General features: G+C 37.7%; 6 protein-coding genes across 10 annotated transcripts; 4 read left to right on the top strand and 2 right to left on the bottom strand.

Annotated features, from left to right (window-relative positions):
* Positions 1-5,992: 5,992 nt before the first annotated feature.
* RB195_000385 (uncharacterized protein) lies at positions 5,993-6,672 on the top strand (the record flags this gene model as incomplete). Its single annotated transcript, XM_064196694.1, has 2 exons — positions 5,993-6,028; positions 6,226-6,672. The coding sequence occupies 2 exons, from the start codon at positions 5,993-5,995 to the stop codon at positions 6,670-6,672; spliced, it is 483 nt and encodes a 160-aa protein (XP_064052575.1).
* Positions 6,673-13,918: 7,246 nt separating this feature from the next.
* Positions 13,919-18,530, top strand: RB195_000384 (uncharacterized protein; the record flags this gene model as incomplete). Its single annotated transcript, XM_064196693.1, has 7 exons — positions 13,919-14,091; positions 14,214-14,375; positions 14,493-14,547; positions 16,089-16,245; positions 16,524-16,609; positions 17,455-17,574; positions 18,504-18,530. 7 exons carry the CDS (start codon positions 13,919-13,921, stop codon positions 18,528-18,530), a joined length of 780 nt encoding a protein of 259 aa, XP_064052574.1.
* Positions 18,531-20,936: 2,406 nt separating this feature from the next.
* On the bottom strand, positions 20,937-29,281 carry RB195_000383 (uncharacterized protein; the record flags this gene model as incomplete). 2 transcript variants are annotated; one of them, XM_064196691.1, is made up of 13 exons in its annotated part: positions 20,937-21,110; positions 22,527-22,589; positions 22,670-22,849; positions 23,928-24,124; positions 24,937-25,059; positions 25,117-25,219; positions 25,286-25,423; positions 25,502-25,572; positions 25,643-25,728; positions 27,100-27,273; positions 28,638-28,737; positions 28,979-29,078; positions 29,144-29,281. In XM_064196691.1, the coding sequence occupies 13 exons, from the start codon at positions 29,279-29,281 to the stop codon at positions 20,937-20,939; spliced, it is 1,647 nt and encodes a 548-aa protein (XP_064052572.1). The 2 variants fall into 2 exon arrangements, with proteins under 2 accessions (XP_064052572.1, XP_064052573.1); XM_064196692.1 differs by lacking the exons at positions 28,638-28,737; positions 28,979-29,078; positions 29,144-29,281 and having other exon boundaries at positions 27,100-27,263.
* Positions 29,282-30,288: 1,007 nt separating this feature from the next.
* Positions 30,289-44,128, bottom strand: RB195_000382 (uncharacterized protein; the record flags this gene model as incomplete). Of its 2 annotated transcripts, XM_064196690.1 has the most annotated exons (32): positions 30,289-30,411; positions 30,697-30,822; positions 30,947-31,032; positions 31,092-31,203; positions 31,866-31,961; positions 32,044-32,156; positions 32,247-32,361; positions 32,794-32,940; positions 33,011-33,166; positions 33,264-33,392; positions 33,450-33,540; positions 33,611-33,723; positions 33,873-33,966; positions 34,027-34,193; positions 34,247-34,435; positions 35,185-35,245; positions 35,305-35,505; positions 35,560-35,687; positions 35,746-35,851; positions 35,931-36,010; positions 37,172-37,330; positions 37,387-37,469; positions 37,633-37,761; positions 39,133-39,217; positions 39,431-39,574; positions 39,717-39,827; positions 40,114-40,194; positions 40,264-40,360; positions 40,426-40,538; positions 42,733-42,823; positions 44,027-44,036; positions 44,089-44,128. In XM_064196690.1, the coding sequence occupies 32 exons, from the start codon at positions 44,126-44,128 to the stop codon at positions 30,289-30,291; spliced, it is 3,576 nt and encodes a 1,191-aa protein (XP_064052570.1). The 2 variants fall into 2 exon arrangements, with proteins under 2 accessions (XP_064052570.1, XP_064052571.1); XM_064196689.1 differs by lacking the exons at positions 42,733-42,823; positions 44,027-44,036; positions 44,089-44,128 and having other exon boundaries at positions 40,426-40,529.
* Positions 44,129-44,292: 164 nt separating this feature from the next.
* Positions 44,293-49,440, top strand: RB195_000381 (uncharacterized protein; the record flags this gene model as incomplete). Of its 3 annotated transcripts, XM_064196687.1 has the most annotated exons (7): positions 45,701-45,714; positions 46,336-46,366; positions 47,882-47,949; positions 48,662-48,824; positions 48,882-49,031; positions 49,096-49,263; positions 49,333-49,440. In XM_064196687.1, 7 exons carry the CDS (start codon positions 45,701-45,703, stop codon positions 49,438-49,440), a joined length of 702 nt encoding a protein of 233 aa, XP_064052568.1. The 3 variants fall into 3 exon arrangements, with proteins under 3 accessions (XP_013298313.2, XP_064052568.1, XP_064052569.1); XM_013442859.2 differs by lacking the exons at positions 45,701-45,714; positions 46,336-46,366 and adding an exon at positions 44,293-44,301; XM_064196688.1 differs by lacking the exons at positions 45,701-45,714; positions 46,336-46,366 and adding an exon at positions 47,154-47,222.
* A 2,349-nt stretch (positions 49,441-51,789) lies between these two features.
* On the top strand, positions 51,790-54,349 carry RB195_000380 (uncharacterized protein; the record flags this gene model as incomplete). The annotated part of the gene is made up of 4 exons (XM_064196686.1): positions 51,790-51,914; positions 52,027-52,138; positions 53,272-53,386; positions 54,288-54,349. The coding sequence occupies 4 exons, from the start codon at positions 51,790-51,792 to the stop codon at positions 54,347-54,349; spliced, it is 414 nt and encodes a 137-aa protein (XP_064052567.1).
* Between the last annotated feature and the right edge of the window lie 642 nt (positions 54,350-54,991).

Genomic DNA, 54,991 nt, shown 5'->3' with positions numbered 1-54,991 from the left:
GATGGCAGAGCGTTTGTTGTTTACGATGAGATACGTTGTTTGTTTATGTTTGTTCACCACTACAGTATAAGCGTACAATATTCGCATTGTGCGGTGAAACTCTGGATTTTCATCCTAACAGAGTCTAGGTGAAAGTATAAACATCTCAGAAGATTAATTAGAACTCGTTCATTCGTCGTCGCGTTCCTTCGATCCGGTGGATTTTTTTTCCACAAAATCCTGCATTAGAGGCGCGACTGTTGTTCTCTCGCAGATTCGTTCCGGTAATCTGACAGAATTTTTTCCGAAACCTTGAAATGTTCTAGCGATTGATTCTCCTCTTGATTCTTTATTTTCTTCTTGATTTTCTGTGTACTGTTGAGCACTGAAGTTTTTTTTTGTTATTGTTCTCTTGTTTTTTTCTACATGTCTTCGTTTGGACGATGGGAAAATCCACTAGAAAATCGAAAAAAAATTTAAATTATTTTCTTTTTTTTAACCTCCTTACCACCTATGAAAAAAAAACAATGCACCAGCATTTTTGACTCATACATCAGTTTCGATCATTTCTGATCAATTTCGCAGCTAAAAAACAGAAGCGATAACTTTATTTTTCATCAGAATTTAAAACTCATACGTTTTTCTCATCATACTCTTGCAATTCTGCTGAGTTCTTTCTTTCTTTCTTTCTTCTTTTTCTTTTCTTTCTTTCAATTTCTTTAAAAAGTAAAATGGACACATTTTATCCTCAATGGAAATTCAGAGAAATTGGAATTTTCAAAGAAATAAACATATCTCTTTTTTAGATAAATTAATCAATAAGCCAAACCGATCATTCAATCCTCATTCAAGGATTAATCGATAAAATCAACAGATCTCTTATTCTCTCGGAGCACCAATCATTTGTTGGTGGGAAAAAACGAGATTCGTTCACAGCAATACTTTCAGAATGTGATTTTTTCCTTTTTTACGATGAAGATTGCACGAATGGTTTTTTTTTCGTTCCTTGCCCATATATATTCAGAAATTCTTATGTACGAAATTTTCGTATTATGTTCCGGAAACACGGAAACCCGTGGGAAAGACGTGTACGAATAAAATGAATGTCCATGATGCGAGGTGTATCAGTCGTGTCAGTGAAGGCCTTGTTCCGTCATAGTTCTGTGTATAATTTACTTATTTATATATTTATTTACTATTTTATTACTATCATTATTATTTATTTTATACTTTTATTTACTTTTTAGATGTTTTGGATCTACTTTTACATTTATATGTATATTTTTTGTGTTTTTTTTTTGTTTTTTGTTTCTTTGTTTTTTTAAATGTTTTTTATGTGTACATGTTGTATATTATATGTAGTGCTGTATTTGTATAATTATGCACTTTTTTGCGTTTATAGTCAACGTTAAAGCAGCGTAAGATCGCTCCAGACACACGTCTCTTTCCGAAAATACTCCTTTCCCCTCGTTATAAGTATTATATAAGTATATATATATATAAGTATATATTATAAGTATTATATAAGTATTATATATTATATAAGTATAGTATAAGTATTTTCGTTGAAATATATGAAAACCAGGGAAAGAAAAAAATAGAAATGATGGTAATATAGTTCCAGAAAATTTTCGATAAGATAGTAAAAATCCTAGAATGATTATTTTCCATACATCTACATATTTGGATTCTTCTTTCTCTTCTCATTTCAACAGAATTTTTCTTTTTTGTTTTTTTTCTCGAAAGTCTCAACGGTCCTGTTGTTATCTACATCTATGAACACTAAGAAATCAGGACTAATATCGCTAAAAGATGACTTTCTTATTGAATAAAAATAAAATAATGAAAAAAAACAAGTAAAAATAAATTAATAAACTATAAGTTAAAAGATGGTTAAGCTGATAAAACAAATAAATATTACAAATAAAATAAATAGCAGATATAGTATAAATAGTAAGTATAGTATATATAAGTAAACATAACAGCAAATGAAATAAAATAAATATAAATAGCAGATATAGTACAAATAATAAGTATGGTATATATAAGTAAACATAACAGCAAATAAAATAAAATAAATATAAAATGTAAAGTCCATATAATATAATTGCTGGAATAGATTTTAAAAATATTCTAGTTTACCTATTTATTCATATCAATGGGCGACAAAAGGGTTATGTCAGCAAAAAATCTGTTTAGGACCGAACAGCCTCGAAATTGGGAAGATAAGCACCTGCATTCCGTTCATTAAACTCGAAAAAAAGTAGTCGTTTCTTTGATCCAGAACGATGACGATAAGAAGTAACAAAACTCAAATAAATTATGTAAGATAGAGCGCACAAGGAGAACTATTTAACCGAACGGAGGAACCTCTGTGTGAGACCTACATACACAATTTTCCATCGTATTCAAAAATTTATTAGGTTATGTCATAAATAAGTTCCGTTCGGTGTTTTCATTTTCATATGTTTATTTTTCAAACACCATAAAATAGGAAAAAAATTGATTTTGACGTAATGAGCTTTTCTGTTAGCTTCTCTTTCTCTCTCTGGTTATTTGATGTGGATTTTGTCGCAATATTGAATATTGATTTCAAAATATAACCATTGAAATCTGAAGGGCCACTGCCCCCTTGGTTCGTCTTTCCAGAATCCAGAAAGGAATTTAACGAAGCAGTTTCTAACCGTCCGATCGGTTATCACTCCTTCACCATACACACTGTTTTTTTTTTAGCCATGGTCGATGCACCGTTACATTTTTCAAATTCCCAAAGCATCAGATAACGTAAATGTATTTCTTAATTATCCAATTTCAAAGTGAACAAAAAATCGAGCGTGATTTAAAGGCATCACTCCACGAATCTGAGGTGGTACGGTTTTCAGGTGGAGTATTCGTATACGGGATCGTAAATTATGGAGAGGAGGGTGATTCCGTCCATTTCTTGTTAGTTGGCGGAAAGAACGGCACGGAAAATGCGGCGCCGCACGAGGCTGGCGCGCTCCAGTCGAACTCCTTGTAGAAAATAGCGCGCCGGAACGCTCGAAGCCGTATCTTCTGGGCCGTTTTTTACGGCAATTAGGAAAAAATGAACGGAATCATCCCTCTCTCCATAACCTACGATCCCGTATACGAATACTCCACCTGAAATCCGTACCACCTCAGATTCCTGGGGTAATGCCTTTAGCTTTTCAACTTTTGAATCATAAATAGCTTCCGTTCTACTTTTACACATTTATTTTTCAACAATACAAGAGAATAAAAAAAAATAACTGTGAGGTATTGAGTTTCTCTTTCTTTCTTTCTAACTCTCTCGTTTTTTGGCGTGGATTTTTTTCCCAATATTGAGCTCAAAATATGGTCATCGAAGGGGAAAGATCCCCCGCCTTGGCTCGTCTTTCAACGGTCACATCACCAAAGCGGAATTTGATAAAAACGATTTCTAGCCATCTGATTTATTTTGATTTTTTGATTCATTTTATGACTCCCTCAGCATAGCAGCTCTGCAATTTTTTTTTTGAGTCGTGACCCTGTTACCTTGCTTAAATTCCCAAAGTATCACATGGCATGAGTGTATTTTTAAATTCTCCATCTTCTCCATCTTCAAAGTGAACAAAAGTGAATAAAAGGTCGAGCGTGATTTAACTTTTCAATTTCTGATTTTCTAACTTTAACTCTTTAGTTTTTATTTCATGCACAACACTAGACTGCTGTCTAAAGACTAACCGAAGTTCACCCTATGTAGCGATAACCTTGGCGATAACCTTCTCCAGAAAAAAAAACATTTAGCGTTACCTCCAGAACACTGGACGGCTGTCCAGAGACTAACCAAAGTTCAAGTTGCGTTGCGATAACAAAAACCTCTTGTTTGGTTAACCAATTGTATGCGTAAACAATAACAACAATAAGTGCCATGTATCTCAGCGGAAGTTATTTATCCCTCAACCTAATAATTTGCTGATTACAAAAGGTGGTGTCTTAATTTTAATTTTTGTTTTGCTTTTTATTCTTTTATTTTTTATTTATGTTTTTTTAACAGCCCCTAACTCACTCACAGTTACGACAGAAAATGCTGGAATTTTATGGGATCATGACACGACAGGGAAAGCTGGAAATTCATGGAATTTTAGTTCTTTAACGATTTTCACATCCTGAGCACAGTGTCATTGTAACGAAAACAATAACCTTCTGGTGGAAGTTATTTATACTCTAACAAATCAAATACTGTAACCAATCAATAAATCTATAATCTATACTGTAATCAAATCTATATTGAATCCAATAGTATCACTGCGGTTTGTTTAGCGGATCCCTGTAAAAAAAATCTCCAAATTCCAGAAAATCTCCAAAAATAAAAACAAAATATCTGTTAAATATTTGACATTCTACCCGTAGGTTCCGCTACACTAAAAGTGCATCCCTGCTGCGGTCAGCTGACGGTATCGGACCGGAAGAGGTCGATCGTTTCCTAGCAAATCCACCGGGATTCATTCCTGCTGCATGTTGCTCCTGGATGGTTCTCGTCCCCAACTGTCTTGGATTCAATGCGAGAACTGATCACTGTTGAGCCCAACTGAGTAACAATGTTGCTGTGAATCTGACGTCTTTTTTTTGCAAGGATTGTTTTTCGAGGATTTTATTGTTTTTATTTACGAAGCGTTTGTTCAGCGACCGCCGCGCCGCCGCTCAGCTACAGTAATCCGTACCGTTAATCTTTACGAGCACAACACTAGTGCATTTAAATCGTGACTAATAAGAACATAACAACAAGTCAAAGTACTAAATGATGATCGGCGCCAAACAATAAAAATCCCCTCGTCGCCGCTCTCCCAATAAAATCAGGTTCTCGACAAATCTCTACGCACCCCGTCAATACGGCGCCTAAAGAAAGAGACGGATCGAATTCGATAATTGCACTTTTCTATGGTGACCCTACTTCTATTTTTCAACATGAGACGAGAGAAAATTCTTCACCCAACTGTTACTGTTCTATAAATTTTCCTATAGGACGTAATTTATAGAGTCTTACGGTATACAGTACTTACCTGTTGGTTTCGAATTGTGAAAAATATGCAAAAACCGTAATTCTCGACTTTTTCGATTCATTTTCGGTTCTCATTTTGATTTATTTATTTCTGATCAGACAACAATGTAAGGAGACAGCTTCGGGAATGTTTTGAGGGAAATTTTCTCCCCTACCTCAGCGCACTATCCGTTTTTTGTTAGCTTCTCTTGCAGCAAAGTTATGAGGTCCTAAATGGAACCAGTCGATTTTTCATGCCTCCAAATTCATGGATTCCAAATACTCAGCAAAGGCGGGATTTTGTCCAACTTGCCTATAGGCCATTTATTTTTTATTTTTATTTATTTATTTATTTTTTGATGCATCCCAGCGTATTCCTAGACCCCTGCCACTACAAGGCGATTTTTCCTCTAAACAAAGATATTAACTTATTATTTTAACTAAACCGTACAACGAATTTAGGTCCATTCGAACATTCAACGAATTGTTTCCCCCAAATAATGTCGACTACGTCGAATTTCAGCATTTTTCACATTGTAATCTTGCACTTTCAGAGTCTTTCTACACAAACATTTCTGAGAGAAAAAAATATCCAGACAAAACTCAATGTTTTTGAAGTCGATTGTAAAACACCGCAGTTGTTCGTCACATTCTCAAAACATTGTTGTATGGAGTGTTTTTTTTTCTGTTCGTTTTTCTACATTTCATAAATTCTTCCTTTTTTCCGTGAATCGAATAATCGTCGAGATGGTCGTTGACCACCGGGCTGGGAGGGGGAGGGGCGAAGAAAGGTAGATCAAAAAAATTCTCGTTTTACATTTTAAATCCCCATCATTCTCATGTTATATTTCCTTCGAAAAACAACATTTTTTCCTTCTTTCCTTTCAATTAATTTCTTTCAATTATTCCTTCTTCTTTTTTCACATCGTTTTTCTACATTTCATAAATTCTCCCTTTTTTTTCGTGAATCGAAAAAAAAATCGAATCGTAGAGATGGTCGTTGACGACCCTTCGCTCGGGGAGCAGAGGGTAGATCAAAAAATTCAATTCAATTCAAAAGATCAAAAAATTTTGCACTTAATCACGCCATCATTCACACGTGACACGTTTCTATTAATAAAACAATATTTTAAAATCATTCCTTTTTCCATGATGCGGTACAAACAAAAGCTAAGGTGTTTTGTACGAAGAAACACACATACACACACATTTGTCTATTTGCACAGCTGTCATCATCCTGGCTTGCCTGCCTGCTTGCCTGCGGACCGACTGTGTGTGTGTATGTCGGCGATGTCGACATTGGCGGCCGAAATCGATCCGAGAACCCAACGAACGACGAGGAGGAGCCCGACGATTCACGGGGCAATTGTCGGTCGTCGGCGAATGTCGACGACGAGCAGTGCTGTGGTGGTGGTGCTCAGGTGCTCCCCATGGGAATTTTAACCTCATCTCCTCTTCATTACTGTATTTTACGTGTGGGGAAATTTTCATTTCTGGACTCTGGGCTAGATCAGGCCTGGGATCATATAAACATCGCTACTCCCACACATCCCACTCGTCAGGGGGAGAAGAAAAAAAAAACATTCGGCCTCGACGTGATTCCCCGGCGTGTGACTCATCCGCGAATTGCATCATATTCTGACGTGGACTACGACGATTCGGATGGTCGTTGATGTGTCCACGTTCTGATCCTCGTTCTTTTTCTCTTCTTAATAGTGGCTGCATTATTATTTTCTTTATTCATTTACTCATTCATTCGTTCATTCATTCACTCATTCATTCATTCGTTCATTCATTCATTCATCAATCATTCATTCATTCATTCGTCCGTTCATTCATTCATTCATTCATTCGTCCGTTCATTCATTCATTCATTCATTCATCCGTTCATTCATTCATTCATTTTACTCATGGCTAACCATGAGTGTACGAATTGCGTCATACGTTGACTTGGACTCACCCCGATGTTGTGTGTGCGAGTTTGATCCTCTGTCTCTTTTTTGCCTCTTACAATTGTACCTGCATTTATTTATTTCATTTTATTTATCTATTTATTTATTTATTTATTCATCATATGGTTATCTATCTATTTGTATGAACAGAATACACAAAAAACAAATAATATAAAATATACACCATAAAAAAGAGTAGTACATTCATACGGTTCTCATTATAAGCCAAAAAACTTCTAATTAAGCTAAAATAAAGTTCATACAGATCATTTACGCTTCAAAGATACTCATCTCCGTTTCATTATTCCGTTTTATTCATTTATTTCATCTTTTTTTTTATATATTCTGCCATCAATTCTTTAATATTTCCTCAGCGATATAAACGAAAAACAATTCGCGCTTCATATCCGCTAAATTTTTCCACTGTATCGCTCCTGAGGCTGATTTAGCTTCATTTTTCAATGAGAATTGCATCTTTTGAGATTCATCGATTTTCTGCACACTTGATCTTTTGATCTTTTGCAGCTGCACTCATCCGGATGAAGGTGTCGCTGAAAAATTACTGTGGACATCCAAATTGTGTAGAAATTCCTCTTACGTACTTCTAAAATTCTCATTTTTGCTCTCTTTGTTTATCAAATTTCCATCAAAACATCATTCGTAGCGATTTGGTGAGTTTTTCTCGGTGTAACTCGGACAAAAATTCTATTTTATATTCTATTTTTTTGATATTGTATACATATTTTTAATTTTAACGTTCTATTTTATTTTTTGATTTCATTCATTGTGTGTTTTTTCAAAATTTTTACGGAAAATTTCAAAGTCTATGCTTTAGCTAATTTTGTATTATTATGTATTATTCTATATTTATATTAAATGTAATATTTTTTATTATTTCATTTCATTATATTTTCATTTGAAACTTGTGAAAGAAAAATCGCTTGTAAGTTTCCTTCTAGTAGATCTATCACCAATCAATCAATCAATCAATCAATCAATCAATCAAGCATCCAAGCTACTCATCGCAAAAAGAAGAATGGCGACGTTCTAGAATTTCCTGCGGCTGACGTTCGAAACGGCTGCGTTCTTCTTTGTCCTTCTCGCGGTCCTTGGAACTCGGCTTTGCAGGGTTTTTATTTATTTTTCCGGATGCAGTCGCATCCGGACGCGAACGCGTGCGATGCATGTGCTTTTTCACGTGTTTTCAAGCTGGCATTGATGTGCAGCAGCAGCAGCACAGCCGTAGCTACGCAGCAAATGCCTCCAACATTTATTGTTGATAGCGACGGCTATTTATCTTCACCACTTCACCACTCCTGTCCCTATAAAAATTTTCAAAAATCCTCTCCATTAAGAGGTCTCCTGCTCACATTAAGTAATTAATGTATTTAAGTATTTATGTTGGGGGCGTTCCTTTTTCTTTCTGGAAGTATTTCTTATTTTCTCTGGCATTCAGACCGCCTAAACATTAATCTTAAAGGATCTATAACATGACATCACCACTTCGTCTTCTTGTCCCTATAAAAATTTTCAAAAATCCTCTCCATTGAGAGGTCTCCTGCTCACGTTAAGTGGGTAAAGTGTTGTTGGGGCGTTTCTTTGTTTTTTTTTCTGGAAGTATTTCTTTCTTGGGGCCTTCACATTGCCTAAGCGTTAATCTTAAAAGATCTATGACATGACATCACCACTTCGCCTTCCTGTCCCATAAAAATGTTAAAAAATTCTCCAATAGATACGGCTCCACTTACATTAAATGGGTAAAGTGCTGTTAAGAGGGAGAATGGGCACTGAACCGCACTCTTTTTTTCTGGAAGTGAATAACGAAGTCAGTTGGGGCCTTCAAATCACCTAAGCATTAATCTTAAAAGATCTATGGCACGTAAGCCAAGGCAATAAGAGAAAAAAGGAAGAAGATACAGCTTCCAGAAAAAAAGAGATCTTTGTTTTATTTTTGAGAGAACAGCGACCATTTTTCTCGACTATTTCGTCTTACTCTATAAATACTATTAAAAATATATGTTTTTATAAACTCCATAAACTCATGCATATAAACTACGCAACTCAAATTAAATGGAGCATTTTAAAACATTTTTGTAGTATATTTATAGTATTATATATATATATATATATATTAACAGTATTTGTAGAGTTTAAATGTGTGTAAGTTGGTAAACTCCAAAATACTATAAATATACATAGCATACCGTAAATATATTATAAAAATGTTTTAAAATGCTCCATTAACAAGTTCGCTTACATTAGATAATACTTTTTTTTCTTACATTAGATATTTATCGATTGGTAAAAAAATAATTTTGAACCCTTTGCACTTAGTTTTGTCTCCGTACGTGCGACATTAAAAATATGTACCTTAAACCCACTGTCGCCATAGCGGCCACACGCTTATTTAGACTATTTTAGCACTTCCAGATTAAAAAAAAAATGAAATTCTTCCGTTCCTGCGTTTTTTCGGTTTAGCATTTCCGGATTTAAAAAAAAAATAATATCCGTTCGTTCCAGCGCTTGTTGGGGTTTCATGTGCTGAAGTAGACAGAAGGGCAAAAAGTTTAAAAAAAAGAAAAAAATGAAGAAGATTTAAACTTTATCTTTTTTGCTTTTAAATTTTTTTGCATCATTGTTACTAAACTTTTAGCTGATTGTGTTTGATATATCTTCTTCCTTTTATATTTTGTTTTTTTTTTCTTTTAATTTATAATCAGAATAAATTCTTAATAGTAATAAGGTTTTAACTTTCAAGTTTAAGTTTTAGGTTTTAACTTTTTTTTGTTGAAAAAATAAATTTTCCTAAGAATATTTACTATTTTTATTTTTCATTTTTCGATATTTATTTTTCAAATAAAAAGTCACCTAGTAGTGCGTATTTAAGTGTTCATTTTATATCATTTTATCTCTGGTATTAGTATAGTTAGGAAAGTGTAAAATCAAAAAAAAATAAATTATTATTATTAATTTATTATTATTACTAAAAAAAGTTAATTAAATTATTATTATTAATTTATTATTACTATTATTAAAAAATCATGTATATATATTCATTATAAAATACAATTATTAACTATAATTGGTAGTATTTATTTACTTATTTATTTATTTACTCATTTATTTATGAATGAGGGCGTTGCAGTTCCGACAAGGTGACAACGACCTCTCTATATCCGTTTTATTTGAGTTAAATTCAGTTAGGGTTTCTAAGTGACGAGCCCTGTCAGCCTCTGGTGGCTCTGGAACGGAAACCATTGGATCCAGAGATAAATCATCCTGCAGAAATGGCGTTCAGCTGCCATTCACTCCCCATTCCGAAGTCCATTCGCGTCATCCGCGCGAAAAAAAGAAGCAATTTCTCGAGCGTTGCTCCTAGAAACACCCAATTATGCATGAAATTGCTATTTCGCTGTGAAGCTTGCTGCTGTTGGGATCGTATCGAGGTGGGACCTGCCAGGGAACTGCAGCAGCGATCAGTGGCGCCGGCAAGGGTCCTCCGGTCGATCCGAATACCGCTACGCGCTTCATCGCATCGAGTGTAGCTGCTGACGCAATTGCACTGAGCTTCATTGACGTTTTGATTTGACTGTGTGCAAAAAGGAGCGATGGGACCCTCTTCAACACGTTGAGTATCTCGTCAGATTTGGCTTATTTTTATGGGACCTTTTCCATTAATTTTATTTAAAATGCAATTCGAATCAATGCGATCGCAAATCCTCTATATAGCGTCCGATTATATTGCGTTTTGACGTTTATGAATTATCCTATTTTGTTCATTTTCATGCGATGTGCTCTTGATTTTTTTTTTTTTTGAATTGAACATCCATTGAACTGTCATTCACCAGAAACGGATTTTCACGTGATGCCCGTTTATTTCTGATCGCATTCGTGAAAGTTTTCTGATAGTTCTTTTTTTTTTGCTCAGAAACAGATACTTTCTTATCCATAAACATCGTTGGCATCTATATGAGCTGACTGATCACCCTCATAGCCCATGTATTTTTTATTTTGTATATTTATTTTTTTTGTTCGTGTATTTTCGAGGATACTCGCTGGAAGAACAGCTGACTGCTGTTTTTTTCTGTCAGTTTCCTATGCATTAATTATTTAATTATTTCTAAATACTTTTTGGACCCCTCCATTCGTCACTTGGTTCTTCTTCCCGTGGAAATTTCTGCAGAAACAGTTCGGGATCAAAAAATGCTCGGAGAAAATGTAATTGGGGCGGGGCGGGTGCAGTCAACTGTGATTTCATTTCTGGAAGCTCTGTTTTCAATTTTTCTCTCAGTAGCTTTAGCCTACATGTGATAGATCCTCTCAGACGAATGCCTAGGTTTTAGGGCCACTGCTGACTTGGATATTTTCTTCCGGAAAGAGGAGAGCGATAGATCCTCCCCCACCACCTAAATTTTACCCGAAATGTTCTGTTTTGTGATAAATATCTGTGAACTCCTAAAAGTTCGAGAATCTTCTGGCACTGGTACAAATGGAAATTCCTTGTTCCTTCCTTGGAAATTCCTCTTATCGTCGTTAGTGATTCCATAGAGTCAGGGAATCTCAAGAGGCGCGAATTTTGACTGCACCTGCTTCCCATTCAGATCCATCATTACATTTTTTCGAGTTCTATAATCGATTTTTCCCTTTTTAAATAAGCAGTAAGCAGACTCTTTGTTTTGAATTACCCTTCAAAGTAATCCACTTCCGAAAAGAATGCACTTATGTTTTCTTTTATTTTTTGTCTTTGTAGAACGAAAGAAGAACCCTCGAGGAAATTGAAGGTCATCTTCTGAAAATTTCGGAGAAGAAAATCTAATATAGCCTCTTGGATCGCCTTTAAATTTTTGGCGAGGAATTTTTCTCTACGTTGAATCTGTATGTTGCCTGAAAGATGGAGAAAAATTGTAGCTAACGATGGGCAATATTTTGAAGAAAATACATTGCAACAATTTCTAGGAACAAAGCTTCGAAGTTCAAGAAAAAAAACCCTCAAAACTTATTTGTTTCCCCAAAATTACGGCAAATCCTGGATTTAGTTAAAATCCTATTTCCTTTATTTCCTGGATTTATGCATTTATCATGCGTTGAATTATTCAACGACACTACTAAGGGGATCATGTGAATCTAATAAATCTCAGCTTTTCTTCTTCTCTTTAAGTGTTGACAAGGCGTCGGGCTGTAAATTAGTTTACAAGCTTGCAAGCTTCATCAGCTAGGTTTCCATCCACAAATAATCGTCTGGAACTTTCTTTCAGTTCGTGACTTTAAGGATCGTCCAGATTCAACCTTCCCTACGTCAGAACTGTAGTTCGGAGCAGTTCTTTAGAAAAGTGGTGTTATATTTTTGCACAATATGTTTATTATATATATATATATATATATATTACCACATGTATTATTTATTATTATATGTTATTTATTTGTGGAATTATTTATTATATCATCAAATATAATATTATGCATATTACTTATTGTATAATATTTGTTTTTGTATTTATTATATATTATTACATATAATATTATGTATACTATTTATTATATGTTATTTATCAGTATTTTTATTTATTATATAAATGTTATTATACATTATTACATACTATTATGAATATTATTTGTTATATATTATTAATTTGTATATTTATTTATGTATTAGATTTACTGTTATATTATTGTCAGATACCTACACCATTGAGCTCCCAATGCAGCAGATTTTTGTTCTAATGCTTCCGCTAGTGATTCACTTTCGATTACGAATCAATAAATCAATACTGGTGGAAGTACAGGGAACCAGCAACTTTGACAGCCCATGCATGTTCACGAAAAGTGTTTTCCATCATCTTGGTGAAATTCTGAAACACTTCACATATGAAAGAAGACCTGTTAATTTTATAATCTAATCGATAAAGTCTCGATTCGGAAAATTCACATTTCCAATCCGGACTTTATTGCAACAAAGGACATTGTTTTGACGGACAATGTTTTTAAATTGTTTTCAATGTCATTAAAATAGTACATACATATGTTATGCTCTAAATGTTAACTACCAAAAATATTGCTGGTTTATTTCGGGAGCATGAATTCATTTGAATTTTCGAGCATCCTATCCATGAAAAAGCAAACTTTTCAAGAAAATCGAAAATTTGCAGGAAATCTTTGCAAGAATATTGCTGCATAAAATAAATAATCTATCTTATGACCAAGTTTTCATGTTTTCTTTTCAATTTTTAAAAATTTTTTGTTCGTTTGAAAAAACTGCTAATCTTTGGTTCGAATTGCTCGTCTTCAAAACAGAACGGAAATACATTGAAACTGTCATCAGGATTACTTCAGATTATTTTGAATCATGCATCATGAACCGCTGATTTGTCTGGTCGTTCAAGACATTGATCGACAACGTTTTGGGTCCCATATGGTCTTTCTTATTCGAATGTATCATCCTTAAGTTCTTGATTGGTTTAGAATTTAAATTGTTCTTCTATTAATACTTTTAGCATACAAAATTGTTATATGTTGTTTGTTGTTTGTTTTAAATTGTTTATAACATCTATATACATATTTATTTATTTATTTATTTATTTATTCATCGTTATATTAGTAGCATTTATATAAATATATTTATTGTTACATCTGTAGTAACGTAGTATTTATAGTAACAGTAATAATAAATAAACGACAATAATAATAATAATAATAATAATAATAATAATAATAATAATAATAATAATAATAATAATAATAATAATAATAATAATAATAATAATAGCATTAATAATGTCGTAATGTATAAGGATGATGCTATTTTCTCCTCCTAAGTCGGAATATCTTCTTTTCATGTTCGTTAACGTCCTCGCCTGATTATTTCCTCATTCTTTACCTCATCTTTTCCTCATTTTCATTTCCTATTTCCTTCGCTTCACTCATAGCTTTACGTTTAGATTAAACAAGAACTATATCTATCCGGCTCATAATGTCCCATTCTGCAACGTCTTCACCTCCACCGACACCGAGTCATTCACCAATTATGATCAAAGGAGGTTATCAATCCCCACCATGCATTTGCGGATCGGTCCCGCTTGGATCGTTATCGGCGAACACTCTCGCCGATTCACTGGGCGTCTCTCCCCTCTACAAACAACAAGAGTAGGTCTAATCCGAGACATTTATCACAAAGAAATTAGAAAAGAAATGTTCTACCTGGATGGAGAAAAAGTTCCTGGATTCTAGAATACGTACGAAAAAAAAGAATTGATTTTTCCCTCCAGTTCCGCTCGATGGACAGCAGCTGCACATGTTTATCACACCTCTCGTGCTCATTCACCTACACAAGAGGGCCAATTCTCCTTCCCGGATGTTCCCGCCGAAAATCTTTGGGTAAATCCACAACAACTTGTCACGAACTTTATCCATAAAAACAGCGCAATCAGGTGATTTTTTTTGGTCCTCTTCTATATTTTGGTTCACATACGAGGAAAGCATGAATTTTGAGTGCACAAGGTGGTTCAAATGGTTTTGAAGTGCTTCTAAATTTTTCCTTGATTCAGGACACCACTTTCGTTGGAGGATATCGCAAATATGAATAGAAAACGTCACATTCAGGTATTACCCGCTATTAAATTTATTGCTTTTTGAAAAGGGGAAACCTGTTTCGACTCCGATCCCACTGCATCAATCATACTAAGTAAATGTTGTCTGGATCGTGGATAATTTTTCTTTATTTGGGGGGTTTTGCTGAGGTTTACGTAGTAAACCAGAACCATGTATCACCCGTACCGTCGTGATCCGTAATATTTCCAGGACAAAAAGTCGAATAATAATTACAGTTCTCATCAAATTGACATTCATTCTAATGATCAAAGAAAAATAAGGATAAGAATACCACAAATAATAACAATAATAATAATATTATTATTATAGCACCACAAATGATAACAATGACAGTAATAACAATAACAATAAAACCTGAAAAAATTGCCATGTAGATGGAAAAATCACCCAAAGAGTACAACATTTTGCTTATGTTTTTTTTTTGTTTATGCGTGTGGTTTGAAAAAGCAGAACATTCATTTATCGCAGATATTATCATGAGTATACAACTACACATTTTAAAACTTCTTAACTGATTAAAGTGATAGAAAAAGCAAAATACGACACAGTGTAAGCTCTTTCGCGTTGCTGATAGTAGGTAACATTTTCTGCCCTCACTACTGGTGTTCCAAAATTTACAATTTATTTATTTTGACTTCGAAGTTGCGCACTTTTACAAATAGTCGGATTCGATGCAGTTGAGTGACGTTAGAAAAGACTAATATCATTCTATTTATTTATTTATTTATTTATTTATTTATTTATCTATTTATTTATTTATTTATTCATTTATTTATTTATTTATTCATTTATTAGGCTCAAGTTTGTTGCCAAAGAGGATATAGCAAAAACAAATACCAAGCAGTAAGTAGAAAGTGAGCAAGCAAAACAAAGAATAAAATGAGTTGGATAAAATGGATGAGATGGATAAAAATGAGTAAAATGGATCAGTTCCAAGCACGATTTCGACCTGAGTAATTTGGAACTAATTTATGAACTATTATTGAAGTAAATACTAATATTAATTTTTATTATTAATACATGTACTATTATTTTTAGTTATGGTAGCTCGAGTATCCCGTTCGAAATAAACTGATTTTAATGGTAAAACCCTTATTGTAGTGTTTGATTACAGTATTTTTATTACTCTTGTGGAAAAAACGAGTTCAGAGGATTTTCGTTTCCATTCCGTTGATTTGCAACATTTTTAGTTGTTTCTCCTTCTTCTATTTATTATCCACAAATTTTCAATTTCTGCTTACTATTGCATACCACTCCCTATTTTGTTTTTGGATTAGACTCCTCCCTTTAGTACTGAGGAGCCCAAAAAAAGGTTGGTCTAAAAGTGGACTGTCTTTGACGTTGACGAAACGATTCGTTACTGTAGTGTTTAATTTCAGTACTTCTAGTATTCTTGTGGGGTAATCATTCAGAGGGTTTTCATTTTCATTTGTTTCTATTCATTCCTAACATCTTCTATTTTTTAACACCTTTTTTTAGTCAACTCTTTTTAACTTTAGCTTCTATCCTTTTTTTATGATCTGATACTTCAGGAAGGAGGTGTAATTCGAAATGAGGCAGGTGGACCATTGGAATTGGAAGCGATAGCTGCTGTGCATGAACTGTCGCATGAAGTGCAGGATATAAGTGTCTCCGAGATGTTGCCTAGAACAAGCGATCTGATTTTTGTCAACGTAAAAACACAAGAAGGTACGAGCTTCTTTTCATCGCACATTTTTTACCTTTTTGCTAGTAAAAAGCATTAAAGTTTTTTACTGGTTTTTTTAAAGCAAATTTTAACCTTTTCTTGTAATTATTACATAATGCGGTGTATTTTTATTTGGATTGACCTCCGCTACCTGCTGAGGAGCTTTATGGGAGACTGATTTAAAATTGTATCGTTTAGGTAGAGGGAAAAAATTCCAACTTTTTCAATCTATTGCCTCCATCCCTCTATAATTATCTCCCCTTACTAATATTACTTCTAGGTCAACCATACACCTTGGAACTGACCCTGAAAGGTTGGAGGATCGCTTCATCGCATACTGATTGCATGAATGGAGATTACACCAAGGTAAAGGAATATTGGAAATATTTGTTTATGTTTATTTTTGATTGCATTTCAAGAAACCTGCAGGTATGCCATAAAAAAGAAAAAAAAGAACGGTTTGTTAGAATTTCGTTTTCGAATTCCTAAGTTTTATGCAGCAAGGTTGACCATTCATAGAATATTGTGTGATGGGTTGACAGGTTATTCTCCTGCTACAGAAAGTGGAGAAATCCTCACGTGAGATTTTTTTCCGGAATCCAGAACGATACAGTAGAGCAAGAACATTAGATAAAAAATCTTCAAGCAAAGACTTTCTTTAACTTCCTCTTCTTGAAAAAGATATCCTGAAAATAAGTCATCTGATTGAGCAAAAGAAAAAAGTGTTGTTACACCTTGAAATTTGAAATCTTGAATTTTGAATTTTTAGCAAGAACGCTACAGTTACCAGGGTTTGGGGTGACCAACTTAACCTAGAACGGGGGAGTCCGTCAGGAACTCTGGCTGAACGGGTGGGAGGAAGGGCGCCTCAGGCGAAAGGATTCACTAGCTTTCCTAATCTCCTTGAACGATTAAACGCCCGTTATTTCTACTGGATTTTCCCATAACTAATGCACTTTTCCCATAAATAATATAAATAATAATAAATGAAAACGCCGAAATGTTAACTGTTAATGAATATCAACACCAATCTTGCCCACAGCTACAAGCAAATCCATAAAAAGCTATGTAAACAATAATAATATATTTTTTGACCATTAGGAAAAGATATAAAACTAAATAATAATCATAAAAATAAAATAAATAAATAACTAGATATCGTAATAGCCTGGAGATATCCTAACTAGGAATAGTTATCCTTATTATTTCAGGTCGACTTGCATACACGTTATTTCCGTAACGCTCGTGAGCTGCTCAGTTTCATATCACCGGATCATGCAACACGATTCAACGAGTGTTTGGCGAATAAACTGAACGAATTGGCAGCTAACGTAGGTGTTATTTTTTTTAAAATTGCTATTATTTCGGTAGTAAATAAGCTTTATAATATCGTGGACGAATTCTTGTGCAATAACTACTAGGATCAAATTGGAGGTGGATTTGTTTTCAAACCTCAAAATCCTTATTTATTCTCCCAAATCTGTTTTTTCTCCTTCAAAGTAACCCTCAACCCCTCCGAGGAAAAACACTTGAACCAACTTTTTTTTCTTAGTTGTCGAAGCAGTTATTGAATACGAGATTTCCAAAATAGGCCCTCAGGCCACGCAGCGATTCACGTTTAATCTCTTTTGTGGACTCGAAACCTCTGTCCTTTTGTCCTCTGAGTGGTCTTTTCAAACCATTGAACAGTAAGAAGTCACGCGGTGTTAAATCAGGCGAATACGGTGGTTGTGGAACTATACGGATCGAGTTTTTTTTTTTGGAAAAATGCTCACGAACAGCCAGTGAAATGTGAGACGGCGTATTATCGCAGCCGTGCAAAAAGCAGGAGTTGTCTAGCGCCACAAATCTGGCTCGAATCCCTTCCCATTCTTATAGTAGACTTTTATTGAATTTCCTATCAAAATTAAATTTCCCCTTACAAAAGATGTTTCAATGGTCGGTGCCATCGAAAAAAAAACGTCCATAGTATCTGCAGGAAAATTCAGTAGAAATACGGAATAGAATAGTCAGTTACATTCAGTTTTTCAGCCACAAAAAAATCAATAGTAATCAATAGAAAAAATCTATAGAAGTGCGAATTTAAATTGTAATCTTCATTCATGTTCAGTTGAAAAAAAAGAGAAAAGTAATGAGTTTAGGAGGATTAACGAGAGTCTAATTGTGACAGAAAGTTCTGAAATCATAAAAAAAAAACATTCACATCAGCGAAAAAAAGTTCTCTACATTTGGATCTTTCTCTACATTCGGATCTTTTCAGGATCCAACATTTGTGGCCGCCAGTTGAACGAGCAAGCGATCAGTAAGAAACAGAAACGAGACCGTTGAGAAGAAGAAATCAGTCATACTTGGCCGCTGTACTTGTTTAATCTCCCGGATGGGGCCTTCGAATCCTTATCGCATTAGAATACGTACGTATAAGAATTGAAAACGTGTACATCGATTATCAAACGAGCATTGCTTGAGTACCGGTTGGAAATCGTCGCTTTTTTTTGTTTTCTTGTTCGGAAATCTTAGCACCTCATTTCACGGATTGAGGTAGTAGACTCACTTCGGAAAATTTCTCCTCCAGTGCCACTTTGTCGAGATGCTACGATTTTCGAATCTAAGCAGAAGCTACGAGCAAAAAGAAAATTTTTCTACGTCCTACGGTACGTTTATGTGCGCGGTATTTCCTAACATTAATTATATTAATTGTGTACTGTATCATGGATTCTCATATTAGGTTAATATATACATATACTATATTTGGTCTTTATTGATCCATAAATTTCACGGAACTGACCACATTTCTATTAATTTTCAATGATTTATAATGAGATTAGTCGGTGTTTCGCTTTTGTTTTCAGTTGTGCCTCTCAGGTGCTTTAAGAAAAAAAAATCACCATCACTATAGTATTTTCTGGAAAAATACGATGTTCTGCTTTGGCAATAAAATCGTACTATTTATTATTTGTATTGGCTTTGTATTTATATGATACATCGGCTTTGTCGCTAATAAAATTAAGCGCACACACTTCGTAATTGATGTATTTTTTTCGTGTATTTGTGCCAGGATTAAATGTGTAATTGCTATGGGATTTTTTTTTTATGATTTTCAAAAAAATCGTTGCGAGCTCTAGTATCAAGCAGAATTTAATAAATTTAACTGTTATAACTGAAGAAAAAAGGAAAAAAAAAAGAAATCTGTCTTTTTTGGGCCATGCCACCCATAAATGCGATAATAGGAGCCGACCACCTTCACTTTTGGACGGTTGGACAAGGGACCCTCTTCACTTTTGTACGGTTGGTTTTCGAAAGGACCCCCTTTTCTTTCGTACGGTTCACAAAGGGATCCTTATCATTTAAAGGCATCACCCCACGAATCTGAGATGGTACGGATTTCAAGTGGAGTATTCCTACACAGTGTCGTAGATTATGGAGAGGAGGGTAATTCCGTCCATTTCTTCCTAATTCCCGTAAAAAACGGCCCGGAAGATGCGGCGCGTGCACAAGGCTGGCGCGCTACTATCGAACTCGTAGAATATAGCGCTCCGGAACGCTCGAAGCCGTATCTTCCGAGCCGCTTTTTACGGTAATTAGGAAGAAATAGACGGAATCACCCTTCTCTCCATAATCTACGATTCCGTACACGAATACTCCACCTGAAATCCGTACCACCTCAGATTCCTGGGGTGATGCCTTTAAGCTGCACCCCATGAAGTAGACCCCCTTCATCTCCTGAGGAGGGTCCGGCTCCTCTTTATCGGACCTGCGATACCACCTTTTCTTATCCACTTTCTCTGGTTGACACAATTTCGACATTATGTCTATATTAGCAGGATTTAACTACTAACAAAAGCAAAATTTAAATCGTACGAGGGATGAGACGGCTGGAAGTAACCTTCTGTTCATAGACGGTTCATAGACGTGGATTGTGGTGCATTTCCATGTTCACCCTAATTCATAACTTGGTTCCTGAGTTTTTAAAGGGCTCCTACATGGTGATCCATTGGAATTTTGTGCTATTGAAAAGAAGGGTGGGCTAGACTTAAGGATTCTATAGTATTATCAAAAAAATGACCATCACCCTTTACAGTAACTCTAGCCGCTTGCCCACAGTATTCCTTGTAACGGAACTAAATCACATCGGTGCGATCACTTATAGGACATCTCGTGTAAGCACGTGCTAAGCACGTGCCTTTTGCTATTTATTTTTTATTATTTGGTTTTTTTAATTTATATTCCTATTTTTGCTTTCAACTACCAAGTCCCTTCTTCCATTTTTATGTTTTTATTCTATTTTCCTAGAATACAAATCTGTAATTTGAATGTTCCTCATACAATCATTCTTTATCCCTATAGAAATGTAAACAAATTGATAAACAAGTAGATGATAAATGAAAAACCTACAGGATCTCATTTTCTGAAGAAAAAATCACTACACTTATAAAAACACCTGACGATGGACAAAAAGAGAGATTTTGTCGGAGTCAAGGAATAGTTCGAAGAAAAATGAACTAAATTATATTCAAGAAAAAAATCAACAATACAAGAATTAAGGAATGAGATCATCAGTGAAATCATAAAATCGGTATCGGTCACTAGGATTAAGTAATCGATGTTATTATTAGAAATCTCAGCACTTCTTCGTCGCAGGACCTACTACCACCCGAAAGAAACAAAAAGATGAGACAGAACAAAAACGAAAACACTACAATGTTCGTAGAACACTGTAAATTGCTCTTTGTAGCCGCATATAAGTCGTACATATCTCTCCGGTTCCTGTCTTGAGCCCGTTTGAAACATATGCTATACTTAGATGATTCCACGGATCCACAACTAAGAACTGACAACCGTATCCAGGATGACCAAAAATGAATTTTCCCTGAAAAAGAGGAGGAGTTAATCACCGGCAATAAATATGCAAACACCAAAACTCGAAAATTATTTTTAAAAAAAATTAAAAAGTGGTTAATTGGAAAATTAAATTATTAAAAATCTTTAAAAAAAATCTTTTTTTAGAATCAAATTTAAAAAGGAGGAGTTAATAGCGCCGCGAGATACGATAGCATCAGAACGTTCAACGTTTTTTTCATTGTTTCATCATTTCACTCGTAATTCCAGAAAAGTTTCGATGTGAAGTCGAAAAACAGTACATATACAAGATTAAAATTTAATTTAATTTAACGAAGAAATTAAATTAATTAGACTATCAAAACTACGATTTGATAGAAAATAATTTTAGGTAAGATTAACGGTAAAGATTTGATAGTAATTAGTTTTTTTTAAGTAATTTGATAAGTAGTTGATTTGTTTATTTATTATATTTGATTTTAATAATAAATTTTATTTGATTTTAATAATAAATAATGATTTTACTTGATTTTAATAATAAATAGTAAGAATATTTTTTGTGTTTGATTTTAATAAGTATTTGATTTTATTTTTTGAAAACGAATTTAGTTGCTACGAATAGCTGAGAGTTTATTCACGTGAACTTACTTTCCCCTACTCTCTTTCCTAGAAATGTTACCAAAGGTGTAGATTACAAAGAGGTAAGCAAATTCCTACTAAATTTACTTATTATTATTACTTTCTTGTAATTATTATTAGTAATTATAATTATGATAAATTAAATCAAAATTTAATCACTATTATTATAATTACCTTTGTTTAAATTTTAAAATAGGTGTAGTTCGAAATAAATAATATAGTGTAGGTGGAAAGGAAATTTCTGTCTGCCCTAAAATCCCACTGGGAAGTGCACAGTTTCATTTTTGCATGGAAACACACATAATTTTTGTTACCCTAGCCTTTTTTGCTTACCGATGGTTTTCTAACGAGTTTTTTTTTTCTAATTTTAAACAACAAAACACTATAAGAAAAACAAATAAGTGAAACAATTCACAGATAGCGATGATAATACTGATAGCGCTCACCTTATCTAGCTGATTTATCTATGGGGAGGGAGGGGAGATTGTCTATGGGATTTAGAGTAATAGAAAAATTAGGGGAATTTAGGGAAAATTCCACATAAACACTTTGCTGTCACTTCACTCTTCTGGAAAATGTTGAAATTTTCGGCCTAAACGTTATAGAACTGCATCGAATGAGAAAAACAAACTCCCCTCGCCATTAAACTAAAGAGATTTTTTTTTAAGATTTTACTATTCTTACTTTTATTATTATTATTTTATTAGCATTTATTTTAAGAAAAATTATTTTATTTTCTTCATTAAGCATTATTTACTATTTTTATTTCATTTTTACTATATTTTACTACACTTACTACACTACTTACCGGCATAAGCGGATTTATCTCGTAGAAGAATCCATGTCCCTTCCTAATTGGCCATAGTGCGACCTGAACAAACGATGTTTAGACGAAACAATTTTAGGAGGAGAAAACATATTTTTAGAAAGTGAAAAAATAGGAATATCTACCTTTTCTAAGTGCCAATTGTCCACTGTGGGCGTGCTAATTCTTTCCAATGTTGTATTTTTTATTAACGTGCCATCGATAGTTAACGAGAACAATTTCGATAAATCTGCTGCACTAGCGACACCAGTAACGGCCGGTATCGGCAGAGCAAGGATATCTGGATCGTTCACTGCCATTGTATCCTAAATAATTATGAATTGTGTCTTAATTGTCAAAACATCCACAATACGGCCATATTTCTTCAACTAATGCAACTCATAAACTTGAGGCAGCAAAAATTTAGGAGTGAAAAAAATACTTCTTGTACTCAATCCCTGTGTGTACACCACCTTGGAACTCGCTTCAAATTTCATTTTATTAAAAATTTGAAAGGAAACTTGTGTTCCCAGAGAAGAATAATGCAAAAACATAATGTGATCCGAATATTAAACAAGTCCAAAGAAAACAAGAAAATAATTATCCACCTTTCGATTAGCTTTGAAATTTTATAAATTTTAAATCTCTTAATTTAAATCGCAGGGTTTTTCTGGTTGAAGGCAACATATCAGGAAACTGATGACGTTGAGGTCTCTGTAGGCAAATATAACATTTGGGGTGCAGACTACGGGTATGAGTGTGATCTCGCTCCATCGCCCCTCAATCGTTCTGAAAAACGGCGTGGGAAACGGCATTTGTCCCTACGAGGCACGTTAGAACGCGTCATACTTGTACACGCGAAGCATCAATGAGCGAACGATTGAAAATCAATGAAGTCTCCTCAGCAGGTTGTTCAAATAAATCCAATGAATGGGCTGCTGAGGGAACCGGAATATGTGCAATGGTGACGCGTTCTAACGTACCTCGTAGAAAATGAAACGATTCCCACGCTGTTTTTCAAGGCGATCAGAGGAAATTGAGCGTGGCCACGCTCGTACTCCTAATCTACACTCCGAGCACTGTATTTGCCAACCGAGAACCCAACATCGTCAGTTTCGTGATTCGTGACGCTGCCTTCAAACGTGTAAGGAAAAACAAGAAGAACAAGAATCAGGAGAAGATGAACGAATGGATCTTTCTTAGTACTTTCCAAGAATATTTTCATTTTTCGACGAAGGAAGAAGGAGAATGGAAAGATATAATACCGGTCCCCTTCTGATAAGAAAAGTCCACTTAACTACTGTGGAACGTTACGCAAGAGAGATTATTCCAGAAATAAGAAAAAGAAAAGAAATCATTCGAGCAACCAAAACCGGAAACAAAGGAAAATTCGAAAACGCTCACATAATTGATAATAAGCCATTTTGTGTTCTCACGAATCCTCCATACAATATCGTCGATCCGAGCATACATAATAGCCAACATAGGGATGAGCTTCGGATTCTTTATGCAATCCCGAAGAAATTCCCAAAATGTAGGTGTAGTGACTCGAGCTACTCGATGCGCTTCGTTGTGGGACACACCAATGTCAACGGACAAATCTAAACGAAAGAGGGATTCTTTCTATGGAACCAAGCCCTGCTTGGTGAGGACGACAGAAGTCACTGCTGACCTATGCGCGCGATCGCAGTTTTTTTTTTCTTTTTTCGTGTTGTTTTCTTCGTTTCCTCTCAATTTACCTTTTCCTTGAGCGTGCTCCAAGCCAGGCACCTTGCGATGTCCGCGTAGCATGCGCCTGCAGCTTGCAGCTCGCGCACCATCGACCACTCACGGCTGAGGTTGCCGTCCCTTTTGTCAACTATAAATATCCCCCGAACTCTGCGCTTAAAATGAGCCCCATTTCCAAGACTATTCGATTCAGAACAAACAAAAAGTGTTTTAAAGGGAGTATACCACAAATCTGATGTGGTGAGGGAATCCGCGGGAAAAGTTAGAGATGGGATCCCGGATTGCGGGACCCGATTTGGTTCCGTTCATCCCTCCTTAATCGTCCTAAAAACCGGCGTGGAAGCTCCTCGATGCACACATTCCGTCCCATCAACAGCGTATAACGGTTCTACTCCGCTATGCTGGTGAGGAGACCTCATTGATCCTCGACCGCTCGCATTTGGATGCGTTGCGTGCACATGACATGACAGGATGGCGCGTTGCAGCTAAAGTCACCGTAGATAGCGGAGTCTTCCGCTCTTTTTTACCATAACTGGGGAGAGATGGACATAAACACCTCGGATCCTGGAATCAACAATCCCATCTCTAGCTTTTCCGGTAGATTCCCTCACCAAACCAGATTTGTGGTATAGTGCCTTTCACCAGTAAATAATTCAAATGTAGCTAATAATTTATTTATTCTCACCATACTGGCTGCCAATCTCTTCTCTGAAGAATGTTTTCAAGTCGCGACCTTTTTCATCCACTCTGCGAATGATTCCATCCACAATAAATCCGAAGGTGACAGCATGATATCCGGTGGCACTTCCTTCGAAAAAATAAGGATAATGTCCGGGCAACGCTTGCGGAAATCCGGGTGGCATACCTGGCGCCCAAATCGGCTTCGCTCGTTCGATTTTTCTTTCAACATTTTCAAAATCGATTATGTCGCTGATCTCGATATGATCTCCAAGATACGGTAATCCTGCCTGAACGGGGATGTTATTTACTACAGTTTGGTACAGCATTATCCACTTATAACTTCTATAAACAACCTTATGAGATAGCACATCCTCTACAGTGGTATTTTCTTTCCCAAATGATCCATACTCGGGCCAAAAATCTGCTACACGATCCTCATAACGGAGCAGACCTCTGTCAACGAGAACAGCTACGCAAAGTGCGGAAATTGCCTAGAGCAAATAAATTAAATCACTAGCTAATCCTTATTCTTCCCGTGTAAATTCTGGTAGATCAAATGTTGTGATCACCTTTGTTGTCGAGAACAACACGGTTCTAGTGTTCCGCTTCCAAGCGACATTTGATTCCTTATCCGCATATCCTGAATACAGCGATAGGATCGTTTGAGAAGGATTTGAAGAGAACTGTGACTGTAACTGTACACAACTTACCACCCCACAAATCAACAACCAGCTTCCCGTGGTGAAAGACCGAAACTGCCGCACCTTGACTCTCTAGTCCCTCGCCGAAATTCCGCCTTAACCACGTCAAATTCGTTAGAATTCACGAATAAAACACCTATATTTTGCTGTAATATTAGGTTAATTCATAAATTTATTTATTTATTTACTTCATAAATAACAAATAACTTTCTCCACAAGGTTATCGGTTTCGTTACATTGACACTGTGCTCGAAATATGAAAATGGTTGAAGAGTCGAAATTCCATAAATTTATAGATTCCTCTGTCTGTCATTTCTATGAGTTATAATATAAAATAATAAATAAGTTAAAATAATAATAATGTAAGATAAAATATACCATCTTTTGTAACCCGAGCAAATTACTAGGTTGAGTGATAAATAAATTTCGCCGAGGTACATGGTACTTATTATTATTGTTTACGCATACAATGTGTTACCCATATAAGGGATTTTTGTAACGCAACGCAAGCAGAACTTTGGTTAGGCTTTAGAGAGCAGTTTAGTGTTGTGCACGTTAATTAAATAAAAATTAAAAAGATAACATTTAAAAAATCGAAAAGTTAGGAAATTAAACCACGCTTGATTTTTTTTTGATCGTCTTGAAAATGGAGGATCAAAAAATACATTTGCGCCATGTAAGACTTTGGGGATTTAAACAAAGTAATAATGCTACGACCACGGCTCAAAAAATATCCAGTGTGTATATGGTGAGGGAGTGATAACTGAGCGAGCGGTTACAAACTGGTTTGTCAAATCCCCTCGAGGAGATTGTGACCCTGAAAGGCGAACTAAGGAAGGGAGAGGGGGATTGTCGAGGGGTAACCGTTCAGACATCGACGACAATATTTTGAAGTCAATATTTGAAAAAAAATCCACGAATGAAACAACGAAAGAGTTAGGAGGAAAACAGCATCAAAATATCGACATCGAATTCTGAAGGGCAACCTTCTCCTCCCGCATCTGGGTTCGTCTTTCAAAGTCACATCTCCAGAGAAGCTCATCACGTCAAAATCAATTTTTTTTTTAATTTTTATGTTGTTAAAGGCATCACTTCACGAATCTGAGTATATGGGATCGTAGATTGTGGAGAGGGGAGTGATTCCGTCCATTTCTTCCTAATTGCCGTAAAAAAACGGCCCAGAAGATGCGGTGCGTGCACAAGGCTGGCGCGCTCCAATCGAACTCGCAGTAGAAAATAGCGCGCCGGATCGCCTGAAGCCGCGTCTGCCGGGCCGTTTTTATGGCAATTAAGAAGAAATGAACGGAATCATACCTCTCTCTATAATCTCCATACCTCGTATAGGCATAACCCACCTGAAACCCGCACCACTCCAGATTCGTGAGGTTATGCCTTTAAGAAATAAATCTACGAAGTGCAGAACGGAAATTATTCATGATTCAATCTAATATTATGCAAAAACTAACCTGAATGCTTCAAGAACCTCTTCGTAGCCATCTTTAACAAATCCGTGAACTGTATCCTCATAAACATGCGGTGAAATCCAACATGCAATGAATGGACCCAGAACAACTGGTGTCAAAACGAGGTAAACTAAGCCAAATGTGTCATCTATCTTATCCAATAGCATAATGGTAGGTCTAAACGATTGCGTTCAACTGTAATGGAAATCCTTTCACGTTTAAACGGCAAGAGACGGTAGAATATGGTACTGTAATCAAGAAGGAAAATGGAGTTTATGAGGACTTTACGTGAAAGGAGGTAAATGGCAACGATATCTTGTGTTCACATCAGGAACTAATGTCCATGGGTCCTCCTTAAGCAGGTTTTTCCTGCAACGACTTACACAGGCGAGAACTATGGACTCATTGTAAAAAGTGACATGTGTAGGAAGTGGAACCGATGGTATAATACAATTAGGAACTGATAAGATCGTGGCCTCATACCCCTTCGATATTTCCTCGATGACCGTGGAAAAATCAATTTTGTGTGATCCTGTAATGTTTACAAAAATATTCAGATACAAAAAAAAATCTATGGAAAACAGCCATCGTGTCTTCGTTTTCTGTTAGTGTGCCCTACTTAGATATACGGTAAAAATTCTCTGGTGTATCAATCCGTTTGGGATGCGCCAGCACATTTTACTGGAATTCATAATCGTTGAGATTATGAAACGCGTGATGGGCTATAAAATGACTTGGCGTGCCCAGCCGACGATCAAGTTACTGTTTCTATCCTCCCGAACAAATCTGGTACCAATTTATCGACCCCGGAGGGATGAAAGGCTTGGTTGGCGCTAGGGCGGATTCGAACCGTCCGATCGATCGTGCAGGAAACGTATATTATTGCCATTATTATTATAATTATTACTGTTATTATTATTATTATCCTCCCTACTAGATATACTATTATATTATTAGTTTCACTACCTTGAATTATTACATATTATTATTACTAATTAATTATTACTTCGATTATCGATACGCTGACCTAGGATGGTGTGGGACTTGATAGAATAAACATGAAAGTGTTCTAATCAACCTCTATTTAGACCTCTGAAGACTGCAAAAAAGCTGAAATCCACACGCTAATAAGGGTCCCATCTAAAAACCTCGTAAGCACACTAATAGAAAACATAGACAAAAGTACCCTGAGGTTCTAGGAGACAAGAACATTTGAACTAATTCGTATCTTCATCTTTAATATTCTAAACACCAGCAAATAATATGTTTACGGAAGTACGAATATGTTTACGTTCCTAAGATTATGAACAACTGTTTGTGAAAGAACTAGGTGAATGAACTCGGATCTATACAACAAAAACAAAAAAAGTCCTAGTCACTCAACGGACACCAGTAGATCTGAGGATGTGCATCTCATATCGAGATTTTTTTTTGATTCGTAAAATAAACGAAAGGGGTCCCCTCGAAGAAAAAGAGTTTCAAAGAAATAAAATAGGAAGAAAAGAAACAAAGTGATTTGTTAACGAGCCGAGCTCGTTAACCTTATCCAAAATTGAAAGTCTACGTAGGTAGGGAAATCGGGAATGGCCACTCGGATTGATAAGAGAACGTCATGACCGCGGAGTTCGCGAACTCCGCGTCCTTATCATCAAATGTTTGTTTGTTACAAAAAAAAAACAATATCACTGGACTGTATGGAATGTTGCTTCATTCAAGGAAAAATCCCTACTTCTTGCGTGTTTCCTCTTTCCTTCTGGCTATAACTATGCGATAACTTTGACGAATACATTGAATAAAATTGATAAAATGGAAAAAAATGTCTGCATGTCTGCGTATCTGCGCGTGTACGCGAGTAGGACGCAGTTGCTCGCACGTGACGAACCTGCTTGCACTAATCCAGTAGTCACAGCCATCAGGCATGTGACCACGTACACAACTACGGTCTTATAGTTCAATACGGTCGGCTCAAAATCACATGAAACCTTCCGTAGTTGCGTAAACTTCAAAAAACTTCAAAGTGGGACTATGGGACCTTACTTATTCTCACTTCTACGTTCGATTTAGCTAGCGAATCTCTTGCGTAAGGCGCAGCCGATTGGACAATTGCATCAGACTTCACGTCGGTTTGACCGAGAGTCAAATCCTTGAAGTAACGCGGAATTTTTGCAACGACTATCCATTTCATCACTCTGAACTGCTGGTCATTGTCGAATGAACTCCTAGATGGTCCACCTTATCATTCTTCCTGAATAATAAAAAAAAAGAGTGCATTAGATTGCTTCGTCATTGCCGTCGAACACTGTACCATAGAGAACGCCCTACTAAATGGATAATAAGAGTGGAGGATTTCGGAAGTGTTGGAAGAGGAGGGAGGAAGGATCGAGGAAAACTTATGCTTTTCTATGGAAGTACAGAAGTGGTGGCACGCTGAAGTGGTGGTTCATCAGTCCTGAATCCTTCTAATGGAGTCGCTGATGAAGTTCGCCTTTCGCCGCAGTGTGGGATAGAAAACAGCAAACTAAAACTCAAACTAAAAAAAACTAACTGCAACTCTAATAAGGGGTCAGCTGGTATCAACTAAATAAATGTAGATCGAAGCAGCGCAGAATCCCCTCAATTTGTTCGAGTTTTCATGAGGAAGTAGGTTTGGTCTGAGTGGGAAGGGCGCTGCTGTACGCTTATCTTTTAAATACAATTCAAAACCTGATCTATTGGCTTCACCTTCATTTCCGAGACTATATCACTACTCTTAGGACTGCTACTTATGCAGTTTGTCTTACGGATACCTGTATTCACTGAATAACTGAGAAAGCGCGTCGGTACAGCAAATTAGTGACGTTCCACAGTATCAACACACCCAACCCTTCATATTCCGTTAATGCATCTCCTTAGTTCGACAAAGGAACAAAAGATGTTTAACATTTAGTCAGTTTGAAACCTTTCGAACAATCAACGGAAAACAGGCGACTATAACAATATTACTATAATTTAAAGCCACAACAAAGAACAACAGAACAAACCGGAGAAGAAAAAAGAACATCTAAATACTCAAAAAAGAGAAAAGAACAACAGACAGCGTCCCTCGTGAATGTGAATTCATGCAAAAATATTTTCACTTTATAACAAGATAGAAATCTACTCTGAGCAGAAAAAATGATACCAGATAAGCAGCGATCTTGAACTCAAAACTGTCTAAAATTCGAGTTTCACAGCTTGCCCACTCAACGCCTCGACAGACGCAGTTGGATGAAATCGTGTCCCGTCTGATAGCATCAGCCAAAATTTGCCTTCCCACAAATCCAAAGCAGAACGAATCTGAAATGGCATGTATATTCAATGGAATGTTTTAAAAAATAACTGTAGGAACATTCGGTCTGTCGGTGTTCGAGTTGCTAAATATTATCAATCAAGAAAGTATTTTAACTCCCGAACAAAAAATGGAAAATAATTACTAGGAAATAAATTATTAATCAGTTAATCAATTAATTAGATTTAATTGGTTAATTATTAACCATTAATTAGTTACTATTAACTGCCAAATAGCAATAAATTATTGTAACATTTGGGATAATAGTTATTCGGGAAACAAAGGAAACCAACCTCATAAAGAAGATCGTTGTAACTTAGCATTTTCTCGGAGCCTGACTTCAAGTGAATACGAACTGTCTTCCCATTGCATCCTACAGTAACCACGTCCTTCAGGGCATCACTAACAACTAGCCACAGCTGGAAAATTTTCAAGGTAAGAACTGACGAGAGGAAGAAAGCCAATTCTCTACGAATGTTTTTACAAAACAAATAAAGCAGTAAAGAAATTCTAAATTGTATCCAACAGCCCAAACACACTAACTGATACTTCAGCATCCTTTACTGTGCTCACACTAGAGACGGTAGCAGATTTGTCGGAAGGCAACAACTCCAACCTCATAGGCGTTCCTATAATGATCTTCTTCTTCCATAGGAACAAAGATGCTACTACTAAAAATCACACTCACCTGTCGCCTCTTCAATTTTCTCTTTATAGGAACCCACTACTGTAGCCAGTTGAGTCGTTTCTGGTTTAACCACGCAATAGACTACAGCTGGATCCGTTGAGACTAGTTTCGCCTGAAATATATGAATCTATGAAGAACTACTCATTAAGGTTTCAAATAAAAGTTTTTGCACGCCTCGAGCAGTAAATAATCTGGCACTCACACTTTTTGATGAGCTTCCAGCAGACAATACAGTAAATCAATAAAATTGGAATGTGGTCATTAAAGCCAGAAGTAGTGAAGAGCAACAAAGGCGTGAAGAAAAAGAAAACAAACAAAGAACAACAAACAAAAGAAACAAACACATGCAACAACAACGATGAGAAATGTGCGTATAAGAGCTTATGGATTTAGTACTGCTTAGTAGTCAATTTTCGCTTCTTACTTTCATCACAAAACGTCAAACTTTTCTTGGCAATTTTTTCTAACCATTGCAGATTGGATTCTGAATATCACTCTTCAAGAGCGAAAAACACAACCAGAATTCCTGAGAATCTTCCAAGTATGGAATTCCGGTGCAAAATTTTTGAAATTCGATGGTACTGAACTATACTAACCAACTTAGCACATGCTCGAATCCAAAGTAAATGTAAGTAAATAAAGTAATGAATCTCATTTTTTTTCAATAAATCAGAATAGAATAGATCGATCAGCGTCCAAAGGACAATATCGCAAAAGAACTAGCCCGAACCGAGGAATACAAGGTCATTAGCTATTTAAAGGAAAAAAACGTACCGCTTTTCTGAGTTTCTGCACCCTATTAGTGATCTCTCTAGCAAGACCTTCTTCAACAAGTGATGAATCTTCTGAGGTGTCGAGCATTAAAATAGTCTAGAAGTGAAGTAGTCAATTTGAAGTACATATAAAGGAAAACTAAATAAGACTAAATAAAAACTCCAAGTAACATACATACCTTTCCATCTGAATGGGTTTCGTACCCATGGTCTTTCGCTCCACCCTGGCCGCTGGTGTAGCTCACATAAACCTCTTCAGAGGAAAGCTCATGCCCAAATACAGTAAGTTTCCCTGAATACAGCAATACAAATTTACGCAAGCAGATCTACAGTCATCACTTTTTCGTATGCGAGAAACACAAAACAAGAATAATAAACCAGCCTGTTTCAAGGAAATCCTCCAATTCACTCTCTTTTATCTGTGTTTTGAGATAGTCTACCACCTTCTTTTGATCACCTTTCAAGCGTGTACCAAGGAGGCGGAAGTTGGGCTCAGCCTGAACACAGATATCCCGCATATATTTTCACCAATAAGATTTAGTAAAGCAATGATTACGGTATATTAGTCAAACGTCGTTCAAAATCAATCTTAAGCAGTATAAGTACAGTTGATCAACGCAACGATGACGAGAAAAGAAAGAACCATTAAACTTTAGAAAATTAGCAGAAATGGACAGAAATTTCCGCCTGAGCTCTTCATTACTCAATGAATTATCAATGAACCAATAATAATAACACTGAGAAAAGCGTTTCATCACAAACAGACCAATGTTTTTGAGAATATTCTTTTCTTTTGATGGGCAGAAGACAAAGAAAACAGGACAGTCCTCACTTCTGATTCTGTTTTCAACTAAAGCTTCGTATGAAGTAGACTTGTTTACCGTAAACAACATGCATAGATGTTTGTCCAAACTTTCAGAAAAGCTTGCCTTTAAAGTAATGCCGTACTTCTGTTTGTCTTGTGATACAGTCAATTTGCGCACGTTAACTTCTGACAAGATATAATGCTCCAGACTTCTCAGATCATCCAGAAATTGACGCTCGCGATTAACAACAATCATCTCTTTAAGTGGATACTGGAAAAAAACCATCATGTTAAAGCTGCAGCTTTATCACCAGTCCTGAAAAGACCGTGAAATTACTAACCTTAACAGGAATTCCTTTACGTTCCCGTAGCACCCGCACTAAATCAATGCAGTCTCTCATTGCCTGAACTCGTCGTTCCACAGACTCATCAATTAGACTGTCATCAGGTGTTGGTAGCATGGTAAAGTGGACAGATTCCTCTGTGGCACCGGTCACCTAAAAAATTCATAAGTGGCGCATAATTCTATCATAATTTCACTTTCTGTGGGGGATGAGTTAATAGTTAATCCGGCAATAAATGAAAATCAATAACCTTCCGTAAGTTCTGCCAAACATATTCACAAAAGTATGGTGTGAAGGGAGACATGAGCCGGACAATTATGATTAGAACTCGACCAAGAGCAGAAAGTGCATGCGTTTGATCATTCGCACCAAAATCTCCCTGTAGAAAAGAAATACAAAAACAAATTTTTTTCATACAAACGCTTTTAAACTGCACCTTTATCCTCTTTCGGTTGAGACGAATATAACAATTTGTGAGGGTATCAAAGAACCGTGTTAGAGGGGTGACAACGGCGTAAAGACGATACCTTGATAAAAATGACTTTTTAGTTAGGAACAAATAAACAATAAACCGCCACTGGAAGTATTAACACTTACTGAGACATTTCTTTACGGACAAATCGCACCAAACTGTTCGTAAACGACTCAATCCACCTATCCATCACATTTTCGCTAATTGTGTCCTTCATCGAAAACACACTGCCAGTTTCCTGGAAAAGTTACTCTAAATTACTCCCTTCTCTCTTTCTTTCTTAGCCAGTTCAGCTATCTATGGTAAATCCCATACTTCTCATCGCCACAACAAAAAATTTCCAAGAATTCCTCTACTGCTCAAGTTTCAAAAACAACACAAACTCACATGCTCGTATAGCTGCACATTTTGTACGAAAAATCTGTAAGCGTTGAACCATGGAAGGAAAACATCTTTTAAAAGGTCTCGAACTCCTTCCTCTCTGAAAAGAAAATATTTTTTATTAAAAAAAAACTGCAAGACATTCAATTATGCTATCTACCGGAAACGCAGGTTTTCTCCACGCACAACAGGAGAATTTATCAAATAAAGACGCAGGGCGTCTGCACCATATTTTTGAACCACCTCCATCGGATCCGGATAATTCTTCTTCCGCTTCGACATTTTATTTCCGTCAGCAGCAAGCACAAGCCCATTACAAATTAGATTCTGTAGCAAACAATATAGCACAGAATAGTGGTGTAAGAAAGGAGAATGACAACCTTGAATGGCGGTTTATTGAAAAGTGCCGTTGAAAGCACAAGCAAGGTATAGAACCATCCTCTGGTTTGATCAATTCCCTCCGCAATAAAGTCAGCCGGGAAATTATCCTCAAAGATTTTCTTGTTCTCAAATGGGTAATGATTTTGAGCATATGGCATGGATCCCGATTCAAACCAGCAATCGAACACCTGAAAAGTGTAGGAGACCATTAACGAAACTGACATCTCTTTGATAAAATCAATGCAAATATTTGAGCACTTGCAATTGGTCATTCAGGTTTGAAATATTTGAATAATACATTTTGAAATACCCAAAGATGTCACTTTAAAAAAATAAACAAGCTTCGTGATAAAAAAAAGAAAAGTTCTTTTCTGCTTGGAGAATAGGAAACAGTATTGTTCAGGCGCCTTAGAACAGAGGCAGAACAGGGGCATTTCATAAGCATGGATACCGATTCCCTTTTTCCTTTTTCTTGATGTTTTGCTTCTTCAGACGAAATGAAACGCATAATATGACGCTGATTAGGAGTGCCTTGGCCCAATAAATAGATAATAACCGGTAATTTTTTCAGTTAGTGTGAAATCTCTAAAGAAATCTTAAGAAAAGCAGCAAATAATCTTTACAAATTTATTCGTAGAAATTACTAATTAGCATGTCGTCAGTCTGGAGGATTCTAGAAAAGAAGATTTTGAGTAACAAAAAAAAATTCACATTGGACTAAGTTTCTTAGCTTCCAGTTAGGTACTAAGTTCATACAAAGCTCACATAGCTATGCCTGAACTTCACTAAACTCCGGCATCATTTCAGGGGCAAAGAAAAATCTAGTGTTTTCAAGTGTAGGGTGACTGTTCTACCACTTCATAACCATTTCTAATTCATTCAGCTTTCCTGGTGCACATAAAATCTAGTTCATCCAGACACAACAAGAAAAAATCACCTCTGTTACTCGCTTCAACACGCCACGCCCAGTTTTGGACGGAATGGTTAGATGGTCAACGCTGAAATGAATAATTTTTATGCAAAACAAATCGATGAGTAGCAGAAAATACAATTATACCTCTCTCTATGAATATCGGTGATTTTTGTGCCGGTTAGGCTCTCTAATTCTGCTATGCTTCCTGGGCACACGATTTCTTCCAGATCATCGCTAACCCATAAGTTAATCGGGGTTCCCCAGAAACGATTACGCGACACGGCCCAGTCACGAGCATCGCGTAGCCAGTTTGCAAATCTCTTTTCTTTCACAAACGAAGGGACCCTAAATGTTCTGTATTCTATAATATGTCAAGAAATTAAAATGAGTCCAACTCACCAATAAGTCTGGTCGTTGTTGGCAAGTAGCTTAGGAATAATCTGTTCTACGCGAATAAACCAAGAAGGAACAGCTTTGTAGAGAAGAGGTGTGTCGGAACGCCAGCAGAAAGGATACGAGTGTTTAACCTGAACTATTCTGAATAAAAAAAAGTCACTTGAGATAGTCAGTAGTATCAACACATACTTCGCCCTGCTTTATTAGATATCCGCGCTCTTTCAGATTTTTGCATATCTGCTTGTCTGCGTCCTTCACGTACAAGTTAGCGAAATCCGTGACTTCTTTTGTGAATCTGGAAAAAAGTTTCAGAGGATTAATCAAGAAAAGAGGAATTTTTTAAAAGAAAATTGTAGAAATGATACTGCACAAACCTTCCACTTTCGTCTACTGGACATATGATCTTCATATCCTTTGTAATCACGCCATTTTCAAGACAGATTTGGTAATCAATCTGATAGTAAATGACAAAAGTTTCTAAATCTGTACTTTGAATGTGAACAACAAACAAAAAGATATATGACAAGCATATAAGTGGTGTATGACGAAACCAGAGAAAAAATAAACAAGAAAAAAAGTAGTGGTAAGGTTGGGATCAAATAAATTAGCATAAAAAGTTCAAGATATCGAATTTACAGAAAAATGATTGGCTTTATCCATTGCTGTTGTACTCACATGAGTATAAAGCATTCTTCATCCCCAAGCATAGTTCGAACAAAATGAACCCGATTATCTCCACCTTTTAGTGCAGACTAATTACGCAGTAATAGAAATTCAAGCATTGTTTCCAAGAACTTTTAAAACGCAGAAGTTCGCCAAAGTTTCCTTCCTCAAGCCTTTCTCAAAAAAAGAGCGAATACGCGCCCATCTTCGTGACAAAGGTCGAGCTAGCTCCTTAGTCCAGAAGCAGATTTTATATTACGTACACTGAAAAATTGCAATTCAAATATTTGACCTTTCAAGGAAAATAGGGCTACAAATTTAACAAAAAAAAACCAACATGATCCCCACCAGCACTGCTTCTGGCAGTAGTTCATCTGTTTTGATTGGAAGAATCTTCTTAGCTCTCAAGTAACAAAAGTAATGGGATTGGGAGCTTCTAAGCGGGTGAGTGTCAACATTTCAATTGAAAACAAGACACCACAAAAGTGAAGATGTTGAGATCTTTTAGGGAAAAGATAGTGCTAGAGGTTACGATTACTAGTATGAGCTTCACCACGCTCATTTCTCTCCAATCGTGCCGGAAAACGGCGTGGAAAATGACCTTTTTGTACTCTTTTCCTAAAAGGCACGTTATAATGCTACCCTCGTATAAGCACCACTTCTCTCAACAGTCTATCCAATAATTTTGCTTGGATAAGCCGCTGGAAAACCGTATTGAATATCGTACCTCCGGTCGCAGATGCGGCGAATATATGGGGGCGGCAGGTTGTGTTGTAACGTGCCTCGTAGGAAAAAACGTACAAAATGCCGTCTCTCACGTTGCTCTTCACGATTACTAGGGTTAATTGAGCGGGGTCACGTCCATGTTCCACTACTAATATGAATCTAACGTTCCAGTTTTAGATATAGAAACAAAATTGATGGCAAACAGTCGGCACAAAACAGAACTAACTTCGCCAAAATAAGGTGCCTGGTGCACAACTCCTGTTCCTTGGTCGGTGGTGACAAAAGTGTTACAGAGTACACGGAATGCACCCCTCTCTTCCTTCATGTAGCTGAAGTAAGGGAACAAAGGTTCGTAGGCTTTTCCTTCAAAAACGCGACCCTTCACCTGCAACACCACCAGTAAAACAACCCCGAATCACAGTGGATTCTGAAAAAAGGCACCTTTTCTATAAGTTCCAAGTGTTCATTTTTCAACTCGAACAATCTCTCTTCCAGAACAACGTACTCCATCCCGCTCCCAGGATCTGAATGGTTGTAATTTTGCAACCTCCGTAACGAAGAGCAAAAGAAATTGAGCAGATTACAACTTCTAACAGATATTTCAAAACGTATTGTTTTTCTTCGGAGTTATAAGATCAGTCGCTGAAAATCCCTATGCTAGGAATCAGCTTTGCAAAGGAATCATACCTCTAACCACAACATAGTCTAAGTCAGGATGTACGCAGAGAGCTAGGTTACTGGGAAGAGTCCACGGAGTAGTTGTCCATGCCACCATCATACGATTTTGATTTTCATCTAATCGAAATCCGACGCAAACTGAACACAAATGATCCTAGTAGGAGCTCATAATACATTTTCAACTTATATCCTATACTTTTGAAAGCAACTGTTTAAATTGGTGGAAGGAACTCGTCTTAAGCGTTCCCCAACCTTCGACAAGATTCTAACTTAGCTTGAGAATTCCTACAAAAAAATCATTTGTAGTCAATGATGGTTTTTTACCGGACGTCCGTCTGTAATGCATGCCCATTTGGAACAGGGAAGAGCGGAAATGAACTGTGCATAGAGCGGAAGTGTATGCGTTACAACAGATTTATTGATGATCACGGCCTCTTAGGCCAAGAAAATCACCGTCGAGCGCAAGAACATCTTCTCACCACTGAGAATTTTCAATACAACTAACAGGCCCAAACGGCATGAAAAGTTCTCAACATTTTTTCACTGAGAATCCTGTAAGAACTCAACATTGGTCGCATCTATTATTAACCCAAAATAAGAAAATAGTCGCAATTATTATTAATTATTACTAATTATTATTAACCGAAAATAACCCAAAATAATAAAATAGTCGCAAAATGAACAGCGCATTGTCTTGACTTACTTGGTTTCAACGGAGGGCAGATGTTATGGCCTAACGGCATATCCGCATTTTCGCTGAGATGAGTCATCTTTGAACATATTTAAGCCCATCCTGTTCGATCCTTCGTTACAGATTGCACAGAATCTGTGCATCCGTCGCCGTCCCATATTCTGCGGAACATTAAGTGTGAACCGACGGCCGATGCCAAGGTTCTTCAGATCTTCCTTCACCACTTCCGTCCAGAACTTTCTTTTACGTCCAGGTGGCCTTTCCCAGCTTAGGTCAGCGAGCATCTTCAAGGCAATAGGACAAGGTGATGTGATGGTCTCCTCCTAATGTGACCAAGAAGGAGAAGGCGATTTTCTACGACTACCTTTAGGGGGACGCAGGACGTTGGTGTTTTCCTCGCGTCATTCCCTGGTATACCATATCCATTTAGCATACTGACATATTTGTTTTTAGCCGGAAAACTAGCAACACCTCTACCATAGAACGAAACCAGAAAAATTGCAATCCTCAATTTGTACATGCGAGCGTACGCCAAGAAGATCACTGTTCTTCCCTATATGCCCTGTGTTTTGCTAGTCAAAATAGATTCTAATGGAAAAGTTTCATTGAAAGAATGATTATGTTGTGGAAGTTCACAACTTCTTCCTTAAATTCACGTCCTGAATCCCCATTTGACTAATTGCTTCTTTGGAAATTTTCGTCTGATGTTTCAACAACATTACTATCTTTAACTAACAATAGGATTCTTATATAAGAAGGTGGAAAGCAAAGATTCAAATGTCCTACTTCGAAGTAATGACTCAAGATAAGTAACCTACCACAAGGATCTACGACGTCTTTGTAGTTCTGACCAGCTTCAAAATTTGAGAGTGGAGTAGTACAGGAAGTAGAGTATGGCATCACCTGAAAACAAGAAAGTTGCAAGAGAATCGTAGTAATCAATTCCTGCACTGTTATTCAGTCAAAAGCATGCATATAGTTTATTCGCAGGTGATGTCTTCACTTTCTAATTCAACAGTATGAAGCTAGCGGATCGGCTGCTCCAAATTTTTTCTAGCTAATGCACTTGGAATAGGAGGTAAGTATAAATTAAAAAAAAAACTTGAAATAACATACCTTGACACCTCTGTAAACTAATCCTTTCTTAAAGAGTTCACTGAACGCCCACCAAACACTTTCCATGAACCATGGATAAAGTGTTTTGTAATCGTTTCGGAAATCGATCCACCGCCCCATTCGAGCAACCATAGTTTCCCATTCCTGGAAGAATAGAATTCCATATACCTTATAACGTTCTCCTCTGATTGATTAACAGATAAAAATAAATCCACATTAAGCGTCACGAAAAAAATTACTACACAAAGACAATGAATGGGAGGCTTAGGAAGAAGAACTGTCTTACATGCGAATATCTCATAACTATACTTCTGCACTCTGCATTATACTTTCCGATCCCCATTTCTAGAATATCGCTAGGTCCTTTGATCCCTAACTTCTTGTCGACTTCATACTCCTGAACGAACAAATACACAGGCATAATGTACAATTTCTGAATTTTTTTCATTGACCAACACGGTACCGATCGATTAGGAAATGAACATCTATAAATGGCAATTCGAACATCTATAAATTTCCACACGCTGGTTTCTAGCAGTGATGGTTGTAATGCAGCGAATGTAACGCAGAACTGTGAAGAAAACTGCGCATACAAAACTTCACTAAACGTCCGAATATTTTCTTAAAGAATACGTGAAAATGTATATATTCTTGACAAAAAATATTTGCAAAATCAAACCAACCACAGGCAAACCGTGCGTATCCCAACCAAAGCGACGTTCCACATAGTACCCGTCTTGATGTGCCCATCTTGTAACAACGTCCTGAAATGGGAAACCCGTATCATTCCGACATTTTCTAAGAGGTTCCAGCTCAAGGAATTTCGAAAATACTTTGATAGTTCCTGCTAGAATGTGACCGTAGTGAGGAAGGCCAGTGGCAAAAGGTGGGCCGTCAAAAAAAGTATAGCGGGGCCTATCGCTAGCCAATCTAAAAAATGAATTGTTTATTTAAATTACTTTCTCCAGTCTTTTCAATGTGGCTGAAGAACTTACTTGAGTGACTTCTCAAAAACTTTGTTTTCATTCCAAATTTTCAACGTTTTTTCCTCTTCAGAAGGGAAATTTATAGTGTCAGGGACCGTGATGAGTCCGCTCATTCTTATTACCTGAAATAATATAGAAAGTACCGTTTAGCAACACTCCCGCTCCGAAATAACAACAGTAATAAAGTCACGATCGACAGTAAGCGCCGAATGAGTTCAACGGGGTGCGTGCGATGATAGTTCGACTAAAGCAGAGGAAGTGGAAGAAGAGAGTATGTCAAACAGAGAAATATAGTAGCGTACAAACGGTGGGGTGGAGCGTAAGAAGAGGTTAGGATCGAGAGCTTCTTTGCTAGCACCACTCATCGTTCTAGTTCGCGATGGTCCCGTCTCGATCCGCCGCGCCGCTTCAAACGCAGCCGCTTATGGAACCGCACCGAACATCACGTCTTTATAACTCTACTATGTCATGTGTGTGTGGCAGACCTGTCGTGCTCATCCTATTGGACGTATTTGGCTTAGACCACTTGTATGGGGTTAAATTAGCCCGCGTACAATTTCTCCACACATAAAATATGTTTAGAACCGTGCCTCAGTTCTGCACCACAACCAAGTCCGCAGTAAAGCGATGGGCATACATTAGAAATAATCGTAGCCAATGCTTCAAAACAGAATCGTTCACTTAACTATGGGAAAGCGATACGAAGAAACGCAATGTCATGGTATATGATGCCGGTGCTAGAAAGCTATTAAATGGGATAGGACGGTCCCACGGCGTCGGATTGGGGCTAAGAATTAGAATACAACGGGATTATTGTGTCCCACCACTGCTTAATAACCCGATTGTGTTGTGAAGTATAGTTGGGTCAATACTACATGAAACACAAGTGTAGTTGCGGTGCATTTGCGTACGTGCTCGAAACGGCGCCGTGGAGGCAGCATTTGGAACCAAGTTGGGACCGTCGCAAACTATAGCGACGGGTGGTACCAGCAAGGCTTTCACCACGCTCCTAGCCACTACGCTCCACCGAAGCGCCTCGAAAGAAGCTGCGTACGCAATTGCGTACGTGCTTCATGTCGTTTTGACCCTACTATAAATGAGACATTGTGAACCGTGTTATGTCCGTGACACTGCATGCACCCAAATGTACGACTCCGCATCCCTACTCGCCTACGGTTAACCTCACCATGTTTGCCGAATCCATTATTCAAAAGACTGGCTATATACATGCAGACAGCTGCTTAAATAGTAGTCAGCTGTTTACGTGATTTGACGTAGCGCCCTTATCTTTATCAGAACGATGACGTTCCTCGGTTCACGTTTGCACTCTATGTCGACTATTGAGTAGAAAGACAAATATTTCAATATTAGTACTTCGAAATTGCAACTTTACAAATTGCTGTGGTATCGGAGGAATATAGACGTGAAATCAGATCTGAATATTCTCTAAATGTATGATATTCAGAAACTTATAGCAAAATGATCACAAGAAGACCATCCATCAATATGTATTTTCTTTTAAAAAAGACCGAAATAAGCTTCGTCTGAAAAAAGCACTTTTAGTTCTCTGGCAGAAATTTAAGGGAAGTGTTCCTGCTTTAAATTTGTATCCATAACTGAAGCGAGCACTAGGAAAAGCCTAAAGTCCGGCATTAGCCGGATGTTCAGACTGCAATACCCACACCCGATAATGATACGATACATCCTTGGGCGACGCAATCGCATGGTGATGCAATTGTACGAGGCGCAAGAGAATGCCATGTTTGCGTATAGAGTAATGATGTGTGCTTCAGTGATGTAAACGATTGAAAACACACCCACAGTAGGATCAAAACGCCATGAAGCTCGGTGCAGTTGTATAAGCGGCTGCGCTAAAGGGTACGCGATGGATCCAGCGACTGGGATCGAAGTGGGACCATTGCGAAGAGCAGTGATGAGTGGGAAAAAAATCCCTTCGATCCTAACCACTACATTCCTCGGCGCTTAGCCGCTCACGCAACTGTACTGAGCTTGGTATCGTTTTGACCCGACTATACGTTTGTCTGTGCGAGGATATTTGTTGCTGTAGTTATACATTGACTATTAAAGGTGAGCAGCACAAGTGCTTCTCAACATGGTCAGTAGGAAAATTCTAACGTCGGAGTTAGCTTGAAGTGCACCGTCTCCGGAAAAGCTAACTATGCACCCTGATTTTCCAGTGGAAATAAGGACGTGAGACGAGGACGTGATGGAGTGAGAGAGTTCTCACTGCTATTACTCTTTATTGGGTAGTCACAGGTGGTACATCTGAAATGTTATGACCGGTGAAAAACGTACTTTCAAATAAAAATTATGACCAGTATCAGTAGAAGAAACAACGCATGATGCAATCGACAGGCAGTGTAGTCGGTAGGAGTTTTCGCTGTGCCTACATGATCGATCGATGGTTCGAAACCATTATATTGCCAACCAAGCCCCTCATTTCTCCAAATTCATGGCATAGACTACAGATGCGTTCGTAAACCAAACCAGATTCTGAATATAAGACAACGCGGTGGCGTATCCCAAGCGGATTGATTAACGCCAGAAACTTTATCCTATTTATCCATTACATACAGTATCCCATTAGTGCACACAAAAAGGACCATTATCCGTATAACAAACGATCCATAGTGCAAAGAACAAGCAATGGAGAACAATGTGACTGTATGAACTTTTCCACAGGTTGTATATATGGCATGAAATCAGTGGGCGTATGTAGAGATGCCTAAAGTGCTTTGAAACTTTTTTATTTTGCAGTGAAGCAGATAAATATCTCTGGAAGTGGACAAAAACTATGACAGTAACGAGCCCTAAATGATGACTAAACCCCTAACGGTGAACATTTGCATCAGACTTCTTATCTGTTTGTTTGTTGGATGATGCTTCCTTTTTTTGGTGCTTGTTCGAATGTTCGAATGTTTTGTTCAAGCCTTGGGCAGCTCACCCAAAAAAAATCGTTTGCATCATCATTCGTCTGGGTTTAGAGCTAGAGTTTAGATGGAATATGAAAAATAAGAAACAAAATGAAGAGAGAGTGAGAAAATAACTGCAAAGATGTAGACGAATCGAGTACGGTGAAGAGGAACGAGGAGTCTATGAAGAATGGTTGGCATCTTTGACGTAAAAGTTCTCTTAAACACGTCTGAGGTTTCTAAAACGTTACCCAAAGTCAGCTCTGAACGGAAGTCTAAGAGCAAGAGTAGAAATTGCTGGCTCCCTCAGGCGCTTATAGAAGAGCAACTACTACCATGAGCGGGCCGCCTACTTACCATATGATCCGATAAAGAGGACAATAATAATAACATAAACATTACAAACTACTATGTACCGAGATCGGAACAGAAATTTCTTATAAGCATCTGAGGAGGCCTTCCTAAGGGCTTCACTCTGAGTGGAAATCCACTATTTATTTATCTACCTACTTATTTTTTTTTATTACATATGTCTGAGGAGGCCATATAGAAAATTCCACCTATGTACACGGCTTGAATGTTGCGTAGATAAAATCTGTATGTTTCTAATCGTTTGTAGGTTTCCAATCGTTTACATCACCTAAGCAGATCCCAGTGATGGCGAGCGAACCGAGGACCACAAGAAGTCTGAAGTCTGGCTTTAGCCGAATGTTAATCAAAAATAACCAAAGATCAAGACCAGAATGAAGATTTCGATCCGCACTGGATGAGGCAACCATAGAGGACTACATGACGGCGATGTTCACCGAGCACCACAGTACACTGAAGACCAGATTGCATCAGTAGGGAAGTTTAGGCGTCGTATGTGCTGTTTCGTGTGCATCCTACATACATCAAAATGAAATTTCCTATTTTGAGTTATTCGCCTTTTCTACCACCCTGTATGTGTGAGGTCAGTTTTCTTCTTTCGAATTTCTTTCGTTTTTGTGATCACTTGATTTCCAAGAGTGGATTTTGAGTTTCAAAACTGCTAGTGGCGTATAGTAAGGTGAAAACGACAAGAGGCACGTACGCAATTGCGTACGCGGCTTCTCTCTAGACCCTTCGGTGGAGAGTAGCGGCTGAGAGCGTGGCGAAACTCTTGCTTGAACCACCCATCGCTGCAGTTTGCGGCGGTCCCAACTCGCATCCAAGTGCTGCTTCTACCGCGCCGTTTCATGCGCGTACGCAAATGCACCGCAACTATGCTCGTGATTCACGATGTTTCGACCCGACTATATGTACGCGTACATTCTCCTATTGTGGGGCTCTTTATTTCCCCCAAATTTTCCTCTTTATTTGCACATTGTACCTTCCAATGCATGCAATTACATGTCACAATGTTTCTTTAACATTGTGACGTGTAATTGCATTTTAACAATGCACCTTAACATTTTTCTTCTTCCTCACATTTCCCTTGACACCGTTGGTTATATCCTCTGCCATCCTTTGTTGTCGCATATATATGATCATGCGAACCATTGGATGATGTGGAGGGGAGAACGATTCTACCCATACGTGCGATAGGGATGAACCGGCCCTTAGGTGAAAAGGGTATAGCTCAAAGGGCGCAGCTCAAGCGACGAGGATCCTTTCGCCAACTGTCGAAAAGTGAAGGGGTCCTTTTGCCAACCGTCCAGAAGTGAAGGGGGTTGGAGCAGCGGCATCTAAGTTCCTACCTGATAGCCTCTTTAAATTACTGTCAGCATAATGAAGCACAAAATGTCTTGGACCTTAAAGATTTTTAACTAGAACTTTTCTGTCTGCTCTTCACGAATATTTTTCTAATCTACTTTATGAATGTTACTTGTAGGTTAGTTCTTTGCCCTATTTTGTTTCTCCTTTTGTATCACAGGTGATATTGTTCTGATTCTAGTGTTGTCATTAATGCCCAGTTAAATATTTGCAGATAAAGATAAAGGACTCCAAAGGTACCCTCTCTACGTCTATGGATACTAGAAAAATAAAATGCGGGAATCAAGATTTAGAAAAAGAGTCGGGAAGCTGCCGCCTCAAGAAAGTTAGTGTATAGTAATTGATACGATGGTAGAAGCCGGTGCTCCTATCTTCTTCACTGTTAGACAGCTGACGAAAGGACCACTTCCACTTTTGATCCTCGTCACTTGAGCTGCACCTCATGACCTAGGTTCCCATCACCTGATGAGGGTTCAACTCCTCCCTATTGCTATACCTTATGTGCATAGCTGCGAGTTTTGTGGTGCGACATTCAACATTTTGAGCGGATTTAGCCCACACAGAGGAACGAAACATTGACGAATATTTACCGCCAGTTATCATCTGTTCTTTCTGCAATGAAAATGTTAAAGTGAGTCACATTAAAACCAACGTTTCACAAAACTGATGATGTTGGGGTTTCTGTGGGCAAATAGAGTATGGAGTTTGGAGTGTAGATTACAAATATGAGCATGGCCCTGCTTGGTACTCCCGAATCGTCCTGAAAAACGGCATTTGTTCCTACGAGGTACGTGAAAACGCGCCAGAATTGTGCGCGCCGCATCCACGACCGAGCGGTCGGAAATTAATGAGGTCTCTTCGGCAGCCTATTGCTGAGGGAACTGAAGTGTGTATAGTCGGGTCAATACAACATGAAGCACGGACATTTGCGCAAGCGGCTGCGCTGGAAGCGGAGCGGTGGAGCGTAGCGGTTGGGATCGCGTAAGGATCCTCACTGGCGCCACTCACCTCTGCAGTTCGCCATGGTCCCACCTCGATTCCACCCGCTGTCTTGACCGCACCGCTTCCGAGCGCGGTCACTTACGTAGCGGTCCGTGCTTCATGTCGTTTTGAACCAACTATATAAGGGTGACACATTCTTACATAATTCTTAGAAAATAAGGCAGTTTCCGCCCTTTTCAGGACGGTTAAGGGACTGAGCGGGGCCACGCTATTACTATTAATCTACACCTCGAACTCTGTATTTTTCCAGAGAGGGCCAACACCGTCAGCTTCGTGATACGGTACCTCTTACAGTCCGTGCAAAGAATTGATTCACTTGAAAACAATTTAAGAACTTTTGCATGATGTTATGAATTTTAGCCAAAACATAATTGTGTTATTCTTCACAACAAATAGAACAGAAGTGATTCGCTGGAGAACAATTTAAGAACTTTTACATGATTTCATATATATTGGATGTTCTTGCAGAAGTGTTTCATAAAATTGTACAGATTGCAGGAAAAAGTTGAAGTTTTTATCTTCGAAAACTAATAACTGGGTATTGCGAAATCGACAACAGATCACCGATGATAAAATTCCTAAGTATGCGCTGCTCTTTTCACGTCCTCTCTTAGTTTCTATGCCTATTTCACGCATTTGGTACACATGTAAGGGAAAAGGCGGACTTTTTTGTTTCATTTGTTTCATAAAGAGTAAGGGGGTATGATAGGTGCATGACGATGATACTCTAATCACAAAATCACGAGATCGCTGTAAAATTGTAGTAAAGGATAAACGAAACGAAGTCCATCAATCCTTATTGGGACCCGCCTACGCATTTGTCTTTAACTCAGAGTCGTTTGAAGTTTGTGAAGTCGTGCGTAGCTTTACAATGATTTGCGGATGAATGTGTCAAGTCGGCGATTTTATTCTCCCAGACAAGTCTGGCTGGGACCAATTTGTCGACCGCGGAAAGATGAAAGGCTTAATTGGGACTGGGACGGACTCGAACCTCCGATCGGCCGTGCACGCAGCGGGAACTCTTACCGACTGTTCTGCACCAGCCAACCCTGCATAACCCCTAATGAAATGCCGCGCGCTAGCGCAACGCGCCGTGATGCAGCCGCCGGAACAAAATCCGCGGCTCAGAGCGATTCGGTGAGTTTAACTGTTGTACATATGCGTAATCCTACTTCAGGGCTTCCGCTTTGACTTTTCGGGTTTCAGGTCCAGTCTTTAGCATCGTCCCTCAGATTTTTGTATTTCGTGCCTTCTGGAAGCTAGGGTTCATCCTCCGGGTATTATTATATAAACGACTCATGATTATTCCGTTTGAATAAAGCAGTCATGAAGAAGAGTGCGAAAGACTAGTATTTTTCGTGCGAATTGAACTAGAGCTATAACTTGTTTGGGAAGTTCCTACTCTTGTTTTAGTTTCACAATCCAGGAAAAAGCATTGTTGGAAAGTGGTAGGGGTTCTATAAGATTATGCGCATACGTAGTGAAATTGTGACTTAAACATACTGCATAAACCTTCTCCATGATTTCTTATGGTACTACTGTTGCAAAGTCACGCATCCCTTAGTAATGCGCATGGATGCGCTTCCCACATCATCCACAGTGTGAGAAACTAGTGTTTTTATTGCGAATTGAACTAGAGCTACAACTTTTTCGGGATGTTCCTACTCTTGTTCTAGTTTTCTCACAGTTTTAGTTTTTTTTTTTCTCTCTCTCTCACAGTTCGGAAACATCCTCTTGCTTCTTTCTATCGCAGTATATCTTTCTGGTTGTAAAACTAATTGACGCTTTCATTTCAGATGTTGCGTCCTCATGTGCTTCTTTCCTTCAGCAATCGCCTTTTAGCAAGTTCAAAACCAAAGGCATTGTAAGTTCTGTTTTTGTTTAACAGAAATAACTATCTGAAATAAGCTGGTTGCTTGTTGAGTTGTTTTCATCCCTTTACGCAGCTACTCGGGCATCGATGCAGAGCGAAAAAAAAGCACTACTAGCAAGAAAAAAAAAGAAGAAAAGCGTTAGGTACGCTTCTGAGGCAAAATTAGAAATAAGTTATGTATCTGCGCTTCCACTCATTAATCTACAACCAACAGAGTTGTGCCTGGAGTCTTCTGTTTTTCTTATACACTTTTCCTTATGCGCAGATAGTTGCAGGGGGATCTTGAATAACAGCTGAACTTCAACAGATACCGTTCACGAGCGGAAGGAAAATGTTATTTAACCAAGATAACGCCCCTATTTATATTGTTTGATCGGAAATAGAACGAATTCATTTGTTGTTGTTTTTTTTTACCGTTAATGGCTGCCTCTCGAATACCACTTGTTCTAGCCAGTGGCATTTTTTTTACTGTTTTTACAATCCTTATCAATTTCGATGGAAGCTAACTTAGGCTCATGGAGTTCATGGCGCCAATCCCTCAGTGTTGGTAGAGTTTGGATCCAAAATTGTTAAGTTGGGTCAGACCAATGGATGCAGTGAAATAAATTTTGTAATTTGAGAATAAGCGTGTTTCAAGATTTTGTTTTGCGTTACTTAAAACAAAAAATTCTCGTTAGTGCTGACTCTCCCTTAACTATTCTAGGACAAAGCAGAAGTATCCTGTCACTGGAATGACCATGGGACCATGTGCTATTTTTGTAAAGGAACACTTTGCAAAACATTCTCCCAAAAACCTCTCAGAAGGTAAAGAAACGATGAAAGAAGCTGCTGCTGCTTGGAAATCCCTAGATGTAGTTCAAAGAAAGGTTATATTATTGTCATTTTTTACATTTATTCCTATTTAACAGCAGTCCATCATACAGAAATACGAGGAACTTGCAAAACAGTATCGTGCCGATAAAATGCATGAATTCGATGCCTTGAGTGATGAGGAGAAGCAAGAGCGAATCTCTTCTTCTCTGGAAGAAAAGGAGGAAAAAGCTAGAAGAAAAGAGCGGAGAGAAAGAAGAGATGTAAGTTCTGTCTTTTTTTTTAATTCTTACTCATCAAACTTCTCTCAAAAGTAATTATTTTTAGAAATGGGAGAAAACCGGACATCCTGAACGGGCACCTTCCGCGTACAATCTGTTCGTACAGGAACAGTTCAACCAATTGAAGAAAAAAGGCGGTGTTGTCACACCTGTTGTGAATACAATGCAACGCATTAGCGCCGAGTGGAAAGCTATGAGTGAATCTGCCAAAGAGGTAAGGACCTGGTTGCCTCTTCGTTAAGTTCCCCTAGTTTTCAGACGCATTCGTATCGTTTCTTTCTAGCCTTATATCGCTAAAGCTTCCAAGATGGCGGAAAGGTACAAGACAGAGCTGGAACTTTGGAAGTCAAAGTTGCAACATGAAGAGAAAAATCACCCAAAGGAGGTGTAGGTTTTAAAAACGTGCATTTGTGCGTGATGCTCGGAAATGGTTTGCTTTTCTCTCTTTTTGTGCCAGTTGTTTTTACACTCTTTCATTTATGTTGTTTCAAATACTCTGGCGAATTCGCTGGTCCGATCTTGAATTGACTGTTCATTAGGCCAAAAGCTCTCTCGGGTAGTTTGTCCAGGTTTCTTCTTCCATTGGCCAGCAACTGCGTGTCGCTACGTTGCGGCACCACTGGCCCTTTGCAATATGGTATCCATGTTTATCGTACTGATCAGCACTATGAACGATACAGATAGACTCGTGGAACAATATTAAGAAACCTGAGAGCTTACAATTTTCACGACTTCCATCGCACACTAGGAGAACACTATAGAAGTGCCACGGAAAATGAGCAGTATACGAGGTTATTGGACCGTCGACTAAATTGTTTGATTATAGTGATAGTAATGGAGAACAATACGCTACTCCAAATCCAGCTAACACTTGACCAGAAGTTTAATCTTATAAGTTTCTGTTTTTCTGACAAAACCTGGCATTTACGTAATTGCTACATCCCACACGATATCGGCGCAACACTGCTGACATAAATTGTTCCACGGGTCCTTTAAGTGCATGTGTTAGAGATCTAGACTGAGATTTAAGTTCACTTGGTGTGCAAATTCTGTACTTTTCTGTGTACATACTGCATGTCATTCTCGTAAGAAAAAAGAACGTGAAGCATTTGCTTGTTGTTGCTGTTGTTTAGCCGCGAAGAGTATTAGTAACGACCAACCACGTTCTTTTTTTCTGTGATCTACTCTCCATTGAAATGTTACACTTGGAAATGAAGCCTTAATTTCGTTTTCACATGTTTTATAACTTTAATGGATATAATATTTCTACCTTATTGACTTTATTACTGGAAGAGGTTAGTTTCTGTTTGCGTTTGCTTACAATAACCATATACATGTATTGTATTTCTGAAAGTTGTAGATTCTACCTGTTCATAACCTGTACTCATAAATAAAGCAAGATGTGTTTTCGTGTATTCAATTACAAAAAACAGTGAAACCAACACTTCTTATGTCATATCAACCCATCATTGATGGAAAATTCTGCTTTTCATGAACCTCGTTTATAAGACGTTATTTTGATTTTTAATTGGCTATGCACAAAGTTGTTAATTGATTTTATTCGTCTGACGCCTCGGCAAATCCTTTTCTCTAGAGCCTGGAATGAGCGATTCGAGCCACGATCTAAGCGGCCAAATTTTTCCACATTTAGACGGACAGAACTCTAGGCCTACTTTTCGATCACCAACGTAGCGAGTCCACAAAATAATCACCTTAGATTCCGTTATATCACGCAGAAACGCGCTATATCTCAAATTTGTCTTCTGATTTGAATGAATGGATGAATAAATGAGAAAATCAGTCACCAGAAAGAAATCAGGATGATCGCGACTGTGTATCCTAGCAATGTAAAACTGCAACTAACAAGCATGCAACTCTTTACGACTGTACGAATAATGAAATGAAAGGGAGGAAAGGGTTATTTTTGTTGCGTAGTTTCATCAGTAATCCACCTTTCGCCCTCCTATTTCACCATTCGTAGAGGTGCCAAGTGCTGCTTTGTCAACTGTATTGGTCAGTCTGGAATTCTAAATCCTTTCGCCATTTTCTCGACTGTTAGGAAGTGTCTTTCATTTTCTTTACGATACCAACAATCTAAGTCATGAGCCCTACCTACTCCTGAAGAGGTGCAAACGAATTTCTTCAGACGCTACCTTAACTAGTAGTAGTGCCGAAGGGCCGTTAATCTATCGCAACTAGTTTCTTGGTGTGCTTTTCGAATCACGTTTCCTGAAAAACTCTCTATAATAGCACCAACAATAGAAGAAAGGCGATTTTTAAAAGTGGTTCAGTAATTGACTGAATAATTTCGGTTTCATCCTAGCAAATGATACCAGCAGCGACGGCCTACGTCATCACTGGAGACTACACTTCAATTCACAATTCACAGCAAAATGCTCGTTAACGTATGAACACGAACCTTTCCCAAGTATTCTCAGCACAGGACTCTATCACTCTCCACTCACCCCTTTGCCGCGCTTCAAGGTCAATGTTAAAGTGTCCACCGATTACCTCTCGAGCACATAGCACCTGATGAGAAAATAATCTAGTCATCTTCTGATTAAATCTACAACATGCACACGCGGTAGTGTTCGCCGCCGACATCGCTATGCCGCGAAGAGGCTTTAGAACAGAGATTCGCTGGTCCTACAGCGGACCTCCTGAAATCAAATGTCGCGTAATCGCGTTGGTTCTCTCGCCTTATCTCGTCGCGCTTCAGTTCCCTTTCATTTTGTGAGCGATGAGGACGGTAGGAGTCGTTGTTCTTCTCGTATGCGTAGCAAATGTCATCGGCACAGAGAAGAAGGTTGACAAACTGCAGATAGGTATCAAGAAGAGAGCAGAGTCGTGCGAAACAAAATCGAGGCAGGTTTTTATGCATTATATTTCATGTTCTTGTATTCCGTACCAAATAAACACTTCGTATGCACGTGTGGGACTTCTTCCTTGCAGTGTTGAGGTGTAATTTTTTTTTTAGGAAAGGCGATGTTCTGCACATGCATTACACTGGTACTCTTTTGGACGGGACAGAATTTGACTCAAGTCGCACTCGAAATCAAGAGTTCACCTTCACATTAGGAATGGGACAGGTTTGGTTTTCGCAGTAATGGTTATTCACGCTATCCTCCCTGTTTCTCTTATAGAATGCTAAACCTATGGTATTTATTATGGGAGCTACTAAGTGCTGAATGCTCTTCAGGGCTGCTTGGAAATCCGCTCTTTGTTTTGAATTCGTCCGCGTTAAGAAAGCGAAGAGAGATGAGAAACTCTTTTATGAGGAATAACCTCAGTCGATAATCACATGATCATTTGATCATCTACAATTGAAATTTCCTGATGGAGAAGATCAGTTTCTGATGTCTAGATTTTTGAGACCGGTTTCAGCCTTTGCGATGTCCAACTGAGTCCGAAACTTGAATATGAAGAAACCAGAAATATTAGTAGTAAAAAAGGTCATGATTATCTCTCTTAGTCGAATTGGAACATTGATACACATACTCCAAATTCACGGTAACATCAGCAGATGAAATGTCACTTAGAGTAGGGAACAAATCTTTTTTTCCACATTTCAGAGCTAATTTTTCTTCCATCATTTCCCTTTATTTTCCGTGGTTTCAAACTACACAGTCAACAAGTGAGAAAAGTAACCCAGGATAAAGTGCTTCTGCATAAAGAAAAACAGAACCATGAAGAAAACACTACATTCCTGAAGCCATCTGCAGTTGCAGAACTACACTAGACATCAGGTTGTTTTAACCCGATTATTCTCTACAGACATCAAAAAACAGTTTTTATCGACTGAGCAAAGCTAAGAATCAGTAAGTAAACCGGAAATAGTCGAAATGAAAGCAGACGACAGCAGATTGCGCGATCTATGTGATGTTGACCTTACGGCAAAAAGGTCTTGCCAGATAAATTTTGAAATGCGATTTAGAAGCTTCTCCTGATTCCGAAACCTGTCATGAAAGACTTCATTCTTCAGGAACTGGAAGCTTCACCCCTACTTTTTGTGTAACTGTGCACAGTTAGCTAGTTAGCTTGTTAGTTAAGAAAAAAAGAGAGACCCAGAGAGTTTTCTGCATACTGTAGAGAGACTTCAATTCACATTTTCACCGATATGTCGCGTCGTCATGGTAAAACACATTTTAAACCGACTGTATGTAGTGTTCTTTTTGACTGTTTCTTGGCACAAAGATGTTGTAACGATCCTCACTGCTTTCAGGTAATCAAAGGTTGGGATCAGGGACTTTTGAACATGTGTGTTGGAGAACGTCGTATTCTCACTATTCCTGCTCATCTCGCTTACGGGGAACGTGGATCTCCTCCAAAAATACCTGGTTCGTTTCATTTTCGTTCGTATATCTCGGTTCTTCGATCCTCGTTTTGATGTTACGAGTTTTCTTTATTTTTGCTATGTAGGTCTGAAAACCGATTATGTCTTTTATTGTTGAAATAAGAGGAATATGAAGGGTACTCTATCTTAACTTTCATCTATTTCGTATATTTTGCCGAGTCTGGTCACTGACTGTTAAGAACATTGCAAAAAAAATCTTACCTTACTTGTGAAGAAGCCAGTGTTTTGAAGGAGTCATTTATGCACAGGTGGAGGATGTGCAGTTAGAGCGTGTTTCTTGCCGTTTGCAAAAATTAGCTGAAATAGTAAGCTTATATACCGTTCACTGAAAAATCGCTAGGCAGTGAAGGGGATCTGTGAATACACCGCGATCCAACAAGTTAAACTGTTTATAGTAGATTTGATGTTCATGAACGCATGTGCAGCCTTACAATATCTAGTGGTTCCGATACGTCAAGCCAGTGTTCTCATCCTCCCAGACAAGTCTGGTACCAATTTATCGACCCCAGTTCATCAACAGTATACTCGAGCCCCTGTTAATAACTCTTGCAATGATAATGCCAGAACAGTGGAGCAGCATCACCTCTCCTGAGCCTCACATCTCTTTGACATCTGCAAATTACTTCAGCATGTCAGTCTCTCAGGCGCAACAAGTTAGAGAGAAAACCGAACTATCAAAAAGCCAGTTTCCTTTTGAGTCATCTTTTCATTTCTTTCTGTTTTGGAATAAGAGAACTACTGTGCTGTATTGGCTTAGGTGGACTAGGTAAATGTTAGGTTTCCTGTCCTTTAATAACAGAAAATATGGTACTCTTCTGATATATTGGTTCTTTTTCTCATAAGAATCGCTTGTGGTCATGTCGTTGTTCTATCGATTTTTTTAGCTAACGCTCCCCTAAAATTCGACGTTGAACTATTGAAGATCGATCGTAAGGGAGAGCTGTAGATGAATTTGAAGTAGAATTTGTGCTACACAACTTGCTCCATATTTTTCGATGGTAAATTCATCTCTTACTATCATTGAATTTAAAATTATTTAAAAAGGGATGTATAAGAGAGCATGCTTGTGGTATTTTTATGTAGTTTTTTTCTTTATTGCTTTGTTTTTTATTTCTGATGTTTACTTTTATTGTTGTTACTCCTTTGTTGTGCATTCTTTTTATGGGGTAAAGATTTTTTTGCCGTACATAAGGTATGTTGACGTATAGGTAGCTTCATCAGGGCGTTCGAATGTTTCACGTTTTAAAAATGTTCGAATGAATCAGAAACTTCTTTGATTTGAGAAAGTGGTTTTTACTTTCAAGAGTGTTCGGTATCTAATATGTCAGTGTTACAAGCTTCGACTATCCGTCTAAGAGAGAAGGAGCAAATTTTGTGTTGACATCATCGTGAGGAAGTTTAAAATTTTGAAACAATTTTTTTCTCCCCTGAGGAGATATACAGAAGATACTTGTCCTAACTATAACACATCCATAAATCATAAGACAGAAAAATCACATGTTTTCATCCATTTTACCGAAAAATCACCTGAAAATTCCAATGAATTTATCTGATTTTCCAAAGCAATTTAGTAGCTTGTAAACTATAT

This window comes from Necator americanus, chromosome IV, assembly GCF_031761385.1.
Source record: "Necator americanus strain Aroian chromosome IV, whole genome shotgun sequence".
NCBI lineage: Eukaryota > Metazoa > Nematoda > Chromadorea > Rhabditida > Ancylostomatidae > Necator > Necator americanus.
The sequence above is the reverse complement of the archived record's forward strand: the minus strand, read 5'-3'. Positions and strand labels throughout refer to the sequence as shown.